The sequence below is a fragment of the Jatropha curcas genome, chromosome 10 (assembly GCF_041381405.1).
Source record: "Jatropha curcas cultivar XTBG-Jc1 chromosome 10, XTBG_Jcur_1.0, whole genome shotgun sequence".
In the NCBI taxonomy this organism is placed as follows: Eukaryota; Viridiplantae; Streptophyta; class Magnoliopsida; order Malpighiales; family Euphorbiaceae; genus Jatropha; species Jatropha curcas.
In genome coordinates this window covers 7,892,131-7,953,808 of record NC_143160.1, presented here as the reverse complement: position 1 = coordinate 7,953,808, position 61,678 = coordinate 7,892,131, and the positions used below count along the sequence as shown (strand labels likewise).

At 30.8% G+C, this 61,678-nt stretch overlaps 6 protein-coding genes and 2 long non-coding RNA genes across 12 annotated transcripts; 2 read left to right on the top strand and 6 right to left on the bottom strand.

The window, feature by feature from the left end:
* Positions 1-128: 128 nt before the first annotated feature.
* Positions 129-1,755, bottom strand: LOC119371305 (putative isoprenylcysteine alpha-carbonyl methylesterase ICMEL1; the record flags this gene model as incomplete). Its single annotated transcript, XM_037641185.2, has 5 exons — positions 129-410; positions 560-650; positions 1,191-1,334; positions 1,452-1,517; positions 1,634-1,755. Coding segments are annotated over 5 exons (585 nt in total), but the record flags the coding sequence as incomplete, so codon positions are not given.
* A 1,468-nt stretch (positions 1,756-3,223) lies between these two features.
* Positions 3,224-5,790, bottom strand: LOC110010376 (uncharacterized). 2 transcript variants are annotated; one of them, XR_002285348.3, is made up of 3 exons: positions 5,566-5,778; positions 5,286-5,368; positions 3,224-3,537 (listed from the first exon to the last, which is right to left on the bottom strand). It is a non-coding gene; the product is annotated as an uncharacterized LOC110010376 (long non-coding RNA). The 2 variants fall into 2 exon arrangements; XR_016322879.1 differs by lacking the exon at positions 3,224-3,537 and having other exon boundaries at positions 5,109-5,368; positions 5,566-5,790.
* Positions 5,791-9,462: 3,672 nt separating this feature from the next.
* Positions 9,463-10,464, bottom strand: LOC149493016 (uncharacterized). Its single transcript, XR_016318589.1, has 2 exons — positions 10,289-10,464; positions 9,463-9,752 (listed from the first exon to the last, which is right to left on the bottom strand). It is a non-coding gene; the product is annotated as an uncharacterized LOC149493016 (long non-coding RNA).
* A 9,198-nt stretch (positions 10,465-19,662) lies between these two features.
* LOC105641951 (putative isoprenylcysteine alpha-carbonyl methylesterase ICMEL1) lies at positions 19,663-24,278 on the bottom strand. Of its 3 annotated transcripts, none has more exons than XM_089715781.1 (11): positions 23,628-24,278; positions 23,180-23,256; positions 22,912-22,981; positions 22,716-22,796; positions 22,330-22,404; positions 21,486-21,587; positions 21,239-21,379; positions 21,057-21,125; positions 20,796-20,939; positions 20,161-20,251; positions 19,663-20,011 (listed from the first exon to the last, which is right to left on the bottom strand). In XM_089715781.1, exons 1-11 carry the CDS (start codon positions 24,029-24,031, stop codon positions 19,850-19,852), a joined length of 1,416 nt encoding a protein of 471 aa, XP_089571907.1. In that variant the 5' UTR covers positions 24,032-24,278; the 3' UTR covers positions 19,663-19,849. The 3 variants fall into 3 exon arrangements, with proteins under 3 accessions (XP_089571907.1, XP_089571908.1, XP_089571909.1); XM_089715782.1 differs by having other exon boundaries at positions 21,057-21,122; positions 23,628-24,276; XM_089715783.1 differs by having other exon boundaries at positions 23,180-23,251; positions 23,628-23,765.
* A 20,428-nt stretch (positions 24,279-44,706) lies between these two features.
* PHO1;H1 (EXS (ERD1/XPR1/SYG1) family protein) lies at positions 44,707-50,071 on the top strand. Its single transcript, XM_012226608.4, has 14 exons — positions 44,707-45,297; positions 45,396-45,696; positions 45,880-46,285; positions 46,401-46,449; positions 46,541-46,612; positions 47,006-47,135; positions 47,702-47,822; positions 47,915-48,164; positions 48,256-48,360; positions 48,447-48,491; positions 48,579-48,731; positions 48,834-49,112; positions 49,498-49,634; positions 49,760-50,071. Exons 1-14 carry the CDS (start codon positions 45,061-45,063, stop codon positions 49,848-49,850), a joined length of 2,376 nt encoding a protein of 791 aa, XP_012081998.1. The 5' UTR covers positions 44,707-45,060; the 3' UTR covers positions 49,851-50,071.
* A 329-nt stretch (positions 50,072-50,400) lies between these two features.
* On the top strand, positions 50,401-51,978 carry LOC105641948 (Zim17-type zinc finger protein). The gene is made up of 4 exons (XM_012226606.4): positions 50,401-50,645; positions 50,767-50,890; positions 51,101-51,229; positions 51,738-51,978. Exons 1-4 carry the CDS (start codon positions 50,497-50,499, stop codon positions 51,843-51,845), a joined length of 510 nt encoding a protein of 169 aa, XP_012081996.1. The 5' UTR covers positions 50,401-50,496; the 3' UTR covers positions 51,846-51,978.
* AGP19 (arabinogalactan protein 19) lies at positions 51,951-53,147 on the bottom strand. Its single transcript, XM_012226607.4, has 2 exons — positions 52,316-53,147; positions 51,951-52,178 (listed from the first exon to the last, which is right to left on the bottom strand). The coding sequence occupies exons 1-2, from the start codon at positions 53,036-53,038 to the stop codon at positions 52,077-52,079; spliced, it is 825 nt and encodes a 274-aa protein (XP_012081997.1). The 5' UTR covers positions 53,039-53,147; the 3' UTR covers positions 51,951-52,076.
* Positions 53,148-54,054: 907 nt separating this feature from the next.
* Positions 54,055-60,851, bottom strand: TADA (tRNA arginine adenosine deaminase). Of its 2 annotated transcripts, XM_020682438.3 has the most exons (5): positions 56,925-60,851; positions 56,756-56,843; positions 55,563-55,690; positions 54,753-54,878; positions 54,055-54,566 (listed from the first exon to the last, which is right to left on the bottom strand). In XM_020682438.3, the coding sequence occupies exons 1-5, from the start codon at positions 60,632-60,634 to the stop codon at positions 54,296-54,298; spliced, it is 4,323 nt and encodes a 1,440-aa protein (XP_020538097.1). In that variant the 5' UTR covers positions 60,635-60,851; the 3' UTR covers positions 54,055-54,295. The 2 variants fall into 2 exon arrangements, with proteins under 2 accessions (XP_020538097.1, XP_012081995.1); XM_012226605.4 differs by lacking the exon at positions 54,753-54,878 and having other exon boundaries at positions 56,925-60,849.
* Between the last annotated feature and the right edge of the window lie 827 nt (positions 60,852-61,678).

The following is a 61,678-nucleotide window of genomic DNA, read 5'->3' as shown; positions in this document are numbered from 1 at the left end:
TTTTTTTTTCTAATATACACAAACTAAAATACCAAAAAAAAAAAAATCTTTATAAAAAAGATTTTGTTGGGGAACAGCTTTTCAGATAGCTTTTAATGTATTGACTTAGTCAAAACACTTCTATTATCAACTGAGAGCTACTATGAGCTTAAACGAGGGGGGAATTGAACAGAAAGAAGAAATAATCAAGTTGCGTTAATGATATGGACAATGAGTAGAAAGAATAAACAAGAAGCTTATTGGTGGTGTTAGAAAGGGCTGACTCTACGAGCCACCTGTAACATGAACTCTGGTACAAGGCGTCTTCTTGGAGGAGCCACTGCATCTTTGGCCTCAGCTTCTGCATCACCAGCATGAATAATGGCAACTAAATCTTCAAACATCTGATCTTTTCCCCCTCTCATTGGATCCTTAATCACATCCATCCATTAACATAAATAATTAAACCCACAATTAAACATTTATACATATCTTGAAACTGCACCAAAACAGAAATTAATCTGCAGAAAGAAGCAATGAATATTACTATTGGACAACAAAACTTGGAGAATTCTCTTACCTGAAGGAACACATCTGTATGAGTCTTTCCTTCATATAAAATTGATTCAGCTTTAACTCCAAGTCCTTGAAGAGTTTCAGCAAAACTTGTACTGTGGAACAAGGGATGTCAATAAAAGCTTGCATACAAGAAGTCTTAGCATCAACAGGCAAAGAATAACGACGAAGTTCCAATAGAAACAAATTTACTTCATACGAAAAATTCCATTATCGCCAATATATATACAGAAATTTAGGAAGGCAGCACACATATATGGATGCAATTGTAACAGTAGTTAATGTAGCTTAAAGGGATTATTCCGTGAGGATATTTTTCGTTCGAAGTAAAAGAGTTTATTTCTGCATAAATGGAAACACATTTAATCATCTTTGATCACAAAGAGAACAGCATAGAGAATTTAAAATTATGTCTTTCATCAAAAGATGATATTGCCCTGTGCCTACAATAGAGAATATATATTTATATGCTCCATGAGATGATATTACCTTTTGTCTAAAAATGATGAACAGCAAATGTGATTAACATAAAAACACCATGCCTCAACAATCCTATCACATAAGTAACCCATTTAAATTTATAAAAGAATACCGAATATATGAAAGAAAAAAGATTCTTGACATGAAGAACTGACCTGGCGTCTGCTGGAATAGAGTAATCTGCAGTACCATGAAAAAGAACAATAGGAGGTAGCAGAGAAACCACATTTTTCACACTGGGGTCCTTTACAATTACTTCAGGTGAAAATCTTCGTAAGGATTCTTCTCCTTCCATTATGCTGTATGAAAATGGAGTCATCAGCATGTCAGAATGAGACACAGAGAATGAAGGCATCATTAACTGAATGAAACTGAAGCATAGCTACAGTTCAACAAGAAATGAAGAAATGCTTTACCTTAAGAAGACAGAACGATATAAACCACGACTGTGGAAATAATCTACGAGTTTTAACAAATTGTACCTGTTTTTAGATGTGACAGGAAAAATTGTAAAAAAAAGCTCCAAATAAGAAAAATCTAAGTAATGTTTATGGTCATTTAAGCAAGCAGATACTGCATTGTCTTAACAAAAACTAACCCTCCAGAAAGTCCAAAATAAGCCTTAATCTGGGACAGACTCCAAGTAATGCTTGCTCCTTCACCAGCCTCCTTGATTGCCTGCTCTAGAAGAGTACAAGCAGCAATATGTGCACCAGCTGATTATCCCATTAAATAAATTCTATCAAGGAAAACACAGGGATAACAACATCATTAGCATTCACCAGTAAATTGAATCTAAACACTGATATTAAAAAAAAATTTGAAAAAGGAAAAAAAATCCATTACCGGTTAGGATCACCTCCATATTGAGCAATGTTATTTCATACAAATGAGATGTAACTGTTAGTGCCCTCATGAACATGTAACTGTTATTGATTTTGTGGAAAAAGAATACAAATATTGCTTGACTCAAAGTTAAGGTCAATGATTAACCATCAACGTTTTATTCAAAGATGAAAACTTTTCTTTTACCAATTTTATCAACATTGTTGGATAATATTTCAGAAATATTACTTCTAAAACTGCACCAATTTTCTGTTTTTTTTTTTTTTTTTTTTTTTGAACAGAATGAATATAATTTCATTGATAAAGCCTATTGGCATCTAAATACAAAATTTCAGATAAAGAAATAGGAGGATTACAAATCCAATGCGCGGACAAAATATTGCTAAAACATGCTTAAAAGGTCAGCTGCTATATTTGCAGCTCTATCAATAAGAATAAGCTGGTAATGACCAAAAAAATATTAATCTTTCTCGGATGTCAGCAATCAAGGCCTCAAGATCCCAACTAACCATTCTTGTACATATGATTAACCATCTCCCAAAGAGTAGCTGAATCAATTTCAAAAGAAAAATGCACCAAGGTACCATGAAAAGAGTGCTCTCTTCATATTGCTAAGGAAAGAAACTTGAGGATATGATTACATGAGTTTCATATATTATAATATTAGAAATTTAATTTTTTATAATTTATTAATGAAGTGTGAAGTAAATTATTTTTGTCAACTATTTTCTCTGTCTCATTTCAAGTGTTACTTTAGAAATCTGTTTCATTTCTTTATCATTTTAGAAAATTAAGTCTTAATTATCTTTTTCAGTTTTACCATTTTTTTCTTGACATTTACAGTTGAAAGTATTTCAATTAAGCCAATTGAATTGATAACAGTGAACCATATCACGCTATTGGTATCTCCCTAGTATTAATTTATTTAGAGAATTGAAAAAAAAAAAGAAGATATTTTATTTAATTACAACTTGTATTTTTTGCTATATATTGTGGCTAATGATTTTTTTTATATATAAATAATCATGATGTGTAATCCCCTTGAGCCGTAGAGTGTAAATATTTTTGGCCATCCCAGCAAAATGAGCTTCTTGAGGATCGAACTCGAACTTGTATTTTCATCCTTATAAAGATTAAGGTCGTTTACCTAGCTAAACTCACACCTTGTTGGTGGGTAATACTGATTTCTTTAATCTTTGTACAATTATATTAAACAATCCTTGAAATTACATGGAGAGTATTTAATTGTGCAATTATTATCTAATTATGCAATTATCTTAAACAACACTCAAATGACATAGAAGGAGTATCTAAGTAACTGCAGTTAGCATTCCGCAGTAAGTTTATGCGAAAACAAAATATTTAAAATTTATTGGCAATAATATCGAAAGTCAAAACACACTTGCACACCAAGGCAAGTGACTGATGTAATCGACTTATTTCTAATACAGTTGTCGAATTTAAAAGACAAACCCGAAGAAAAAGACCAAGGAAAATAAAATAAAACATACTAGTTAAGTTGTTTATATAACATTCCCAGTATATCATTTGCACATTATATCGACCTTCTCACGTAAGCCTCCGAATATCGATTCGATTATCTGCGTACTCCTGGTCCTCCTTGTCGTGATCCACTGGGCTCCGGATTTATCGCTTCTATTATTAGTTACAACGAGATTAAAAAGAAAAGGAATCGGGATATAATATAATTGAGTACAAGTGGAATGTTATGCTCAAATTTTAAGTTTTTATATGAATTTATTTGATTCATTTAATTCTTGTTTGAACTAGATGATGAAAAATTATCTTAAATATCTAAATTTTAAATGAAATTAGAAGAATTGCAGATGAAAGTACATAAGATAAAAAAAATTCAATATTTCCCTAAGATTTCGAATAATTATCCTGAATTCAAGTTCATTATATTCTAACGGTCACTACAACAGATTAAAAAAAAAAAAAAAAAAAAAAAAAACTTTAGCAGAAGATCCAAACTTAATTAAAGAGTTGCTCCTTTATAATACTAAATTCATCTCCAAATTTTGAGTCATAATATATCAAAGCAAGGAAAAAAAAAAAAAGAACAAAAAGAAAAACTCAGTACTCGTACATACGTAGAAGCTGACGAGCGGAGGTTGACGGCTGTATCAGAACAAAAATGATGAAGATAAATATAAAGAGAGCAATGAAGACATTGTGATGAGCATTATTAGCCATATCTTAAACAAAGCCGAAGGGCTTGGAACTTCTCCTGCAGCAATATATTATGGTCCTTTTTATAAACAATATGGGGTAGATAATTATCCTTATCAAGGCCATAATTTTCCACAGGATTTTCATTTTAAAATCTTATTGCAGAGCTTTCTGTGGAGTTTTCGTTTTACTTGCAGCCCAAGTTGAACCTTTCCAGGTTTATTCATTAATATGAAATAGTGGTCATCCCTATAATATTAATATAATATTATTCATTAAAAGCTAAAATAAAAAAAAATGGTCATCCTTATAATATAATATAGTAATTAAGAATATTTAAGGATTGATTATTATTTAGTATCTCATGTTTAACCTCATTTACAAGTCAAAATCTTTATTTTAAAAGTTAAACTTTTAGGTCCCTATAATTTTATTATGTCAATTACTTTGCCATTTTGTTTAATTTTATGTTAGTGAAGGATAAATAGTAAATTAGTGTTTTTTAAGATATATAGGAAATTTGATAAAATTCATTAACCATGCCCTGCATTTTAACAAACCTTAATACCAAGTAATAGTTGATAATTTTGTCATTCTATTTGAAAATTAATTCAGTGGTTATTTTTGCTTGGAATATTAATCTTTTCTTCCAAATAAAAGATTTTAAATATCTATATTTATATTTTTTACTCCTATAATCATATTATGGCATATCCATGTAATATTCTTTATTGATGAATTTCTAATAACTTTCTTTAAAAAAATACTAATAATTTACAAAATAAAATATTAAAAATATGTTAAATTTATTGTTATATAATATAACACACGGCTATAATTGGTAGTTAATATGTTAAAATCAAATTTAATTAATAATTTCATTTAATAATTTAGACTCATAAGGAGTTTACTTATCTTGGACACAAAATGGACCAAGTTATTTTAATGGGTTCACCTTATTTGTATGTGTTATTTACTCATTTTATATATTTTCAATAAAAAAAAGTAATCCACATACTCCTACATGACAACTATTGATCCAAATCTGTCTTTCTCATGTAATTTGGGATTTCCAAAATACTCTTGCATCATTTGGATTTCAAGAGCCTCAAATACAAGCTTAGACTTGGTAGTTCAAAAATTTAAAAAAATAAAATAAAAAAAGAGAAGAAAAAGGAGAAGAAGAAGAGGAATTAGGTGTAATTGCTCACATAATTTAAATTTTGAGCTTCTTATGTGCGCATCCCTGGTCCTCCGGGCGGTGACTTGCCTGGACATGCATCTATGCAACTTTCTACAAACACCATAAATCATATATATGTCATTCAAATAGCTGTCAAATTGGATCATTTGATTTCATATGCCAAATTAATTCATTTTTGAAAGTTAATTCTGAAATTGAAATAATTTGATTAACTTATATTAATTAATTACTCATATTATATGAAAAATAATGGTTGGATTGATAAATAAGATGCAATATATACTTACCAGGATGTTGCCGAGCAGTTATGGATGACAGGAGCAGAGCCAAAATCAGAATTATGATTTGGAGGATCACCGCAACCTTCTTGTTGCTCTTAGCCATTGTTGTTGTTATGCAAGCAAAGAGCTTATAGAAACTGTCAATTTTAAACAAGAGACTGGAGAATGGTGTTGATGCTAATATCCATGTAAGTTCATTATTCATCTTGGGTTTCAACGACTTATACCTACTCTTCCACAACTAACTTAGTCCTCCAAGAAAATAAATTGTGGTGTATTTACTTATAGAAATTAGTTTTCTGTTTTATCACGGAACATTTTTCTTAGAAAATGAAAATTAGAAAATAGAAAATGGAAAATGCGATTACTTGATAACAATAAAAAATTAAAATTTTTTATTATAAATTTTATTTTAAAAACTTCACAAAACATTATTGATGACATTCATAATTAAAATAAAATATTATAAAATAAATTTAGAAAATTTTTATTTAAAAATTTTTGAATTTTTATTACTGATTATTTATAATAATAATATCAATTTTTATCATTTTGTAAAATTTATTAAAATAAAGGATATAATATATTTTTAATAATAAAATTAATTATATATTAAGCATAATATAATTTTTTATGTTATTTAAATATTTTCATTTATTCAATAAAAATATTTTATAGAAAAAATTATTTATAGATATTATAACTTTTATAATAAAAATGTCATTTTATAAAAATGAAAAACATGTCTTTTGTTATAAAGAAAATTACGGAAACAACTTAGTTGTTTTCCAAATCTTAGTTAAACACTCCCTTATCTTTTCAATTTTATCAATTCAATATTAAAGTTCAACCTCCATGTAAATGGACTGAATGCGTAAATTCACCCATGAATTTTGTAACTTCTTTTGGTGTAAACCACCGGTATTCAGATCCCATTAACAGGGACTGCCTAATCCGGCTTGGGGCTTAGTCACAGTTAAGGCTCATCGCCCCTCCTTACAGGTGCGTTTAGTAGGGATCGAACAAGGAGCTCTTTCAATATGCACAGTCTGTGTTGCCGATTGAGCCACAACCCGTAGGTCTGAATTTTATAACTTTAATCTTATAATATCCTAATCTTTGTGATTTGTCTTTTTTTAACTTGCAAATTTTGATGATATTGTACATATTTCCATACTAACAACAATAATTTTTAGGGTTTTGGTTTTTATATGCAAAATATAATTTAATATATAATTAACATAACTTTTGGAACAATAATTTTCACATTTTTCAACTATTTAAAATATGTTAATTAATCTAATTTTACAAGTTGAATTGTTTAATAAAATGATTTTGCAAGTTGAATGTTTCATGTATATCATATTATTATTTCTCCTATTTATAGAATTTTTATTTGAAGCTATCCACAAAAAATTTCAAAGACATTAATTTCTAAAGTTAAAAAGCAATAATAATACAGTAAAATTATTATTAAAGACCAAAGAAAAAAGATTAGCTAATCAAGAAAAGAATACCAACATATAGCCCTTAATATAATTTGTTATCACAAATTTACAACTGTTATTAATAAAGAGTTGGGCACCGGTAAAAGCCGGAAAATAAAATAAACTATAGTTAAATTTATGCCAAAAAAGACAAACTATAGTTAATGGCATTCGTATATGGATTGCATTATCTGCGCCTCCCTGGTCCTCCTGGCGGTGATCTACTGCCGCACGCACTTATCATGCAGTATACAAATATCAATAATTAATTTCATTAAAAAAAAATTCAGGTGCTTTAGACTGAGAAAATGTAAAATCCATGAATTTTATGAAATTTTCTTAGATTTTTATCCTATGTATTTTAGAATTTTATATTTCAGCTTTTAATCCGAAAGCAAAGTTCATAAATTAAATAATATTTTTTAAAAAAAATTTAAATGGCTTAAATCTCATTACTAATAAAAAACAATGAAACATATATGAGATCGTTATCTCAAAATAGTAAAATTAAAGTTCCGATATAATTTATCAATTTTAATCAAGTAAAAAAATTTTTATAAAGTAGTTAAAGATTTTTTAAATTCCATCAATTAAAATAATCTGAATCGTAAATTAATGATGATATATCTAGATTATCACAAGTGAGAGTTGATCTTTTTCGTATATCAAAAATTAGAATTCAGAATTCTTTTTCATTACTATTAATAATAATGATAAAAGGAGTAATGAATTAAATACATACTTCCGAGAAGCCGATCAGCGGAGGTTGGCTACACCATCTGACCAAGATGATGGTGAAGATCATAAAGATGGAAATGAAAACCTTCCGATCAGTATTATTAGGCATGTTTTATATACATAGGATTGGAATTAAGTAGCTTCCTGCAATTTGCATGACCCTTTGAGATTTTGGATTCCCAATTATAAACAACTTGTGGTAGATAATTGTCCTTATCGATGAAGATTTCAAGTTCTTAATTTTCAACAAAATTTTCATTTTTTTAAAAACTTAAATTATTATTAATTCCACAACTTATTCACAACCAGAGTTACATACATAACATATTCAAATAAAAAGAAAAAAAAAAAAAAAGAACTATGATTGAGTTGGTTATGTCTATAATACTACTAGTCGTTTGCATAATATCTTGGGCTTCTGTCTTAACTTTTAATCCTCCGATGGGATATGCACTGGATTATCAGCGCCTCCCTGGTCCTCCAGGAATTGGATCACTCTCACACGCGTCCGTCTGGCAAGAAGGCCCTGCAACTATTATCATAATTAATTTCATTTTTGAAGTGACAATAACATAAAGGGATTTTCTAAGATGACTTGAAGTAAATTTAAGTCATCAAAATTGAAAAAAAAAAGTTTATATTTTGTGAAAAAATGGGTCTATTATAACAGAACATCAAAGATTCACTTTATTTTGATCTTTTTGTTAATTCACATAATTTTGACCTTTTATAATAATGATTGTCTAACTGAAAATTAAGGATGAGATTACAACAAAAAAAGTATTTTCATCATTTTTAAATCATCATGTGACTCTAAAAAAAATTTAGAAAGAATAAAAATTTGAAAAAATTTCAGCAGTCTAAGTAAATAATGTTGCACAAATAAAATTTTATTTTTTGAAATAAATGTGATAATTAACAATTTCATAATATAATTTTTGTTACATACTAAAAAATCGCAAGCATGGCATAGAAATTTAAAATATATATATATATATATATATATATATTACGTATTTTGTTTTATATTATCTATGATTTAAGGATTAAAAATCGTAATTGTAGTAATTTTTGGATTGATAATATAGTGAAATTATTAATTTCATAAAAATAAATAAGTAATTTCTTAATTATTTTAATTGCACATGCCTCATATATCATATTTCTAAATTTATAAATGTGCTACCAGCTAAATTATAAATATAATTTGATATTTAAATTTTATTTTATCTTTTATTTTGAGAAAATTTATTTTATCTTTATTAAATAAAGAATGAGAATATTTTTTATTTAAAATAATTTATTTAATTACAACTTGTATTTTTGGTATATATTGTGGCTAATGATTTTTTATATATATAAATAATCATGATGTATAATCCCCTCGGACCGTAGAGCATAAATATTTTTGGCGGTCCCAGCAAAATGAGTTTCTTAAGGATCGAACACGTATTTTCATTCTTATAAGAATTGAGATCGTTTACCTAACTCAATTCACTCCTTGTTGGTGGGTAATATTGATTTCTTTAATCTTTGTGCAATTATCTTAAACAATTCTTGAAATTACATGAATAGTATTTAATAGTGCAATTATTATCTAATTATGCAATTATCTTAAACAAAGTCAAATGACATGGAAGGAGTATCTAAGTAACTATAGTTAGCATTCCAAAGTAAGTTTATGCGAAAACAAAATATTTAATATTTTTTGACAATAATATTGAAAGTCAAAACACTCTTGCAGACCAAGGCAAGTGACTTATTTCTAATACAATTGTAGAATTTAACAGACAAACCCGAGGAAAAAGACCAAGGAAAATAAAATAAAACATACTAGTGAAGTTGTTTATCATTTGCACATTATATTGACCTCCTCAGGTTAGCCTCCGAAGGGATATCGATTCGATTATCTGCGTTTTCCTGGTCCTCCTGGTGGTGATCCACCGCCGCACGGACTTATCGCGCAGTCTACAAATATCAATAATTAATTTCATTAAAAAAAAAAAAAAGAGAATTCAAAATTCTTTTTCTTTTTTCTCTGTTAATTGATTACCAGTTACAATGAGATTAAAAAGAAAAGGAATCAGGATATAATTGAGTTCAAGTGGAATGTTAAGCTCAATTTTTAAGTTTTTACATGGATTCATTTGATTCATTTAATTCTTATTTGTACCAGACGATGAAAAATTATTTTAAATATCTAAATTAAATGAAATTAGAAGAATTGCAGATGAAAGTACACGAGATAAAAAATTCAATCTTTCCCTAAGATTTCGAATAACTATCTTGAATTCAAGTTGATTATATTCTAACACTCAGTACAACAGATAACAAATAAAAAATAAAAAAAAATAAAAAAAAAAAACAACTTGAGCAGAAGATCCAAACTTAATTAAAGAGTTGCCCCTTTATAATACTAAATTCATCTCCAAATTTTGAGTCATAATATATCAAAGCAAGGGAAAAAAAATGAACAAAAAGAAAAACTCAGTACTCGTACATACATAGAAGCTGACGAGCGGAGGTTGACGGCTGTATCAGAACAAAAATGATGAAGATAAATATAAAGAGAGCAATGAAAACATTGTGATGTGCATTATTAGCCATATCTTAAACAAAGCCGAAGGGCTTGGAACTTCTCCCGCAGCAATATGTTATGGTCCTTTTTATAAACAATATGGGGTAGATAATTATCCTTATCAAGGCCATAATTTTCCACAGAATTTTCATTTTAAAATCTTATTCCACAGCTTTCTGTGGACTAGTCGTTTTACTTGCAGCCCAAGTTGAACCTTTCCAGGTTTATTCATTAATATGAAATAGGATGTCACAACTTATAGCTATTGCTTCAAATTTATATATAGATAGAGACAGGTGTGAGAATCTCAAACTTGGAGGAACCAAAAAATTTATATAAAATAATAAAGTTAATATTATAATGTTTTAATAAGTCAAAAGATAAAATTAATAGAAGAATTGAGAATATTTAAGGATTGATTATTATTTATTACCTCATGTTTAACCTCATTTACAAGTTGACAGCTTATTTCGCAAGTGTACAAATCGCTACAAGTAATATATGATGAGTAAGATATCGTTCCCACGAGGATTGTAAACCAAGTACCAAAATTGTGTTATCTTGTTATTATTTAAACGATAATTAAGGGATTTGTTGTACAAATGTAAAATAAACAAGAGTCAAGTAAACAAAAATTGATTAAAAGAAATCAAGGAATTGAAACTACTAGGGGTTTTGATTTCACTTAATTCTTTCCAATTTATTTCATTAGTTCATTAATCAATTTAATTATTCAAGTAGGAGAAACAACTCTGAATTCACTAACAAGCTCTTCCGATGTATTGCTAGCTATTTTAATTCCGTTTAATTACCTATCTTCCAATAGCGTAACTAAATATGAATTAAATCATTAAGCCATGTAGTTATTTATGAATTTACAATTTAAAGTTGATAAATCATAAAAACTCCCCATGAGTCAAACCATATAGCTTCCGCATCAAATTATTATTCTCATGTGTTTTATTAACACTTTTCATATCAAAGATCCTTCTTCCGATAGAGATAATTGAAATAAATCAATCTAGGGGAAAATTCTGCCTAGAAGCATTAAGTGCATTAATAAATCATAACTTGAATAAGGAAAAATGAATCTAATTGCATAAATTAGAAAAGAGATTAAGCTACATCAAACCCCCTAGTATAAGAGTTTAGTTATACATAGTACTTAAATAAAACTCAACAATACTTGATAAATATTCCATAATCAATAAAGATAATGAAAGAAATAAATAAGATTAAGAGTTTAGAAATAAGAACTAGTGATAGGTTGCTTGGATGGCTTCCTTGAAACTTTGCACAACTCTTGAATACTTAATTTCAAAAGAAAATAAAACTATGCACAAGACTAAGAGAATGAAAGAAATATGGAGAGTGGAGTGTAATGTGTAATGTGATGGAATGGGGATTGGATCCTGAGATGAACTATCCTCTTCTTTATATAGACTTCTTTGGTATATGATTCCATAGGGTTTAATAGTCAAAGTCTTCTTTTGTTAGGTTGTAAATCTCTCTTTTAGGTGTATATTTTCTTTAATCATGATTCACCCATGTGCATAGAGTTGATCTTGGTTTGCATGTGAGGAGAGTTGTCCAAAATATGCTTCATAATTTGGTAGAAGTAGGTTGCAACTTTTGACTGAATTTCAGTTTTCTTGATTGGCACGGGCGTGCTGCCTGGCACGGTCTGGGGCGTGCCAGGCTTTGGAGGTTTAGAGGCTTTGGCACGAGCCGTGCTCCTTAGCATAGTCTGGCAAGCTAGCGCGTACGGGCGTGCTGTCTAGCCGTGCAGTCTCCTGGAAGTCTGGGTGATAGCGCGCACGGCCGTGCGGTATGGCACGGGCTGAGGCGTGCATCTCTCTGGAAGTCTGGGACACTTGTGGCACGGGCGTGTTGTCTGGCCGTGCAGTCTCCTGGAAGTCTGGGTGATAGCGCGCACGGCCGTGCGGCTCGGCATGGTCTGGGGCGTGCGCGCCTCTGGCTTTTTGGCTTGTTTTTGCCTTGTGCTAGGCACGGCCGTGCTCCTTAGCACGGGCTGGGGCGTGCCAATTGTATTTTGCCTTGTTTTCTTTGTTCTTTTCTTTGCAGAATCCTACAATTTTCTTCCCAATCAAGTGAGTTGTAATTCAAGGAAGCTTTTGATTAAAAAACATACAAATGTTACATGAAATTTAATTAAAAGTACTAGAAATCTTAATGAGAATTACAATAAAAACACTATAAAAATCAATACTATCACAAGTCAAAATCTTTATTTTAAAAGTTGAACTTTTAGGTCCCTATAATTTTATTATGTTAACTTCTTTGCCATTTTGTTGAATTTTATGTTAGTGAAGGATAAATAGTAAATTAGTGTTTTTAAGATTTTAGGAAATTTGATAAAATTCATTAACCATGACATGCATTTTAACAAACCTTAATACCAAATAATAGTTGATAATTTTGTCATTCTATTTAAAAATTAATTAAGTGGTTATTTTTGCTTGGACTATTAATCTTTTCTTCCAAATAAAAAATTTTAAATATCTATATTTATATATTTTTTTTAATCCTATAATATTATTATGGCATATCCATATTATATTCTTTATTGATGAATTTCTAATAACTTTCTTTTAAAAAATACTAATAATTTACAAAATAAAATATTAAAAATTTGTTAAATTTATTGTTATATACACACGACTATGGTAGTTAATATGTTAAAATCAAATTCAATTAATAATTCCACTTAATAATTTAGACTTATAAGGAGTTGACTTTTCTTCAGCATAAACAAAATGGACCAAGTAATTTTAATCGATTATGATAAGGGACTCTTGCAAGTAGTACGAAGCCAGAGATGTACATCATCCCCACCCCCATAAGACCCTACGAAGCCAGAGCTCTGATTCCAAATGATAAAGGACTCTTGCAAGAGACTGGACCCTTAACTTCGCTCCAAAAGCTAGCCTGTAGAGGAAGGACTGAACCCAGCCTTATATACTAGCTCAGGATGTACTCCGCGGGCGATGTGGGACGCATCATCTCGTATGTGTTATTTACTAATTTTATATATTTTTTCAATAAAAAATTAATCTACATATTTCTACATGACAACTGTTGATCCAAATCAGTTTTTATCATGTAATTTGGGATTTCCAAAATACTCTTACATCATTTGGGATTTCAAGAGCCTTAAATACAAGCTTAGAGTTGGTAGTTCAAACATTAGAAAAAAAAAAAAAAGGGAAGAAGAAAAAGCAGAAGAAGAAGAGGAATTAGGTGTAATTGCTCACATAATTTAAATTTTGAGCTTCTTATGTGCGCATCCCTGGTCCTCCGGGCGGTAACTTGCTTGGGTATGCATCTATGCAACTTTCTACAAACACCATCAATCATATATATGTCATTCAAATAGCTGTCAAATTGGATCATTTTATTTCATATGCCAAATTAATTCATTTTTGAAAGTTAATTCTGAAATTGAAATAATTTGATAAACTTATATTAATTAATTACTCATATTATATGAAAAATAATGGTTGGATTGATAAATAAGAAGCAATATATACTTACTAGGATGTTGCTGAGCAGTTATGGATGATAGGAGCAGAGCCAAAATCAGAATTATGATTTGGAGGATCACCGCAACCTTCTTGTTGCCCGTAGCCATTGTTGTTGTTATGCAAGCAAAGAGCTTATAGAAACTGTCCATTTTAAACAAGAGACTGGATAATGGTGTTGATGCTAATATCCATGTAAGTTCATTATTCCTCTTGGGTGTTCAAGTACTTATACCTTCTCTTCCACAACTAACTCAGATCACAACTAACTTAGTCCTCCAAGAAAATAAATTGTGGTGCATTTACTTATAGAAAATAGTTTTCTGTTTTATTACAAAACAGTTTTCTTAGAAAATGAAAACTAGAAAATAGGAAAATGGAAAATGCGATTACCTGGTAACAATAAAAAATTAAAATTTTTCATTATAAAGTTTAATTTAAAAATTTCACAAACATTATTCATGACATTTTAAATAAAATATTATAAAATAAATTTAGAAAATTTTTATTTAAAAATTTTTGAATTTTTATTACTGATTATTTATAATAATAATATCAATTTTATCATTTTGTAAAATTTCTTAAAATAAAGGATATAATATATTTTTAATAATAAAATTAATTATACATTAAAGCATAATATAATTTTTTATGTTATTTAAATATTTTTATTTATTCAATAAAAATATTTTATAGAAAAAATTATTTATAGATTATAACTTTCATAATGAAAATGTCATTTTATAAAAATGAAAAATATGTCTTTTGTTATAAAGAAAATTTCGGAAACAACTTAGTTGTTTTCCAAATCTTAGTTAAACACTCCCTTGTCTTTTCAATTTTATCAAGTCAATTTTAAAGTTCAACCTCCATGTAAATAGACTCCAAATCTTAGTTAAACACTTCCTTATCTTTTAAATTTTATCAATTCAATTTTAAAGTTCAACCTCCATCCATGTAAATAGACTGAATGCATAAATTCACCCATGAATTTTGTAACTTCTTTTAGTGTAAACCACTGGTATTCGGTACCAGAGACCGCCTAATACGGCTTGGGGCTTATCACAGTTAAAGTTTCTCGCCCTACCTACAGGTGCATTTAATGGGGATCGAACCAAGAGCTCTTCCCACATGTCCAGTTTGCGTTGCCAATTGAGCCATAACCCGTAGGTTTGAATTTTGTAACTTTAATCTTATAATATCCTGATCTTTGTGATAACCTATTGTCTTTTTTTAACTTGCAAAATTTTGATGATATTGTACATATTTCCATACTAACAACTATAATTTTTAGGGTTTTGGTTTTTATATGCAAAATATAATTTAATATATAGTTAACATAACTTTTGGAACAATAATTTTCATATTTTTCAACTATTTAAAATGGGTTAGTTAATCTAATTTTACAAGTTGAATTGTTTAATAAAATGATTTTACAAGTTGAATGTTTGATGTATATCATATTATTATTTCTCTTATTTATAGAATTTTTATTTGAAGCTATCCACAAATAATTTCAAAGACAGTAATTTCTAAAGTTAAAAAGCAATAATAATACAGTAAAATTATTGTAAATGACCAAAGAAAAAAGATTAGTTAAAAAGCAATAATAATACCAACACATAGTCCTTGATATAATTTGTTATCACAAATTTACAAGTGTTGTTAATAAAGAGTTGGGCACTGGTAAAAGCTGGAAAATAAAATAAACTATCGTTAAATTTATGCCAAAAAAGACAAACTACAGTTAATGGCATTCGTATATGGATTGCATTATCTGCGCCTCCCTGGTCCTCCTGGTGGTGATCCACTGCCGCACGCATTTATCATGCAGTCTACAAATATCAGTAATTAATTTCATTAAAAAAAAAAAATCAAACAGGCGCTTTAGACTGAGAAAATGTAAAATCCATGAATTTTATGAAATTTTCTTAGATTTTTATCCTATGTATTTTAAAATTTTATATTTCATCTTTTAATTCGAAAACAAAATTCATAAATTAAATAATATTTTTTAAGAAAATTTAAATGGCTTAAATCTCATTACTAATAAAAAACAATGAAACGTATGTGAGATCGTTATCTCAAAATAGTAAAATTAAAGTTCCAATATAATTTATCAATTTCAATCAAGTAAAAAAATTTTTATAAAGTCGTTGAAAATTTTTTAAATTCCATCAATTAAAATAATCTCAATCGTGAATTAATGATGATATATCTAGATTATCACAAGTGAGAGTTGATGTTTCTCATATATCAAAAATTAGAATTTAGAATTCTTTTTCTTTACTATTAATAATAATGGTAAAAGGAGATTGAATTAAATACATACCTTCGAGAAGCCGACCAGCGGAGGTTGGCAACACCATCAGAACAAAGATGATGGTGAAGATCGTAAAGATGGAAATGAAAACCTTCTAATCAGTATTATTAGGTATGTTTTATAAACGTAGGATTCGAATTAAGTAGCTTCCTATTAAAATATCACCGATTAATTTAGAAAAATCACCATCAAAATGGGCTGCCATAATAAGCCAAGACTTGGGAAGCTTGTAGCCCAAAGTTGGAGGTCTAAGCCCACATTCTAGAATACTCCACAATTCTCCACACATGAGATGTAATGAAAATATCTTACCTAATTCTAGAATGTTCCTTGTAATCTAGACCGTCCATTTTTGTAAACAAATCTTAGCCGTACATTGAGGAGGTGGAAATGCCTATAAATACCACCCTCCTCTCATTTGTAACCACCAAGTAAGTAATCCTTTCTTTAAACTTTTTGAATGTTTTATTTTTATTAATACAATTATATTTTGTGTTTTGTGTTAGTATCATTTTGGTTGCTTTCCCATTATTATTTTTGGTGTTATAAATTATTAATCAATTTTGAAGTTTATCACTGCGCTGATATCCAACACTTCCTGCAATTTGCATGCATGACCCTTTGAGATTTTGGATTCCCAATTATAAACAGCTTGTGGTAGATAATTGTCCTTATCAATGACGATCCCAAGTTCTTAATCTCCAACAAAAATTTCATTTTTTAAAAACTTAAATTATTATTAATTCCACAACTTATTGACAACCAGAGTTACATACATAACATATTCAAAAAAAAAAAATATATATATATATATATATATATATATATATAAACAGAACTATAATTTGGTTATGTATATAATACTACTAGTCGTTTGCAAAATATCTTGGGCTTCTGTCTTGACTTTTAATCCTCCGGTTGGATACGCACTGGATTATCAGCGCCTCCCTGGTCCTCCAGGTCTTTGACGACTCGCACACGCAGACGTCGGCTCAGACGTACAATTATTAGGCCCTGCAACAGTGCAACTATTATCATAATTAATTTCATTTTTGAAGTGACAATAACATAAAGGGATTTTCTAAGATGACTTGAAGTAAATTTAAGTCACCAAAATTGCAAAAAAAAAAAAAAAAAAAAAGTTCATATTTTGTAAAAAAAATGGGTCTAATATAACTGAACATCAAAGATTCACTTTATTTTGATCTTTTTGTTGATTCACATAATTTCGACCTTTTATAATAATAATTGTCTAACTGAAAATTAAGGATGAGATTACAACAAAAAAAATATTTTCATCATTTTTAAATCATCATTTGACTCTAAAAAAAACTTAGAAAAAATAAAAATTTGAAAAAATTTCAGCAGTCTAAGTAAATAATGTTGCACAAATAAAATTTTATTTTTTGAAATAAATGTGGTAATTAACAATTTTATAACATAATTTTTGTTACATACTAAAAAATCGCAAGCATGGCATAGAAATTTAATATATATATATAAGTATATATTACGTATTTTGTTTTATATTTATCTATGATTTAAGGATTAAAAATCGTAATTGTAGTAATTTTTGGATTGATAATATAGTGAAATTATTCATTTCATAAAAATAAATAAGTAATTTAATTGCACATGCCTCAGATATCATATTTCTAAATCTATAAATGTGCTACCAACTAAATTATAAATATAATTTGATATTTAAATTTTATTTTATCTTTTATTTTGAGAAAATTTATTTTATCTTTATTAAATAAAGAATGAAAATATTTTTTTTATTTGCAATTTCATCATTAATTACAATTGAAAGCGAGCAAATGGCCCAAATTGTCACAAAAAACCTATTACAATTTATTTTATACAAAGTTTTATAATATTTTAATGAATTTATAATTTTAATTTGGCTCCTAAAAAAGCTATCTTCATTTTCCTTAATTTGAAAAAGATTTTCCATTAAAGAGATTTAATTTGCCAACATTATTTTAAAAAAAATATTTTGTGAAACAAAAAGAGATTTAATTTTTGTAATATGTGATTGATTAAAATAAATTAAAATATTACTGTATGTATCTATTTACAAAAAATATCATTACCTTGTCGAACTGGACGAGCAGATAACAGCGGTGTCATCCCGAGAAGCAAAATGACGAGGAGGATAAAGAAGACAGAGAAAACATTTCGAATACTCTTGGCCATCTTATCATATAACTTGTAAGTAATTGGAAAGGCCTATCCCTTTATATAGGAACAGTGACGTGTCTAATTGTATATCTCGACTTTAATTCAATTTATTTATTAATTATAACAAGATTTTTAAATTTTTAGTCTAGACATATTTATTAAATTATTATGTGATGTGATACCTCTAACATTGTTTAAATATATTGATTGATATAAATTTTTTTTTTTAACCGTTTAGTGTTTGGAGCCTATTGTGATTTGTTATTAAAGAAGAAATTTATGTTTTTGTTGTATCTAATTGTACAATGAAATCACATAAATTAAGCCTAGAATTAAGGCTAGAATCAAGGTTAGAATTAAGTAGTTTTTTTATTTGAGTCATTCATTTTTCTAATTTTTCTTTATTGAAGCAACGGAGCAAGTAATTCTCCCTGTCAATAGTTCTTCCCACTTGAATTTTATTTTTATTTTTTATAAATTTTGTTATTGGTTTCTTTAATTATTAATTTTGATGAGTTATCATTCATGAAAAAATTATATTTGTCACGGAGACATTAGGACTAGTGATTCGATACTCTTAGTAATGAAATAGAGAGAGTTTGATCCTCATGGATAGAGCAAATACTCTTTACAAGTATTCGATACTTTTTTTTCTTAGATGGTGAGGTTCAAAGAGTTGGATCCTCGTAAATGGAGTAAATACTCCTTATGAGTATTTTATCTCTCAGTGAACCAACTGGTGCGAGGAAAATTTAATTAAGTGAACTATGAATGCCTGATTAATTCGAATATATATATATATATATATATATATGTTAATTATATTCTCTTAAGCTTTTTTAAGTCTAAAAGTTTAAATTCTTGGCTTTAAATTTCTTGCAAATATTCAAACAATTGAATTTATTCAGAGACATGAAAGTCGCTTTGTGACTTAATATACCCACTCAACAATGAATACTTGCCAAAGAATTTTAATTTCTGAATTATCTATTAACACAATTGGACAGCTTTCTCCTTTTAATATTTTTTTTCTCACATCAAAATATGTAAAAAAAATTATGTATTCTTTTTTTGTTTTTTTAAAAAATGAAAATTTACTTTTGTTTGGACAAAAATTAAAACCAACGACTATTTCGTCGACAGGATCACAACTATACAATTTAGATAATGGCAAAATATCCTAATTATTTTTTTTTTCCAATATACACAAACTAAAATACCAAAAAAAAAAAAAATTATTTATAAAAAAGATTTTGTTGGGTAACAGCTTTTCATATAGCTTTTAATGTATTGACTTAGTCAAAACACTTCTATTATCAACTGAGAGCTACTATGAGCTTAAACGAGGGGGGAATTGAACAGAAAGAAGAAATAATCAAGTTGCGTTAATGATATGTACAATGAGTAGAAAGAATAAACAAGAAGCTTATTGGTGGTGTTAGAAAGGGCTGACTCTACGAGCCACCTGTAACATGAACTCTGGTACAAGGCGTCTTCTTGGAGGAGCCACTGCATCTTTGGCCTCAGCTTCTGCATCACCAGCATGAATAATGGCAACTAAATCTTCAAACATCTGATCTTTTCCCCCTCTCATTGGATCCTTAATCACATGCACCCATTAACATAAATAATTAAACCCACAATTAAACATTTATACATATCTTGAAACTGCACCAAAACAGAAATTAATCTGCAGAAAGAAGCAATGAATATTACTATTGGACAACAAAACTTGGAGAATTCTCTTACCTGAAGGAACACATCTGTATGAGTCTTGCCTTCATATAAAATTGATTCAGCTTTAACTCCAAGTCCTTGAAGAGTTTCAGCAAAACTTGTACTGTGGAACAAGGGATGTCAATAAAAGCTTGCATACAAGAAGTCTTAGCATCAACAGGCAAAGAATGACGACGAAGTTCCAATAGAAACAAATTTACTTCATACGAAAAATTCCATTATCGCCAATATATATACAGAAATTTAGGAAGGCAGCACACATATATGGATGCAATTGTAACAGTAGTTAATGTAGCTTAAAGGGATTATTCCGTGAGGATATTTTTCGTTCGAAGTAAAAGAGTTTATTTCTGCATAAATGGAAACACATTTAATCATCTTTGATCACAAAGAGAACAGCATAGAGAATTTAAAATTATGTCTTTCATCAAAAGATGATATTGCCCTGTGCCTAAAATAGAGAATGAATATATATTTATATGTTCCATGAGATGATATTACCTTGAGTCTAAAAATGATGAACAGCAAATGTGATTAACATAAAAACACCATGCCTCAACAATCCTATCACATAAGTAACCCATTTAAATTTATAAAAGAATACCGAATATATGAAAGAAAAAAGATTCTTGACATAAAGAACTGACCTGGCATCTGCTGGAATAGAGTAATCTGCAGTACCATGAAAAAGAACAATAGGAGGTAGCAGAGAAACCACATTTTTCACACTGGGGTCCTTTACAATTACTTCAGGTGAAAATCTTCGTAAGGATTCTTCTCCTTCCATTATGCTGTATGAAAATGGAGCCATCAGCATATCAGAATGAGACGCAGAGAATGAAGGCATCATTAACTGAATGAAACTGAAGCATAGCTACAGTTCAACAAGAAACGAAGAAATGCTTTACCTTAAGAAGACAGAACGATATAAACCACGACTGTGGAAATAATCTACGAGTTTTAACAAATTGTACCTGCTTTTAGATGTGACAGGAAAAATTGTAAAAAAAAGCTCCAAATAAGAAAAATCTAAGTAATGTTTATGGTCATTTAAGCAAGCAGATACTGCATTGTCTTAACAAAAACTAACCCTCCAGAAAGTCCAAAATAAGCCTTAATCTGGGACAGACTCCAAGTAATGCTTTCTCCTTCACCAGCCTCCTTGATTGCCTGCTCTAGAAGAGTACAAGCAGCAATATGTGCACCAGCTGATTGTCCCATTAAATAAATTCTATCAAGGAAAACACAGGGATAACAGCATCATTAGCATTCACCAGTAAATGGAATCGAAACACTGATATTAAAAAAGAAATTGAAAAAGGAAAAAAATGCATTACCGGTTAGGATCACCTCCATATTGAGCAATGTTATTGCATACAAATGAGATGCCTTGAGAAGCATCCTCCACCATATCGCTCATGGTTCCCTGAGGGAAATTTCTGCATGCACAAGACAATTATGAAATCAAGAGTTAGGGTGATCATTTGATATTCACAGCCATTCCCAAATCAAAGGAATTATACTGAAGTAACATAAGCATTGCAGAATGCATGATTATAATAGCATTACAACAGGAAGTAGAACAAAAGAACCAATGGAAATTCTAACACAAAAATATGACATTCATCAGTAAGAGAAAATAGTTAGGAGTTAAGAAAAAGATCATCAGTCTGCATTGTCCATTGCAGGCAACCAAAGTACATCGAGGATAATGAAGATTCTAAACAGAAAACTTGATGAAAATAAACTAAAAGCATCTTTCAACCAATAGAGAAGAATAATATAATAACCACAGGTTCATAAACTTGATTTCTTGTAAACTGAAATTATACAAGCAGTTGCTCGACATCAAAGCACCTTGAATGCCCCATCAAAATGGATAATCACTTCATCGAATGGAACTACTGAACATCCAAAGGATTGCAGAGAGATCTCAATAATGAAAATATATATATCCTTCTTTGTTGGTTGTGTCTTCAAGTATTAAACAAATAAGCATAATTGCAAAGGAAAAAGAAAAAGACCATTATGGTGACTATACAGTTTAACAAAAGTTAAGGACAAAATCATCACTGAACTTATCCAGAACAGAGCTTTTATTTTTATTTATTTATTTTTTTTTTTTAAAGATAGCATCTACTATTAGAAGAGTGTATTTTGGCCTCAAAAAAAGAGAATCACCTGTAATCTATGCAAGCCACTATGATATCCCTTTCCGATAACTGTTTCCCTAAAAGAGAACCCCATGCTTTATAACTGCATCAACATGAAAAAGTTCCTAAAATACATCAAGGATAATTAAGCAGGTATATATAATATTTTGCATGAAAATATCACTTGACAATGTAATTTATGGAATCTCACTAGACAAATCAAAAAGAGTGATATCCAATCAACTGCTTATTGTTTAATGGGACTTTCTAAAACACTTTTAGTTTTATATTGATTCAGAACTGAAACAGAGATCATACATTTACCAATCAGGTAACGAAATAGAAACCACTAGCTGTTGAATGATTAGCTCCCAAATTCGAATATTGATGGCAAGGAATGAAAATATAACTCACCCGATAATCCAGGCCCCACCAGTTACAAATGCAACAACTGGCTTTGGCCCATCACTGCTTTTTGGTAAATACAGATCAAGCCTGCAAGAAAAGTCTACCTGGTCATGCCAAAAACCCATAGATTTAAAATTTTACAAGGGGTGGGAACTTATTGCAAGAATGTGAAAGAAAATAAGCAAAATTCATGACATCCCACCTATTTCTTGGTTGATCACCATAAACTATACTTCTCAGGACTTGACTGGAGAAGAAATAGTAATATCCAACTGCAAATGACCAGCGTACTAGTTATGTTTTTCCATACTAAATAATTGTAGAACATTATATATTCATATGTAAATCTAAATATTCGAGGATTATAATGGAACAAAAAATTTAGTGTTAGATATTCAAACATATGCAAATTACATGTTCGACTTTTTGTGCATGAAATGTCTTGCAAAGTATTAATGAATGCCACAAACCTTGAATAAAACCTGGCGTAAGCATCATAGAGTAACAACCAAGAGCAAGGAATCTCATGATCCATTTGTAACCTATCCTGAATGAAAAATAAATGATCAGTAAGCTACATTATAGTTGGGATAACATTAAGCAAGCATCTGAAACAAGTTGGGAAATACACATGAAATTCCCAAAGCCAAAAAGCAAACAGAACGCAAAAAGAAAATAAATTTACAGTACTATATCCATTTACTCTCTTTATTCATAGAGATTAAATTCTATTACCCTGCAACAATCAACCCTTATATCATGTATTAATTCACTCAACCAAACCTCATATAGGCATAAGAAAACCAATAAAGAAAAAAAAATTGGGGAGGGGAAAAAAAGTCAGTCAGCATCAAAAAATCATATCAAAAACAGAAAAATCACAAAACTCAACATATTTTTTAGAAAAAAAAAAAATACCCGAGATATCTCAAGAGCTTGAGAGTCAATCTCGTAAGCAGAAACGTTTCAGAAGCGGCATGACCCACATCACGACTAAAGGATTGGTGCTGACTACCGGCATCAGAAAGGTCCGGGAGGTTACTATCACTAGCGACCCGCCGCCGTCTTTGCTGTTGATAAGAATTTGCAGAGGTAGAGGCTGTGGTGGCAGTAGTATCGGCAAAACTAGAAGTTCTCGGTAATAAAGGCTTAATTTCTTCGTGAAATGAAGATGAAATCAAAAGCCTACTAGTTGAGTCGTCAAGAATCCCTTGTTTTAGCAATATTGAAGAGGTGGGCATTGGTGCCGGAGGTATTGGGTGAAGAAAGGAAGAGGATTTTGAAGATTGGTTGATTGTTAGAGGAAGAATTGGAGAAGGCATTGTTGTAAAGAAGAAGAAATAGGAATGATAAGCTGTTAAAGAATCGAGATTGACAAAAAACAGTTAAAATTAATTTGTGCTGTTTTAAGAAATAATCTGTAATCTGGTTTTTCTGGTTATGGGAATTAGAAATGATGATGAAGAAGAGATCTTGAGGAAGTCCGAAGGCAATTGTAATTGTAATTGTAATTGTAAGAGAGCCAATTGGCGTTTGGTAAATCGATGTTAGAGAATTTTGTTACACAAATTGGGATTGGTCGTTTGCTTTTGTCGTCTTTGAGCTCTGTCGTATTCTATTTTGAATTGTTTTTAATTTTATTTTATTTTCTTTCAATTCACCGATCAACATCCTTGTCTTGCTTTGGTAAGGGAGGGAACTTCTCTATGGGATAGACTCTGGCCATCCATTAACTAACCCAATCAAAATTTTTATTAATTAATTAAAAAATTTTCTGTTAAAAATAATAAAAATATATATTTTTTAATTTATTAAAAATCCAATATATCAAAGTAACTGTGCAGGTTACACAACAACGGATAATACTTCCCTTAGCTCAAGGCTAAATCATAAATTCATTCTCGAACTTTATTGCTTTAATTTTATAATATCTTCAACTTTTATTTAGACTTATCAAACATTTCAATTTATAAAATTACCCCTATTAAGTAATTTAATTTTTAAATTTATTTTATTCAAACTTCAACTTGCAAAATTAGATCAATATGTCAAAGTAACGATGCAGGTTACACAACAACAGATAATACTTCCCTTAGCTCAAGGCTAAATCATAAATTCATTCTCGAACTTTATTGCTTTAATTTTATAGTACCTTCAACTTTTATTTATACTTATCAAATACTTCAATTTATAAAATTACCCATATTAAGTAATTTAATTTTCAAATTTATTTTATTGAACACTTCAACTTGTAAAATTAGATAAATTAAAGACTCGTTAAAAAGTTAAAATTTATGAAATTATTCTTCTAAAAGTCACGCTAACTACAGTCAACATTTTGCAGATAAAAGTCAAAAACCTTAAATATTATTGATATTAATGTCAAAAGGTATGTAATATTACTAAAATTTACAAATTTAAGTGCACGATAGGTCAAAGTTGTAAAATTTATAAGTGAATTTATGTATTCAGCCCTCGACGCATCAAATTATTGAAAACAATTATATTGTCTTTATACATTTTAAAAAATTATATTAAGATCTAATAAATTCCTAATATTTAGGAAAACACTTAATTATTAAACTATTATTTTAATAATTTGAAAAAATTATTATAAAATATTTACCATATAAACTATATTAAAAATGGCAATAACTATACACATAGAACAGCTAAAATCTCCACAATGAAAGCAAAGGTGAAGGACGATGAAATTGGGTGGATTTGCAATTCATTAAAATTTTCTCTCTATCACTCCCTAGAAGTAGAACAGCTAAAATCTCCACTTCTCTCTACACCTGATGTTTTATTCTCACTTACATTCTTCAAGACCAAAACGTGAAGTTCTTATGTTGGTCCATCTAACCAACAAAGTAAATATGTGGTGTTACGGTTCTAGCTTCAAATGGCCCAAAACCATACATGTGGAAATTGCTGAAAAGAAAAATGGGTAATGCATTCATGGGCTAGTAGAATAAACCACTTTATTTTATAATGGGTCTAAGTTCTTGGGTCACTTAGCAGGGGAGTTTATGTTCTTTTTATTGTTGCCATTACATATACGTAACCTCTTAAAATTTTTAAAAATTTCATCTCAAACTTAAATATGCAAGCTTTTATTGTAGCTACCGGTGGGCATTCCGTCGGAACTGGATCAAATCAACTCAAACCGACTGAATCGAAGTTAAAAGCATAGCAAACTAACTTGAATGAAATAGAAATTGAAACCGAATTGACCGATTCAGTTCGATTCGGATTATTCGTTTGTACAAAGTAATCTGAATCATTATTTTTTGTCTAATAAAGAATACTACTTGTTGATTTTATTTTTATCAAAGAAAGCATAAACAATATTAGGGAATTGAAAATCATGAAGAAAACTCAAATAAATAACAAAATAAAAGCAAAAAATAAAAAATAAAAAAATTAGAAAAATAATACTTGCAACTGCAATGTTGTTGGAGACTTGAAATTTGGAACAAGATGACTGAGATAGACATGAGGTATTAGTTACGTAGAAGAAGTGCAAAGCTATAGACCATGTCTTTAAGTGGGCCTTAGACTGTGTCTTTAAATGGGATTGTGGAAGATAATTTGAATAGAAGAACAGTTTACGTGAAGACATGAAAACCTACAAAAAAAGGGAGATAAAATATATAAGATACGTTTAGCTTAAAACGTTGTGTTTTATTTTTGATCAGTTTAAGTGAGTATTGATGTTTTGATCAGGTTTTTTTACTTAAGTTATCTGAGTTAGGTTGGGTGTCTGTGGGGTGCCTATCGGCTCAGGTTAGTACTTGGATAAAATAAGTTTTTCCTGGACATTATAAATTAATAAAATTTAATCTTTTTGCTAATAAAAAAATATTTTATTTTGTTTTTGTTTACCATACACAAAAGATGAGCAGAATTTGGTGTTAAATCAACTTACTTCAGTTCTTATTTGGTTTGATTTCTGATAGTGGTTTTCGCAAGTATACGAAATCGCAACAAGTAATATAGAATATAAAATGAATAGAGTATCGTTCCCACGAGGATTGTATACCAACTGCCAAAATTATACTAACCTATTATTATTTAAACGGCAATAAGAGGATTTATTTTAAGGAATCAAATTCAACAAATAAAAGAGAATAAAAGAAATCAAGCAAAACAATTGTGCTTAAAAGAAATCAAGGTTTAAAAACTACTAAGGATTTTGACTTCACTTAATTCTATTCAATTTATTTTATTAATTTGTTGATCAATTTTAATTGTTCAAGTAGGAGAAACAACCCTAAAATCACTAACAAACTCTCCCGATGTATTGTTAACTATTTTAACCCGGTCTAATTACCTATCTTCCAATAGCGTAATCAAACATGTATTAAATCATTAAGTTAATGGTTTGTTTTGTGAATTCATAACTTAAGATCATTAACTTATGAAAACCCCTCATAAGTCAAACCATATAGCTTTCGCATCAAGTCATTATTCTCATGTAATTTATTACCTTTTTCATATCAAAAATCCTTCTCCCGATAGTGATTAATGAAATAAATCAATCAAGGGGAGAGACTCTGCCTGGAAGCATTAAATTCAATAATAAATTATACTTTGAACAAAGAAAAATAAATCTAATATTATAATTTGGAGAAGAAATTAAGTTACATCAAATCCCTAGTATGAGAGTTTAGTTCGACATAGTAATTAAATAAAACTCAACTAAACTTGAAAATATTTCCATAATCAATGTGAAGTAATGAAAAGTAAAAACAAGATTAAGAGTTTAGAGATAAAAACTAGTCAACAAATAACGTGGACGACTTCCTTGAATCCTGACACAAATCTTGACTGCTTGAAGTCTTGGAGATTGGTAGAACCAGATATATCTCTACAATGAATCTGTTCTCTCTTTATATAGACTTCCTAAGAGAAAATCCGACTTCGTTTAGGAAATAGAGTCTTCAATTAAGTAAGAAATCTTTTGAAAATAGGAAACTGTTTAGGCTTTGAATTTCTTCTCAATTAGGACTCTCACATGCGCCTAAATAGGATTAGAAATTGATTTGCACATCATGAAATCATCTTATGTGGGCCCTTGCAAGTGGTAGGGACTGGCTAGCGTCCTCAGCTCAAAATAAAACGTAATATTCAGCACGGGCATACTGTGTGGCACTGTCTAGGCGTGCCGGAGCCTGAGTTCTAAGGATGGTTCAGCACAGGCCATGCTCAGGGGCACATCCAGATAGGAATCTGTGGCACGCCCACGGCTAGGGCGTGCTAGGCTCTGAGTCTCCATGATGGAATGCAGCACAAGCCGTGCTTAGGTAAGCACGCCTTTGGATTGATATTCTCTTGCGGCACGAGCGTGCTAGGGCCTGAGTCTCCACGCTGATTTTCCTTGATTCCAGCACGGGCGTGCTGAGTTGCATGGCTAGAGCATGCTAGAGCCTGAGAGTTTTGCCTTATTTTGCTTTTTCATGTGCCAAAATCCTACAAATTTCCTTAAGATCAAGCAAATTACGTTTCAAGGAAGCTTTGAACAAAAACATAAATAAAACTAAATAAAAACTAATAAAAGTAATTAAAACTACTAAAAATTCTAATAAAAACTATATTAAAAATACTATAAAAATACACTCATCAATTTCGATTTAGTTAAAATAATTGCTTTTTTATATTGCTTTAGTGTTTATTAAAATTGAAAAATAGATCTCATTAATTATGTTTAAAATTAAATTAAAAATAAAAAAATTGAAATGAACTAAATAGAATATGTTATATGAAATAATAGGTTCTACGTAAATTAAGTGTTATTGGTTTTTTATTTATTCAATTTTGACTAAACTAATGGTTTGCACATCTGTATTTTTGAGTACTAAATTTACAAGTGCAAATCCTCAAATATTCAAAGCAATAAAAAGATTTGTGAATTGGAAAAAAGAAAACAAGATTTGAAACCCGACATTGGAATGTAATGGTGTTGAGACTTTTGGGTACCAAACTATACGCTTTCATTTCTAAATCAAAAGGCACTTTAGGGCAGCGACCGTCCGCTTCATCTCTAAACTAAAAGATGAATTAAAAGGAATGTGGGGTTTATTGATTTTTAGGGTTTCTGATAGTAGTTCTTAATTTTTTTTTTTAAATTGCTAATTAAAGATTCTTAACATCCTATCGAAATACTTTTAGAGTTTGGACAATCAAAAATAAAATATATGAAAGAAATAAAAGCCTTTCCAAAATATTAGACATGTTCACTGTTAGCATTTGCTCATGTGAGTTTATGTGAATTGAAAAATCAAATCTCTAATTTAACGATTTTGATACAATTTTCATTATTGAAACTGATGATTAATCAAACCGAATAAAAATGTACAGAAATTACAAGCAGTTATGGATTTCTAGATATAATTACTTTTAACAAATAAGAATTTTTTTTTTTTTAAAAAAAAATCAACCACAATTTTTGTTTGTATTAATAATAGTAATGAATATCAAATATAAAAATTTACTAAAAATTAATCATTTTTTTAAAAATTTTTTGATGGAGTTTAAGTTAATTAACCGGTGAAGTGAATTGACATAACTGACAACCATTTAGAGCATGTTCGATAAAATTAGTTGTTTTAGTAGTATTTACCTATTTGAGTAGCTAGTAGGGGTTTAAGTAACTTTTTATAAAACGCTGAAAATTAAACGTTACAGGAACTAACATTTTATAGAATGTTACCTTAGCCTCTGAAGGTTAGTTCAACATTATGTTATCAAACATTACAAAAAATGATATTTAGCGTTTTGACAAAAACTATTTAAAAAAACTGTTATCGAACTTATCTTAATTAGTCTCAACAGTTCAATATAAAAAACAAATTTATAACCCGTAAATCGAATGGCGATTACCCCTAAATTGTCAGCTTATTGAATTAAAAGGAAAACATCTCTCAAATCTTGGTTGGGTCCATATCTATATAAATGTGGAAAAAATAAATAAAGCAGGATTATAGGTTATAACTTAACTATAAGCTTAAAGCCATCTCTTGCATGGACGGAGCAGAGATGATTTTGACCTAAAAAGTTACGGTCAAAGAGGCCAAAATAAAGTAACCTTATTACATGCTAGAAAAGATGACTTACAATCGTTAGAGTTGCTTTTCTTGCGTCTTATAAGACAATGCACTTTGCAGAGTTCTTAATTTTTAGATCTGTCATTCACCAAGTCGACCTGTTTCCTAATAATTTTAACAATTTTTCATTTTTTTTTTCCAAAAATTTCTAATTATATTCAAAAGCAAAAGTTTGAAACCTCAAAAGGTTGCTCAATTACAAAGAATATTCTTCTTTTCCTTGGGAATTCTTTAACAATGGTTCATAATTTATATATATATGTCTTCATGTTTAGACCGGACAGTATTCAGATAAAAATTTTCCAATAACAATAGTTTAGGTTTTATTTACTAACCTTACAGATAGAATTCACCTAATTAAAAATGCAGTTCATAAATACTAATTCAACCGTCTATTAATCAAATCAAATTCTTTTAGTACATCAAGTGAAGAATAACTCATGATATTGCTTTATTAGTAACGAAAAAAACAGAAAAAAGAATTTTGTGAAATAAAAAAAAGACACCAATATCAAATAATTAAATTCTCTCTTAATTTTCCATTGCTATAAGAACAAATTGAGTAAAATTGGTGGAATCCTATTTCGTTAAGCAATTCCACTAGACACTGAGATCAAGGGGAATGCTGTGAACATTGTAGATGAACATCTGAAAATTAGGGGTGAGCAACACTTAGGTTTGACCCAAAAAATCAAAATGAAGTAATGTGTTTTGATCCTGTTGAGTTAGTCGTTTTAGAATTCAGTTATTAGTTAATTTGATTAGTGATAACCGTTCAATTTTTTATATAGCTAGCCGAATTAATTTTTATACCCATAATAAGTGGTTTATTTTGGAATAATTGAACCAAGCTCAAACCGATTTTTAAACTATTAGATGCGGGTTTATTAAAATATTTGATTGGATTAAACTGAATCAATTCGATTTGATCCAATTTAATTAAACTGAATGCTTACTCCTATCCAAAACTCATGGCACTGGAGTAAAAATCAATCCTACAATTAGGTCCGTCTAGCTTAAAGAATATGCTGCGTTATAGTTCAAATGACCCAAAAGCATATACCCGGAGATTTCTAGAAAGAAAATGGGTTATTTGATTATGGGCTTGTGGAATTTACCATTTTGTCTTATAATAATGGGTCTAATACTTGGGCGACATAAAGGGATAATTTTTACTTGTATTTATTGAAATTTATCACTGGATTGACTTGATCGGAAAGAGTTCAAGAATTTAAAAACTCAAGTCATGTAAGTAAAAAATATTCGATATTTCATTATTGTGGATAGGGAAATTTTTCATTGAAAGTGCTATTTCGTTAAGTCGCAACTCTAAGTAGGGTTCAACAATTCAATAATAAAAATAAACATAGAATTGGTTAATTGAATCCTAAATCAACTGGTTTAGAGCTCTATATGGACAAAATAAGTAAAGTAGGATTATAGGTCATAACTTAATTATGAGCTTAAAGCCAGCTTCTTGGATGGGTTAGAGATCGTTTTAGACCTTAAAGTTAGGTCAAAAAGGCCAAAATAAAGTTAGCTTATTGTAATTACGTGCTAGAAAAAGATGACTTACTATCCTTCAATTGCCTTTGCGGCGTCAAATATAAATTACCACTGCAATTTTATAAGATGACTTATTAAATAATTTAATTTATAATATTATATTTATTAAACACTTTAATTTGAAAAATCATTTTATATAATGTTTTAACTAATAAAATTAAATTAATTAAATAGTTATTAAATAATTAAAAAATGTAAAAATTATTATTTGAAAAGTTATTCCATACATAAATTAAATCAATGTTTTGAAAATAAAAGATATAAACCCTACAAGTTATTATTACTGGTGTAGAAAATTTTCAAAAAATAATAATAATAATAATTTTTCGTTAAAGGTTGGGGTTTAATTAAATTAAAATTATAAAGTTAAAGAGACATTTTTATGAATTTGACGGTCTTATAATACAATGTACTTTGCAAAGTTCTGAACTTTTTTAGCTTTATCATTCACCAATGGTTCCGTAATCGAGCTGTTTCCTAATTAATTTTGCCATTTCACCGTTCCTTTTACAAAAAGTTCAAATTGTCTTTTAAAAGCAAAAGTTTGAAACTCCGCAGGTTTCTCAATTACAAAGGATATTCCTTTTCTCGTTGGAATCTTTAACTACTTGAAAATTAGTATGCCCATAGCCTAATATAATAATTCATTTCCAAATATATTATTATATGTAGCGGTGGCCACGGTTCCGGTTAATTGGAACCGAAACCGAACCGAATCGAAAATTTTCGATTTCGGTTCCGGTACGGTTTCAAAACGGACGGTTCCGATCGGTTTTCCGGAAAATTGCATAATTTTAAATTTTAAATTTTGAAGACCGGTTTTCAAAATTTAATAAATTTGTGAAAGTTATTTCTAAAAAAAAAAAACACCTAAAAAATTAAAAAATACTTCAATTAAATTTATTTTTTTAAAGACTTGAACTTAATTTTTTTTTTTTTAAAAAAATTAAGTTGCCTACATATCCCCTTGAAACTAGCCGTTATATAGCCGTTTATAGTTGTTGGGAGGAGTAATTAAGAGATTTCACAATAGAATTTAAAAAAAAAACCTGACAGTTTCTAACGGCTAGAACCGCCGGTTCGTTCGAACCGGCGGTTCTAACCTGCCAGAGAACCGGCAGTTCCATCCGGTTCCGACCGGTTTGTGGAACTGCCGGTTTGCAGTTAACAAAACTGGAACTGAAACCGAACCGAAAATCTCTGGTTCTGGTTTTGGTTCGAACCGATTTCGGTTCCCACCGGTTTCGGTTATGGTTCGAGACCGGTTCGAACCACCGGTTCCGGATTCCAGAACCGTAATATGGCCACCCCTAATTATATGATATATCTCAAATTATTTTTTCTGTTTTGATATATTATATAAATGTAGAAATTAATAATAAAAATAGCAAAGTCTTAATTCCAAATTAGTTGGCGCCTGCTAAATACAAAAGTTAACAAAATTATATTAATTTTTTGCATATTTTCTAATGGATAATTTTTCTTTTTACTCAAAAAAATGCAGTAGACAGTAGTTATTCCAAATATTTTAATAACTTATAACTATTATCATCTAAAAATACATAAATAAAGCAGTCACATAAAAGTGTTTTAAAAAGCGACAAGAAAGATTTTAAAAAATGGATTTTCTAATAATAAATTTTATTAGGAATTACTTAGTACAAAATATAAGATAAGATGCATATAAAAAGTTTCAAATTGAGCTTTTAAAAATTAATTTTTGTATTGATTTTATTTATTTATTCATCAGAAGGCATAACTATAGTGTCAAACATTTATGATAGTTATTTTTTTTTTGAAGATAATAATATGATTTTATTAAAAAACTTCAAATTAATATAGATATTACGGGGATGACATAACCCCTCTGCTAAAGACCAGACATAGAACAAAACTATAAAATAATTATTTTTTGCTGATCTAATAAGAAATCCTAATAAAAAATAGAAGGTAAACTTGAAGAAAACGAATAGATCCTCAAAAGTGATTGATTAGATGAACTCCCGAATCTTCTACATATGATATAATTATCCATAAATTAGTTGCTTATAATGAACATGGAGGATTTGAACCATTAAATTCAATGGAGGAACAGGCCGCACTACCGGCCTCCAAAAGACGAAGATCATCGTATAGTTGAAAAATTCTCCACAAATTGCAACCTATCCAAATAAACCAAACAAATGCAAACAATAAAACAAAACTCCATATAAAATGGTGAGATTATAAACTCCACACAAGATGAGATAAAACACAAACAGTAGCGGAAACATAAATAACATGAATCTATGCCATGTAGACATAGATATGTAATTTATTTAATAAAAAATATAAAAATTTGCAAGAAAACTAAAAATATACTAAAAATATGAAGAGAGGCTGTCACAAGAAACAAGAATTAGCTCCTCCCCATATCTACATGCTTGATTTTGTGTTTCAATGGAGAGAAGGAAAGAAAATTTTAATGGCAAAAGGGAGAGAGAGGGGCAGCGGCGGTTAAAACTCTATGTAATCTTCTAGTTAATTACAACATTTATGATAGTTAATTTTTTTTTTAACACATATTTGTGTTTGGACGAAATGGTATTTAAGTAAAACATTTTTTACAGAGGCGACTTCAAATTTTGAACCAGACTCTACAAGTAAACTAAATACTTTTTTAGTATGTCAAGCGAGAAATAATTCTTAATATTGTTTGAAAAGAATTTTGTGAATAATTTTATTCAAAGAAAGACACCAAATATCAAATCGTTTAATAGTTTCTTAAATTTCCATTGCGAGATAAGTACAAAAATAGTTGAAGTTAAATTGGTGGAATCCAACTAGTGAATGCATCTCATCAATATTAGTGATAGTAACGAGAATAGAAAGACATGAATAGTATTTAAATTAGATATTTGAAAGGTTGTAATCTTCCGTATAGAATTAGCAAGCTATTATTGTCTTTGTCTGAGTAAGAGACAAAGAAATAACTAGTCTGAGTAAGAGATAAAAAAATAACTACCGAATGAGAATCTCAGATTTAAATATATAATAAATGTTAATCTTTGATCGAGCATTATATATTTTGAATAATTGAAGAATGTTGTGTTGATATTCAATGATTTCTCTTACAATTAGTAATGTTAGCAGCCATATAGTTATGGGTATTATCAGAATCTCAATTTTATGATTCCACAAGTTAATGCATGATTTAGCAGCCATTAATGCAGTTGCAGAATCTTACCCTAAGTCTTGGTAATGAATTCTTATTCGTTAACTTAGGATTTAGACACTTCATAGTAAGAGAATATGACGATGAAGAAGGTAACTAATACTATGACTTATGCCCCTATGGCTGCAGTGTCTTAAGTTGGCCAAACTAATTATATGTACATTGTATATATGCAAGCTAGTTACCATGATTTGAAGCGCAAAAAAAAAAAAAAAAAAAAAAAAAAAAATCACTTTTTCTTTTGGGAAATAAAAAAATAAAGAGCACATTTTTATATATATATAATTGATTTATTTCCTTTTTTACCATATAAAAGCTTTCAAAAGAAAAGTGCTAAAGTGACCGAAGCATGGACCAATAATGCATCTTAATTATATTTTATTAGTATTTGTTAAACTACTATTTATTGCTTACAATGATTGGAACCTTTTTATTTTTGAAAAAAAAAAAAGGTTTTCCATTTCTAGAGATAAGTGTAATAAAAAAAATACAAAGGTTCAACGAATTCAACGGAATTGAATAGTTTGATTTTAGTTTAAAAAGAGTCGGCTGATGTTAATTTTAATAGAAAAAATTAAAAAATTTTTAATCCAAGTTGATTTTTAGAAAATCTTATAAATCAAATTGATTTAACCTAAGAGCAAGTTAAATCAATTTTCTTTAGGACCTAGGGAGGCCATGGCTCCTCTAAATCCTAAAGAAGCTTAGCTTCTAATTGTAGGAATGATCCTAATTTTAAAATTATCAATTTTGATTTAAAAAAAGAGGTGATACTTGGATTATATTGTTTTTAGACGGTTTCAAAATCGTCAATTTAGATTTAGAACAGAAGCCAAAAAATTTGTTTCAAGTTCTTTTTGAATTCTTTTTCACTGTTGTTATAAGAATAAATAATAATAATAAAAAAGCAATAGTAAGTATTGGTATTAATTTGATCTTTCATAAGTATAGTCTCTCTAATACTAAAATTTTGAAATTTTATTTTTATATTTTTGTTTTTTGTAATTTGATGATATATTATAAATCTGCACTAAGAAATACTGTTGAAACAAACTTTATATAGTTATAATTTTCTAAATATATTTCAAATTACATTAGATGCATGTTTAAGGACAGTCCAACAAAATAAAGAAAAAGAAACCAATTAGTTTTAAAAGTTGCAAGGTTTAATAAATGAGGTAGTTTATAAATATAATTTTGTAAATTCGCATATTTAATATATCAAAGTAAAAATTAAAGGTATTATAAAATAAATAAATTAATTAACTATTTGGATGATTATTGCTCGATACTTATATATGCATTGGCATCTATTTTCGTAATAAAATATAAATAAATTATTTATAACATGTAATTGATGAGGATATATATATATATATATATATATATATAGTATTTTTTTTGTTTTTTTTTTCTTAACAGATACATTTTTTTTTATTTTGTAAATAATGATTGAGCAAGTGCTGGATCATGATCCTGTCATCTAAATCTCCAGTTATAAGAAATGATAGTGACTATATACGCATAGCACTATAAGCATCGTGTTGCAGTTAAAAAATTATGTTAAAAATAATTTTTGTTGCAATTTTTATATAATTTTTTGTTTTGTTCTGTTCAGAATTTAAGTTAAAATATGATCATTAGCATTCTTTATTGTTTCCAGAAAAAGTCAAGGTAGTGAAATATCCATGAAAGATCATGAATTTGATCTTTTTCATTCTTCAAAAAATATATATAAAATTCCTATGAATTACTTTCTTACGACCTTCATATAGATATTTTTATTTGATTTTTCATTATTAATTATTTTCTTCTTTGATGATGATACTGTTATGGGAAAATTAACGAAATAAATAAATAAAACAATAGTTTGTGTTTGATTTAATTAAGGAAATTTAGACATGCACCTATTAGAATTTTTTTTTTCAAATTTCCATATATGTTTCTATCCTCTAGCTAGGATGACATTTAGGAAAAACACTTTGAAAAGTGGCGATCTTTAGGTTTTTACTGCCCCCGAGCACCGGTGTGAGATTCTGCCTCTTCCTACTAGATCATCGTGGTTTCCAACCCGTGATAGCAAGCAAGAGCCCGGCCTGAGGAATCTCCCATAAGAAGGTTAAACTCTTCTGCAACAGAATCAATATTTAGACATTATGCGTAACGGAATACGCTCATAGAAGATCGAATCATGATCAAGCAAACGGATGATAAAATCTTGGCCACCAGGCCACCACCTCGACTGGTATATTAACTAAGTTTGTTCATGAATTAAAATATTAGGAATGAGATATCATAAAGTTTAGCAAAAGTAATATTAGTGATTTAAATTTCAATATATTAAAATAACATTTCTTATATTGGCATAACTTATTACTTTTCATATATGCTATGATATGATCCATCAAAAGACAAAAGCTCTACCAGATAAGCTTATTTAATTATAAATGATCAATCAAGTTTCAAATTAAGCATCTTAATTATGTACTTAGCTAGCAAGATTTAGATTTATGAATGAAAGCCCTCGTCCTACGATTTTATTTCATAGTAGATGACAGCAGAGCACAAAATTTAATTAGATTCATCTTTATCTTGCAATGAGACAAAATTAAGGGTAGAAAATTAAATAATCCAAACCATGCATGGATGCCAAACCATGTCAAAATTATGAAAAAAGATTATTCTTATTCGCAGAATCCATTTTTTACTAATACAATATTTCACATCTTGTCTTCCTAATAAAATACATTTGAAGTCCTTCATGACATGGAACATTCCATGGAAGGTACTGGTTAAATGATTCTTTGCGGCTATATTTGCACTAAGTAATAAAATCTAGTTCCCGCATCTATGGAATTATCTAAGGATGGCAATCTCTTATATTTTCTTTTCATGAGGCTTGAGTTTAAAATAACTTTATATTATCAACTTTAATAAAACATGATCTTTTGTTTTTTTTTTCTTTAAAATTTCTAGAAGGTTAAATGGGTTGGAAGAATATTATGAACTATATAACATGTACAACTTTTCAAAATGAACTTTGAAATTTCTTCACGGTTTGAAATCGAAACTATCGATTTTAAATCAAAACATTTAATTTTGGTTTTAGAAAGTGAATAATTGAAATCGAACCATAAATATAGTGTTTTAATTATATTTTAAAATCGAAAACCGTTGACCACAGTTTATTGCTAGTTTTAATCGGTTTGCTTTCGATTTAAAACTAAACTATGGTCATGCTGAAGTGTAGAAGAAAATAATTGTACTTTTATTTAATTAAAAAGAACAAAATTTTATATAAAAAAATATTATCATTAGAAATTGAGAATCTTACCCTCATTGGAATTTCAAATTGAAATTGATAATTCTCATAAATTTGAGGGTGTTTAGATAATTCCATAAATTTGAAAATTGGCTGATTTTCTCTCCAAATTGGAGATATTCCAAATTTATAGATACAGGTAAAAAAAAGTTAAATTTTACTTCATTTATTATTTTTCTTCCCTTTTTCAAATAAAGAAAATCTTTCTCATTTCATTAAAAATTGCATGACCATGGGTCAATCGCTCATTATTTTGCACATCTATTTTCTTTCTTAAAAAAAAAGATTATCATTCAAACAAATAGTTAAAAGACTAGGATGTATATATTCCGACTTATGGTATTAATTCATTATATACACACACATAAACCTTTTTCCAATCTTGAATTCCCTCCCAACTCTCCAGAGGATTTTATGGTTCCTAACACATATGAAAGAATCAGAATCCCTTGCTGAAATATGGCTTGTCAAAATAGCACATGAAAGATGCAAAGTAGAGCATATACTTGGAGACATCCTACGGGTGGCTTCTGTTTAATGTTGTACATATACGACCTCCATGTATTAACAGATCATTCAAAATAATGAAGCCTTTCACTCAAATGGTACATATGAAAGTATATGCTCGTATTGAATCATCATCAAGCTGCGGGATGAGGATATAATGAAGATAATTCAATCCTTTTTATGACTTTAAAAGAAGGGTAGATAAGTATTATGCTCTCATGGTCATGACCAAATTCAGCGAAGCAGTATACATCAGCTTATACATAACTTCGGCTAACTTATCTTTTATAAATCAATTGATGTAAAACCCGAACGATTATAATTCAGTGGTAAAAAATATTTGCGGGATTAATCACCATAGCATGAGTTTGATTATCCGTAACACAACTTCCGCAGGCCAGACCCTTTAAAACAGACACGAGACTATACACATACTCTAACAATAAATAGATTAGGTATTATGACACTAAATTAGTGCAGGATATTGGGATATTATACGATCAATTTTCAAATGCTTTCATAGAAGAGACATAATCTAAGAATCGTATGCCTAGAATCACCTTCCCATACTTTGGAAACAATGTGAACCAAACGCGGTTACATTATAAGAATTTTAAGTCCTTGTGGGGGATCTTATATCTTGGAGCTAGAGTACTATAGTGTGCTTGAAGATTGGCATCTCATTCTTGCAATATCATGCATGCATGCATGCATACACTAACTAATTAATAAATGTCCAAATGTATAAATCTCACCTTGTAATTTTCGCAATTATTTTTGTGGTTTCTTAAATTTTATGGAAAATCCATGTAATCATACATTTTTACATTTCAAAAATAATTATGCCATCCGTCAAAATGAAATATGAAAATATAATGTCATGATTGAACCTCTACAAAGATATTTCATTTTAGCGAAAGTCATTATTATTACTGAAATGCAAACAAACAATCGAACCCTTACAAAGTTTAGGAGGTCATAAATTTGAATGACCTCCTAAACTTTGTGAGGGTTCGATTTTTTTTTGTATTTCAGTAATAATAATGCCCTTCGCTAAAATGAAATATCTTTGTAAAGGTTCAATCATGATATATATATATATATATATATATATATATATATATATATATATATATATATATATATATATATATATATATATATATATATATATATCCATCTGGCCCTCCCATTAAAAAAAAACATTTAAAAATGGCTTGTTTAAACTAGGCTCAAACCTTAACCGTTTAAAAAAAATATAATATGACTTCACCGCTTTATTCCTTGAATGCTTAATTTTTGCCCCTCTAAATATAAATTTTAGCTTCACCCCCTGTACACACGTGCACACACGTGGAATGATGAGCATAAATATTAGCTTGAGCTCATGCAACGGAAGCAATAACTTTTAGGCTTTGTGAAGATTAGATTAAGAAAGCATCTTCCATCATCAAAGTGGCTAATGAATCTTTGAATTTTTATACTTTGTTCTTTTCTTTTATTTTAAGGTAAATATTTATGTAGTCACGTACCTTCTTCTATGGGCAAAATTCAAGATAAGGAATGAAATCTGTAGAGCTTAGAACCAAATCAAATAATGTCTTTTTTTTAAATTAAATTATTGATTTGATTGGATATGGACAAGCTATGGCTACACTAATTGATTTATGCCTAATCGATATATTATTTACCTATTTAGATACGTATGCATTTACAATAAAGATAATCTTTTTTAGGGAATACTATAAAGATGAATCTTCAAATGTAATTCAAGTATAGCATTATAAAGAAAAATAAACATAATATCAAACCCAAATACTTAATTATTTATTTCAAACATAATTAATTTGGTTTCTTTCGAACTTAAAATCTCATAGTTCTACGGACGACTGCAATACTATTGAGTTAAAATTCAATGATTTAATAGATAATATGGACTTTATTATTAGCATTTAAGTGTGATATTTTCAGTTAACGATGATAGATCATTTGGTAGTTTATTTGTGGGGTCGAACGTCTGTTAGAATACAACATAGAATCTGTAGATATGGAGATGATAATGTTATTATGAGTAGAAGAAAAGAAGCAGGGAGAGGTGGGTAGCTGCTTGGACGCACCCAAAAACAAAAATGCTATCTGAATCAGACCATCATTTTCATGTCATATAATTGGCTCGACAAACCCTAAAGCCTTAGGTTTCGTGTGTTCTTTTTTTTTTTTTCTTTTTCTTTTTTTTTTTTTACCATATCAAGATTTTTTAAGCCATGCTTTTCACCAAAAATTTTATTCTGACATGTTTTTTAAAATTAAATACATTAATTATGTTAATATTGAATGGCACCAACAACTTTCAACTAGTTTCGAATCAAAAACCTTAAGAGGAGAGGTCGAATTTGAATTATTTTTGGTTCAAAAAACATAGGAGGAGAGATCGGAATCGGAGTCTTTCCCTTTTGATTGCGAACCGGTACTTTTGAAGCCGATTCCTATTTCTGTCTAAATCAAATCATATCACCCAAACTTGATATCTACCAAAATGGTAAAACAAAACGGTAAAAAGTATACATGTGTTTGTAGGGGAGGGAGATAGAGCACGAACGACAAAAATATATAACGAATCTTTGAGTCAGCCATGCACCTTAGCTTAGGCACGCTGTCAATTTTTGACAATTATAATGTTGATGTTACAATTAATCACATCTAAATACATATTTTTTTTTTTAAGAAAAAAATATAAAAGAAAAGGAAAAAGGAGATGGTGTAGAGAGAGATAAAGGGAACAAAACAAGGGCAAGGAAGGATATTGTAGTTTAGGGTTAAAAAGACATGTCGTCAAGTTGGGGTGTGATTGTGTGAGTGGCACTGTATATATGGGAACCAAGGAACAATAGAATAGAACATAGAACCTTGATTTTTGCATTATTATTATTACTAAAAAAACATTTTTTTTTAATAATGAAAGCTAATTAAAGCTCCGAGATTACAAAAGAGAAGAATCTTTTTGGATATATAAGATTTTTGAACAGCAGAGTGTAAAGATTTTTACTCTTTTAGTAAATATTTTACAAAAGGTATCTTCTCTACAAAGATTAGAGACTTTTCGTTATTGATACTTTGTGTCACCACATGCGCAATTATCTAAAATTACCGCAACCATATGGGAGTAGATAGCCAACTATGAATTCAATATATAGGCGCCAAACTTTCCAAGGCAAGCATCCAATTCCCCATTCTCAATTCTATTTAAATTAAATTAGATGAGCTCAAACTGAATAAATCAAAATTTTTAAAAATAATCTAATTTGAAATTAAAATTTATTTGAAATTGAATCGAATTAGTTCAAACTAATTTTTTAATTTTTCCTGATTTTTCTTTACAAATGAAAATTGTATCGAAAAGTTTTACAATCAAATTGAACTAAACTGATTATGTTAGATTGACTTTCCTGAATAATGTCCAGCATTAAATATAATTATTAGCATTAACAGCTAATAATATTTTCCAAATTAATATATTCAATTCCTCATTATTTTGATTAATAGGAAATGCTTAACCTATTATTTTTTGAAGGTATTATATCTAGTTAATAAATTTAAAGTTTTTTTTTTTCAAAACTCTTAAAGTATTGCCATTATAGCAATTAGTAAAATTATTAAAGCCCAGAGCAATTGAAATTGATGAAAAAAAAAAACAATCTTTATCAATTAAATTAAATAGTTATAACTTTCTTCTTTTTTTCAAAAATAAAAAAAAAAAATTCTAACTACATAAATACTTTTTCCTTTTTTACGTCAAATCTTCCCATCAATTATGGTAAAAAAATAATATTTTTCTATATGAATCTATCTCAGCCTTCCGTTTCCCTCCCTTTTCAACACTTCTTTTTTTTCTGGAATAGTAAAAAGAAGAAAAGCAAACACAAGAATTGAAAAGGAAAAATATTTATTAAAAGAAAAGAAACACCATAATTAAATAGAAATAAGGCTAAATTACTTTTTTTTTTCCTTTTAGAGTCAGATAAATTACTACCTAGTTCTTATGGATTTACGAAATTAACTACTTATTTTCTACCCTTTAAAAAAAAATATGAATATATCTATAAGATTTAAAATTATTCAACAGTTTAATCTTTCTGTCCAAATTTTTACACTTTGCCTTTAGTTTTTATTGAAAAGACGAAAGTGGCTTTATATATATCTAAATTGATAAGAACAACATTATTTTCTCAGCAGCAACTTCAAATTATTCTCATCTTCTTTCAGTTTTATTTCAAAAATAAAATAATTATTATTCCTAACAAAATTAATTTTTGTTTTTAGCTTGCAGAAGTTCAATAGAGTTAGGATAAAGGGTATTTTTAATGTTTTTATTAAAAATTAAGAATAAAAGGAACAAATTTTGGACTTAAGGACTTACTAATCCAATGAAACAAACAATCAGGAAGCATTCAAATGAAGCACAATGATCCTTTCAGATATACGGATGAGATTAATATAAATTCAAAAACAAAATATTTTTCAAGATTTTGTTAAAATATATTTATGGAAGAGAATAAAATAAAATATAAATGTCATTTGTAAATTAAGGGTTTTATTTTATTTTTTGGTAGAATAGAGAGAGCAAGAACGTAAATATGGTGAACCAGCTTTATCATGATCAAGCCAAGAATAACTATTTTCATGACAAAACAATAGTAATTATATGATGTGGGAAGCTTTATAAACATAGGATACAGATTAAACATTTTGTGTAATAAAAAGAAGTAGGCCATAATGTATTGACTAACAAATATATAATTGGCTAAAATGCCATTATTTCTCCATTAATAAATTTCTTTCTTGATTAGTAATGATGGTTTATATATTTATTCCCATCAAAGCAAAGCATCATAGGGAAATTGAGTAAGAGTCAAAGGCTTATAGCCATATATATTCCTAATTATTAGTTAAATAAATTCTAAAAAAAAATACATTTATGGTTATCTATCTCTTTTAAATTGTAATTAATAACATAAGTAAAGCTTTTCCTTTAAAAAAAATTAATTAATGGGAATAGATTAATGAATAGCTGATGTGTATAGCAACGTATGATAAGTATTTCAATATATGTAAGCTTATCAACTCTAATATTAATATTTAATGCAGTGCTATAGAAGCATAGGAAAAAAAAAATTAGTGGAAATCTGGGTGGTCTAATTAGAAGAGGTGTTTGTGAACTTATACATAATCAGCCTATCATCTTTAATTTATGTTAATCTTGGTAACTAATACATAATTATTAGGTAATTCCTCACCAAAGTACCCAGATATGCCCATGATTCTAGTTCTTGTAGGGTAGAACTAGAGTTTGAATATTGGGGTATAAAATAGAATTAGAATAAAATAAAATTTTTTTGGGATTGAATTTTGAGGTTATATTCCAAGGTTGCCTATTTCATCATAGAACTTGGAATCGGGATTATCTTTATTTCATTAGTTTCAAGTTCGACGAGATTCCACCATTTTTAGGTGATTTTAATCTCAAAAATTAAAACGGAGTTGACCTAAAATCCTTTCAATTCTAAACTCAATCGCTCTAAATTGATTTTGATTTTATTTTTTCATTTCAATTCCGATTTTAAACCAATTTGTGGCCGGGTCTACATGGCTTCTTAAGTCTCAAGGTAATTTTGTCCCTGCTTATAGAAGCACCAAAGTTTCACAAGTAAAATCAAGAACAGAAAAAGGTTTTATAACCTGTCTAAAAGTGAAAAGCTTCATTTCTAGCAACAACAACATTTTGGTTAAAATAATTTAACTCGATAAATAAAATTAAAGCATCAAGTACCAAAATTTTCTTTTAGTAAACCATCAAACACTTAGGTTAAGTGTCTGTTCGACAACGCAGTATTTTAATTAACTTTTAGAAATTGAAATTTTATTTTATAAAAAGTTAACTCTATAAGATTTAACTCTTAACATTTTATGAAAAATTACTCAAATAGGTAAAACACCTCCCGTTATCAAAACAGTAAATTTTGTCCAACAACCCTTAAACATAATCTCCATGTTGGACATTTTCAGATATGACTCCACGTACACATATCAAACGTGCAAGTGATATATTAAAATAATATTTTGAACATATCACTTACATAGGCGTGTCCCTGTTATATCAGTGACTTACCGTGTGTATTAATAACTACGGCTCATAGTTTTTCATGTTTATTAACGATGACGTGTGCATGGCCCCCCATCATCAACCATCCACTTTAAATTCCCCCCACCATTTCAAAATCTCAATGACAGAACTTGTTGCCGGAGTAGTGATCTCATCCGGTGAGGGTTCGGTCAATTTCCGGCGAATCTTGGCCACTATAAATCTAATCAAGTGGAAGAGAATATATATAGGATTAGCATATGTGCGCAAAAAGGATATTTTAGAATGTGCTGTCGAGCATCGGTACTTATGTACATCAATCATATTCCCTTTTTCATCAGTCATGCCCCATAAATATTGTGATCTTGGGCTACCCTTAAAACACACATTCTCAAGAACTAAATAGCCATAGCTAACTAGCTCTTGTATTGCACCTCCCATTTTCCTTTTTTTTATTTTTTTCTTGAAGTTCTTTGAACAAGAAAAAGAAAACAATGGTGAAGTTTTCCAAGCAATTTGAAGGTCAACTTGTGCCTGAATGGAAAGATGCCTTTGTTGATTATTGGCAACTCAAGAAAGACATCAAGAATTTCCATTTTCTTAATAACAGTACCACCACCACCGCGGCCGCCGCCGCCACCAAGCAGCACCGACAATACAATAACTTTTTTTCAACTCTTAAGAAGTACTCTCCATTTTCCCATCAACCAAGGGACCATGGAGCCATTCAAGTACTACTACTTCAAATATTTCTCTACTTTTATAATTTTTTTTGTACGTTAATTATTGTTTCTTTAAATAATATGATTGTTTCTTTTGGTGTAAACAGGTTCATACGAAACTTGCATCTTCAGCAAGTAAAGGAGATATGTACGAGACAGAATTACTTGAACAATTTGAGGATGCTGATGCTGCTAAGGAGTTTTTTGCATGTTTAGACTTGCAACTTAATAAAGTGAATCAATTTTACAAAAGTAAGGAGAAAGAGTTCTTAGAAAGAGGAGATTCTTTGAAAAAACAAATGAACATTCTCATTGAGCTCAAAACTGCATTCAAACAACAGCACGAAAATGGGACTTCTGCTCAAGATTCTAAAGAGGAGGCTTCTATATCTTGCACTATCTCTTGTGGTATTGATAAAAATTTACTCCTATTAATCCATTTCAGGAATTGGAAAAAAACAATATGAACTTTTACTAATTAATTTCCTGGTTTTATCACATAACTGCAGGATATAACATTTCACATTTTCTTGTCCTTAAAATAAGTTGACTAATACACAAAAAGTAAAAATTTTACATTCTTGATTGCAGACGAGGACTCTGTTAGAGACAGAACAGCAGAAGTACAAGTTCAGGAAACTAACACAGATGATTTGGAGAAAAATGAAGTATTAGATTCTCCAATATCAGAAGAAATGAGTAGATCAATGGGAATTATAAAAAGAGAGGATAGCAAATTAAGAACACTTTCAAGTCGAGTTTTCAGTTGCCAAGGGAAGAATTTAAAGATAAATATTCCTTTAACAAATCCTTCTCGTACTTTCTCAGCAATCAGCTATTTAGTTTGGGAAGATTTAGTTAACCAGTCATCCAGGAAATGCAACCCAGAAGGAAAAAGACTGCATATCAGTAAAACAAAGTTGAATCATGCAGAAAAAATGATTAAAGGAGCTTTTGTTGAGCTCTATAAAGGTTTAGGTTATCTCAAGACTTACAGGTAACCTACTGATACTTTTTCTTTTTCTAAATTAAAAAAAAAAAATTATTGGATTTAATTAGTTTTATAAGCAGAAGCTAATTATTTCTTGTTTATAATTTATATTACCTTTCAGGAACTTGAACTTACTAGCTTTCATAAAGATTTTGAAGAAGTTTGACAAAGTAAGTACGTAAATGATAATTATATTCTTGCATGAATATTTGATGAAAATGTGATTGTACTGATTTTTTTGTTTTATTTCTTGATCTTTAGGTCACTGGAAAACAAGTTCTTCCTATATATCTAAAAGTTGTTGAAAGCTCCTATTTTAACAGCTCAGACAAGGTAAATAAATAAGAATTAAAGTAAAATTAAACATCTGGTGCCTGTTATGGATAGAAATGTTACTGGTAGAGATCTGCAAGAAAATTATATATGATAGATTGAATTATTTTAAATGTTTGCCACTAGCAATTTTATTTCGTCCGATTATTCGCCGACATTGTCAAGTGGCTAATGATCTTGATTCTTGCAATTTACCCCTGCACCACAATTTTTTCTTTTTTGTTTTTTTATATATGGAATTTGAATTTATCAGATATGCTTGTCTGTCAAAATCTTTTTTTTTTTAAAAGAAAATTATGAATTCCAGTTATTTTGCATATAAGTAAAAAAAAAAAAAAAAAAGAAAGAAAAAACAAAAAAAAAAAATTGCTTATTAGTCTGAAAAAATGACAGGTAATGAACTTAGCAGATGAAGTTGAAGAGCTATTTATCAAAAATTTCGCTCAAGAGGATCGAAGAAAAGCTGTGAAATATCTTAAACCCCAACAGCATAAAGAATCGCATGGTGTAACATTCTTCATTGGTAAGTATCTTTGATTGAACTTAGTCTTATTAAAAATACAAGATAATATTTCTTTTTATCAATCATTTTAGTGGAAAGCTTTGTTCTTGATCACAAAATATAAGTTTTTAAAAGAAACAAAAGTAAGCATGGACCCATTAGACCACTAGAGACTTTCAAAATGAATTGTTGCAGTGACTGAATTACTTTATCTTGGTGGATGATAAAGCAGTACAGGTCCCATTTCACACCAATATTATTAATATCATATACGTTTGATACAAAATCAAGCCGTACCAATGTCTGAACAACAAAAGGGCTGTTAGAGCATAAGACAACATTGGCAATTTTGTTCACTTTTGAAAACAGTGAAGAGAAGTGCCAGTGGCCAACATTGCATATTGGACATATGACTAAGAAAACTCATGTTTCAAAAATATTTTTATTTCAATATGTGATGCCGCTTGAACTTTGCAGATTTGAGTAATTAATTTTAATTTTATCAGATTACCCAGATAATATTTAAATTTACATTTATCGAATCTTGAAAAGAATTAATCTAATCATGTCTTAAATTAATCCATCAGGATTGTTCACTGGCTGCTTCATTGCCCTCCTTGCTGCATATGTTATAATGGCTCATATTACCGGGATGTATAGACGACAGCCAGACACTGTCTACATGGAAACTGTCTATCCTGTGCTTAGGCAAGTTAATTACTCTAAAATTGATGTTTAATGTTAGTTTATTTTAGAAAATGCAGCTAATTAAAGTACTAATTTTTCTGCTATTTATGCAGTATGTTCAGCCTGCTGTTCCTACACTTGTTTCTTTATGGTTGCAACATTTTCATGTGGAGAAAGACTAGAATAAATTATAGCTTCATTTTTGAATTTGCTCATACTAAAGAGCTGAAGTACAGAGATGTGTTCTTGATATGCACGGTATCGATGACTGCTGTAGTTGGAGTGATGTTTATTCATTTATTACTTCTTACAAAAGGGTATTCATATTCCCAAGTTCAAGCCATTCCCGGTCTTCTGCTGTTGGTAATTTATTGGTCAAAGAAAAATTATTTACTTAATGCACAAAAGTTTTTGTTTAATCATAGATTAACATTACTTATTTCTTTATTTGCAGATGTTCCTCTTATTGCTAGTTTGCCCTTTTAACATATGCTACCGGTCTAGTCGTTACCGTTTCCTTTCTGTGATTAGGAACATTATTCTGTCACCTCTATACAAGGTAAAAGTAGCTTCTTTACTGTATTTCTCAAATTTTCCATTTTTTCCATTTTCATATCCTGAACAAAATACTAATTGTCTCCGCAGGTTGTGATGCTAGACTTCTTCATGGCTGATCAACTTTGTAGTCAGGTAGTTTTCTAGCAGTATTTGAAACTAAAAGTACTAAATGCTCGACATAATTAGATTTGCTGATAGTTTTCTTTATGTATTTAATAGGTTCAGATGCTTAGGAATCTCGAGTATGTGGCATGTTATTATATAACCGGAAGCTTCAAAACACAAGACTATGGCTATTGCATGAGGGCTAAGCACTACCGCGATCTTGCATATGCAGTATCCTTCCTGCCTTACTACTGGAGAGCTATGCAAGTATGTAATGGAGCTCTAGCTCTATAAATCGCCATTTTTCCTACTAATAATTTGAAATTTTGAGATTTAAGTAGGTCTTTTCTTAACTTATTGTGTGTGCAGTGCGCGAGGCGATGGTTTGATGAAGGACAGACAAGCCACCTAGTAAATTTAGGCAAATATGTATCAGCAATGTTAGCAGCAGGAGCAAAAGTAGCATATGAAAAGGAAAGAAGTGTTGGATGGCTTTGTCTTGTTGTGATTATGTCAAGTGCTGCAACAATTTACCAATTGTACTGGGATTTTGTAAAGGATTGGGGTTTGCTTCAAATGAATTCCAAGAATCCTTGGCTAAGGAATGAATTAATGCTTCGTCGAAAGTTCATTTACTACTTCTCCATGGTATATATATATACATAAATTTTTTTCAGAAGTAGAAGAAGATGCATGGGAATATTTTGCCAGCCAAAACTACTAATCTGTCAAAAATTGTCACTTCCATCTGCCATGTTATTCTGTTCTTTGATTAGACAAATCAACTTTCCCTATTACATTTTTAATTATCAATATAAAATTTCAAAGAGGAAAATGAACATATTCCTGAGAAAAATTGATGGAAAATGCCATTTTCTATGGAATTATAGACGGATAACAACACAGAAATAGATGCTGTCTGAATTTAAGTACACAAATGAAAGATGCAAAATTTTTTATGCTTCTTTATAAATAATAACAAGTACTAAGTTTTAAAGTAAATTCTAAACAAAAGTTGGTTATTTCTGTGCAGGGATTGAACCTTATCCTCAGACTTGCTTGGTTACAGACAGTTCTGCATTCGAGTTTTGAACGTGTTGACTATAGAGTAACTGGGTTATTTGTAGCTGCCCTTGAAGTCATTAGAAGAGGCCAATGGAATTTTTACAGGTAAAGAAGAATTAAAAAGAAAAATACATCTAAATTTCTTTTTCTGAATTTTATCAGTACACACACACATAAATATAATTTTCATCAGGTGAAGTCTAATAGGGAATTTTTTACAATTGGTCCAGGTTAGAGAATGAGCATCTAAATAATGCTGGCAAGTTTAGAGCAGTTAAAACAGTGCCACTCCCTTTTCATGAAGTTGATGAAGAAGACTGATGCCAATTTGCAGCAGTTGATTACAAAATTCGATTCGGGATCGAAGAAACCGAAATTTTTCCAATAGGAACCTAAGTTTTTTTTGCACAAGTTGTAGTTCTTGTTGTTGTAACAACACAACACATCAACTTGATTATTATTGTTCCATGTACATTGGAAAATAAATGGTTCATAGTTTTATACTGATTCTTCTCAAGGAAAAGAAGATATCATTAAGTACATGTCTTCTTTCCAATATTTTTTCTTTATACAAATTCTGTTTCAAATTAATTGGACTCTGTTATTGAAAGTAGTTAGCTTTGTTAAAATTATGTTTTAGCAGAATCAGTAACTCTGCACCTTAATTCATTTCAACAATGTTGCAAGTTATTATTATTATTATTATTATTATTATTATTATTATTATACAAAACCAATTGGCTTACACTAAATACAATATATATATAAACAAAAATAAAAATCAATATTAGGAAGAAAATTTTATTTCACTCCACAAAAATTTATAACTTCAGTTGAAGAAAGAAAAGGTATATATTATTTAAAAAACAAAAGGGATTAAGTTATTTTCAGAATAAAAAAACAAAAAGGAATATATGTGTATCCAATACCTGGAAGCTGTTTGCTCGCAGTTCGCAAGATCAAACCTATGGCTGCATTGCCTAATTGTAGTTTCTCTGGCGCCAAATTTTCAAATCTCAAGATCAAATCTCGCCGACCCACCAATTCTCTTTCGTCTTCTAACTTCTTCAAACCAATTTTTTCCGCCAACACGTACCCTAGCTTCTCGCTCACCAGGTCACAAGCCCAAATGCCCTCTCTGTTTTTTCTCTTTTTCCCCAAAATTGTCTGCTTAAAATTTCAAATTTGATTACCGAACTTTGAAATAAATAACACTTCTATTATTTTTTTTTTCCAGGCCGAAAACCTCTCAGACGAAATTAATATCGCCCAAACGCTCGTACCGGTTAGTTGCAGTCGCTGGGTTGGTGGATGGCAATTCCGAGACATACCCAGAATCGGAACCGATCGATTTCAATAAGGTATGTGAATCTGATTGTTTGGTTTCAGTTTAATTAGTTAAATTTCGGTGCTTTACGTTGTTGTTTGCTTTGATGATTACACAAAGTTTGAGGTTTTATGTGGATGAGTGATGGTGCTTAATCTGGGAATTTATGGGCAAGGCAGTTTTCTTAGATGTTAAGGAGTGATTTAAAGCTGCCATTTTTCTGCTTTTTTGCATGTGTTTCTAGGATGAAACTATTGACACAAAACTGCCTAGGAGGAGCTTGCTTGTGCAATTCACTTGTGGTGAATGCGGTGAAAGAACACAGAGGCTTATAAACCGATTAGCCTATGAACGGGGGCTTGTTTATGTACAGGTACTTCTTTGTTGACTTTTATTTGCGAGATGCTTGTTCTTTACACAGCAATGCTGTTAAACATTTATTCTGATATAGTTTTTATTTGTAAATTGTGATTTTGCAGTGCTATTCTTAAAGTTATAAGATGTGTGCTTATAGTTTTTGCTTACGATGAAAATTGTTATATCTATCATTTCTGGGAAACTTATAACCTAAGACATGGAATGCTAAGGCTTCTATGTTTATCTTCAAGCAACAAGAAGCTCTACTGAAATTAAAAACTCACATTTTCACAAAGAAATGCTGTTGATATCAAATAGGGATTAACATGTCAAGGAAATGTAAGTTTTCAATTTCAATGAGAGGAAAAATAATGATATATGCTAAACTTGCAAGAAAATATTTGGCCTGAATGAATGAACTTGAGAAAAGAAAAATCATAGTTTTGTTAACTGCTGAAATTCAGACTACATGTAGAATATATTCTTTGCACCTATCCTTAGTATATTTTTGTGTTTCTTATTAGTGTGCAGGGTGTGAACGATATCACAAATTAGCCGACAATCTTGGTCTCATTATTGAATATGATTTGCGGGAGGAAGTAACTGCAGAATCAAATACAGATCAAGTTTGACAAGTGATGATGAGTTTCAGTATTCAAACAGTTTTCTCCTTCGGAGATTTTCATTTGTGATTATAATTCAAACCTCTTCTTTATTATATACTAACTTTATAAGAATTGAAAAAATACAAAAATGTTGAATTTCCATTGGTGTCTCTTTTACATGATAATTCCTTTTTATATGAATTTCCATTGATCTTTATTTGTGCATATAAAATTATCTGCCTTCATGATATGATATTTCTAAAAACTGCAACTTGTAATAAGCAGCAGAAAAGCAACAGCTAATGTCCTTGCCCACATTCCAGACCTTCCTCCTAGTTGATAATGTGCATTTCCTCCATTCTGTAAGCCAAGAAAAGAAAAAAACAGAATAATAATTGAAAATAATTTGGTGTCAATAATTCTTTTTCATTGAAATTTAAATATTAATTTTGACAGTTGATCTATCAGTCCTAGATACGAGGAATTGTGTAATGTACCAGATTTGGTGATGGTGCAGGAGCTGTGTCATCAGAATCTGTTGCTGGTGGTGTTGGTGGGGCTGGAGGGCTAGGGGGAGTTGGTGCTGGGGCTGGTGGATGATGATGCTTCTTGTGCTTATGGCTGTGTCTTCTTCTCTTTTTGTGCTTGGGTGGAGCTGGTGCAGGTGAAGGCACTAATTCAGGTGTTGGTGCTGGTGGTGGAGTTGCTGGCACTGGGGCTGGTGATGGAGTAGCCAGTGCTGGCGCTGGTGTTGGGGATGCCTTTGCTGGTGAAGGTGCCGGTGTTTCCACAGCTGGAGCTGGTGCTGGTGTCTCCTTTGCAGGTGCTGGTGCAGGAGGTGCTTGGGCTGGAGCAGGGGACACCTGTGGAGGTGGTAATGCAGGTGGTGGTGGCAGTATGGGTGGTGGAGATGGAGCTGCAGTTGGAGGAGTTAGTGATGGTTGTGGTGGTGGAATTTGAGGAGGTGGGACAGCAGGGCTGACAGCCGGTCCTGCTTTAGGAGATGGTGGTGATATGGGAGTGGTTATAGCTGGAGGTGTTGCTGCACTAACTGGTGGTTGTGTGGGTGCTATGGGTGTGGTTGTACGTGGAGGCGTGGTAGTTGTAGGTGGAGGTGTTATAGGCAAAGTCACTGGTGATGCTGCTGGTGTTTGGGCATTGATAATGGTTAATGGGAAACAGAGGCAACCCAAGATGAAAACCAAAAAAACTGAACCCATTTTTTGTTGTGATGAGAACAAAACAAATAATGATTATATAGAGTTATAAGCAAAAGGAATTTAAATGTGAAAAACAAAAAAGGTTGGTCCAGTATTGGATGGAGAAATGTAGCATTCAATGGAATGCTACATCTTTTCTAATGATTTAGAGTGAGCAAGTTATTTATTCTGTTTGAAAACGTTGCAAAATAAAAGAAATATTTCTCATTTCAGTTTTTAAAATCACGGTATTTAGTCCATTCATTCATATCATTGATGTTAGAAATGTTGGTGTCGTTTAAGGATTTCATTTATGATTTGTTTCTATTGTAGAGAATAACATAAACTTGATATCAAAGTTTAGTGTTTTTATGAGTATTTCTCTCCAAATAGTTCACTAATATAACTAGTCAAATTTTCCAATATGGGATAAGACAAACAAGGAGGGAAGTAGATGGAATTTGCTGGTGCTAAAAACTTTTATCTACTCTGGACTGACCACGACGTTGATCCTAACACAACCTAAACATTGTTGAGCGGTCATTGTCTGATTAAAGATGCAAGAGGAAAACAAGGTCAGGTACCCTTTTCTGGTCTCATTTTCTTTGGTATCCAGTTATATATATTTTGCTTTTTTAAGACACCATACCCTATTCATAATTTTCCTTTGCAAGGCATTTTTGTATCTAATTCTAGTGCCCGTCTGAGCTGATGTAATCTAATTGATCTTTTCATCCTCCTATAGAAATGTGATGAGTGAGAATTCTCAGGTTATGAATTTTTAGTAAACATATAATTGATTTATTCCAATCCTCAAAAAACGCTTACAAGTAAAATCCAAGCAATGCTTTTAGCTTTTGCTAGAATCATATGACTTCACTGCAAGCCTGGTTAACAGTGCATGCCTAGTGTTGGAGGGGCGTCCAGAGGCCATCAAATTGTATATTTTACTGCTATGAGTCAAAAGCATCCTACTTTTTGAAGTCTAGTGAACCTAAAAATAAAAAATGAAAATTTATAATGTGATACATATAAAATTTGTAATCAACCTTCTGACTGGTAATAATTGGGAATTGATTTGCCAGCTATATCAAAATCGTACCCACTACTTGTGTACCTGAATAATGAAAAAGGAACTGTGTTTGGCAATAAGATTTACACAGAAAATGAAAGGAGAGGAAAAGGAAAAAGTTCAACATAGAAAATGAAAGAGAGAAAAAGGGAAAAGTTAAACCACAAATTGCATTCAACCATTCCGATTACACAGCTAATCCTCCCTTACAAACACAAAAAGGCATGGAAAATATCATGCATCTTCCGAAGGATTTTTGATTGCTGGCTTGCAATTGGAAGAGAAGGTTTGGGAGGCAAATCTTCATTCTTCACCTTTTTCCTTCTCCTAAGCTGGAAGAATTGCTGCATTACATCTGCACACTCTGATGCCAGTATCCCTCGTCGGATTGTCATTTTTGGATGGAAAGGATGAACTGGAGCAGCTGGCTTATCTGTTGGTTCAGGGCCATTTCCTCCTCCCTCATTAGGAAAAAGCCTGCAAAGTATTCGTGATACATTAGAAATTCAAGGAAGCTTCTGACAGAGAAAAGAAAATACTTTTGTTTTAGTACATCTAAATTTTTTACCACATTATTAACCATTCAAACAATGTTCTTCATGATACTAATCCAAATATCAGTTTTAACAAAGGAACTTTGATCTGTTCTCAAGGGAACAATACCAGAAATTAGCACTTGAGATCTCTATTAGGAGGTCTGCCATGAGGAAAGGCAGCAGCGGGGGTGCATGGAGGATTGTGCGCGGTGCAAGTGCAGTCGGTCGGTTGTGGGAAGGGGAAAGATACCCTCTAGCATTCCAAAAAATAAGCACTCTAAATATAGGACTAATATCAAAGAGGATTTTTTAATTTTATATTTTGCTGGTAATCAGAAAAGTAGACATTAATAAGATTCGAGCTCTCTCAGTTGTATTACCAAGAAGTTCCAGATCATTCTGGCATTTCAGTCATAATAATTTAGATGGCTGCTAGAAAGTGATTCATCATTTCCTTTTGCTTTCTTTGCAAATGAAAGATAAGAAAAAGAAAAGAACTGGTAATATGCAGGATGAGCCATATATGCATTGTATTTTGGTGCCCATGGCCATCAGATTCATTCTAAGGCATCGCCAGGATTACTGATGGAAGTACCACAGAAAGGGAACCATCCAGAAAGACAAGTGTATTCAGTTGAAAGAACAAGAGCAGATTATTGATAACTCTCATCATTGAAATTATAATCCTTCAGATGTGGAGTAATTTAGTATCAATCTAACCACACCTCAACATAGTCTTAGCACAACAAGGGGCCAAAAAGAGGAGAAATTCTCAAAATTACTACCCTTAATTTGAAGACTAGTGCAGCCCTAAGAATACCTGTTAAATTGAAACATTAAAAACATGGTTTACCTCATTCATAAAAATCTTTTTGGAGGAAAGAAGAAGAGTTACAAAATGCAAGAGAATTCTTGAAGAAAAAAGCCAGTAGCTTACCTAATCCAGCTTCCATCAGCTCCAAGAAGCTTATTGGGAGCTCCCCATATAAGACTGTCTATTCTTGCTTGAAGTATTGCTCCAGCACACATAGGGCATGGTTCAAGTGTTACATAAAGTGTGGTGTCCTGAGAATCAACAGATCAGAAACAACATATTTTAATGCAACATTCAACAGAAAAAGGTGATGTTTCTCAAGAATATGAATCCATATAATCAAAAAAAAAAAAAAAGGAGACCGGTTGGGGGTGGGGGAAGAGGAAGGAGAGGAGATGGAGAAAGAAATTGTGAATTTGCTGGATTAATCTCGTAACTGTTCTTGCGAAACCATAGCTTTAATTAACCATTCAATGTTTGCATTTCTATATATTGAAAACCTTTTGAAGGTAAGAGACTCAGACAGGAAAAGAATACCATCTTAATTTAAGATTTGCGAAATTTGTTGTTTAAAGGTTTTATATGTTGTAAAATTACAAGTTTATGGTTGAATTTGAGCCCACAAAAAACAAAATTGGGTGGATTGAATCTACATCGAATTACAGCAATTTAGAACTGAACGTGGTGATAATAAAGAGAAAAACATATCCATACACCCAGGCAAGCGCAACTAGGATTCAAGGTTGCTTCATGCAATCCTCCAGAATGCTAAATGCTTCTAGAAGCTCTACAGGAATTCATATCCATTCCCCCATCAAAACTAAAGCTTTATAAGTATTAAGGGCTATACATCAAAAGTGAGACCAGAAACAGCACAATTATTTATACTTCAATTGCCTTGCAGACGCAGTGGTCAGCACTGCCACTTATGCTCACATCTAAAGACTAAAACATTGTTTATTGCAGCTACTTCATGCTTCTAATCTGATATTTTTGACGCTCAAATTTTATCATTAAAAGCATTTCAGATGCAAGGATAGTAAGAAGTTTCCAGGCTATCAACTTGAAAAGGTTTTCTCCTCCCTTCCATATTTTGATTCTGATACTTGAAAAATCAACTTTCGGCAGAATTCATAATTTACCATCAAGTTTCTCCTTTTCATATATCAAACTCAGTTAACTAATTGCTGAACTTTGTAAAGTCATAATTAACTCGAACTGAAAAAATCAATTAGTCTAAAAGAATTAAAGTCTTAAAAAAGGACATGCACTTGGGACAAAGGGAGTAAATGCAGGTTATGAAAAAGATAAATTACCGCGAGCCTCCAGGTCTGAAGATTGTTTGAAGCCTCCCGTATACAAATCATTTCTGCATGGGCAGTAGAGTCCCGTAACTCCTCCACACTAAAACATAGATCTCCAAGTAAGAACCCAAAGCATTGCAAGCACTACATCAGACAATTAAAAAGCATTTATAAAACCTACAGGTTGTATCCACGAGCAATAATTTTCCCATGTTGCACCAGAACAGCCCCAACAGGCACCTCCCAAGTATCAGCAGCCTTCTTGGCTTCTAGCAGTGCTTCTCTCATGAACATTTCATCAACTTTTCGCTGCTCATTTTCACGTATATATGCTTCTTCCCATTCATCAAATGTATCCCTAACAACTTGCTGGGTCCGTTGAAGTCTCCTCTGTTTCAATTTGCTATTCTTCCCATCAGGATCTGATACATCAGTTGACTTTGCACTAGCAGTTTGCTCCATAAGCTCCATTGAGCTACTGACAGGCACATCAGTTCTACCCCTACCATAACTCTCTTCTACAGTAGGAGAGCTCATGCCACTATAAGGCAGTGGTGCAGATGATGATTCCTTTAATTCTACATTAGGAGAGAAAAACTGAGAACTCCTTCCACTTTGACTCCTTGTTCCTGACAAACTCTTCCCATTGTGTTCCCAAATAAGGTTTTCTTCTTCAGAAGGAGAGGAAATGCCTTTTGATGTGGACCCACTTTTCAATATAGTTGAAGCAAATGATTTATCTTCTTCATGCTGTCTTATTATGTCCTTTGATCCAATTGCACCAGACATTTCTCCCTGACTCTGAGTAGAAGTTTGCATTAGTTGCAGATGATGAGAAGAAGTGACATCTTGAGGCATGCTTCTTCTTTCCCTTTCCACATTCTTATCACGTTTTTCTTCATGTTCATGGCCAGAAAACCATGCCTCACTACTAACAGAAGCATTTGATGAATTCTTACCACCTGACCTTCTGACTGATTTGGGGGTTTCAGCACGTGAACCCCAGCGTAATCGAACTATATCTGCTATGATACTCCACATGGACTTTCCAGTCCTAACTACAGTAGTCTTAGTTGCTATGCTACCCTCCGGTGCTTCTATCTCATTAGGTTCCTGAATAGATGTCGCTGCCACATCCCACATTTCATCAGAAGGACCCTTTACTCCAGAACCACCAGATGATCTCCTTGAGTCCCGTTCCTTCAACCGTAAGTCTCCAGAACCATATTGACCAGAGCCCTCTCCCTTCTCACCTTCATATATCAAGTCAGAATGTTTATCCTTTTGGATTTCAGATGCCAATGCTTCATGTTTTGCCGACTCCACGAATTCCCCAACAAACTGCATTGATGACTCCTCTAGACGATAGGCCGAACCCATAGCATCTTCAGGGACCACAAGTTTCAAAGGTTCCTCATACATCTCACCCTTCTCATCTCTTCCACGTTGTTCCTGCTTTGACGTTGGATTTCTCCCTCCTGAATTCAAATAAATAGCACTTGAGCTGCTTTCAGAAGTTTCTCGGAGAACTTCTTGTTTTGCAATCCCACTAATTGTATCAACATGTGATGAATCACGAGCTACCACTTGTGGAAATGGCGGTAGCATTATTACCTGCGAACTTTGGTAATCCCCCTCCTCCACATCAGTCTTTTGTCTACTGGCCTGAGAAACCATATTCAGGTATGCTTGAGAACCAGAGGCCTCTTGTGAAGTTTTTTCTTGAAAACTCGACACTTCAGTGGCCATGTGAGACTCATTTCTTGATATGAACTGACTGATGCTTCCATCAGTTTGATTATTTCTTTCTCCTGTTTCTTGAATAGGTTTCACAAATGATGTCAATTCACTTCCTTGATCAATCATTCTCTTTCCTGATGCTTTTCGAGAATCATTGACAGTTTCTACATTAGAAGCATGAATCACTGCTACATTGGTTACGTTCACTGATATATTAGTGGCATCTTGGGATCCTTTTCTGGATTGAATTCTCTGAGTAATTTTTTGATCCGTGTGGGGCCTTTGCTCTTTTGCTTCAACTGAATGATGAACAACACCCATACTTCCTTGTTGGATCTCCATTCCATTTCCAGATCGTAATATGGATGTCTTTCTGCCATTTTTGTCATGTATTTCTGATATTTCAGAGAGCTGTTGTGTTCCTCTTCTTGACTCAATTTGTCCAGTTAAGCGCTCCAATTTCTGGTGGCATTTCTCATTTGTCTCCCCAACAGACTCAAGATTTCTATCTTCTTCGCGGATTTTCATTCTAGACTCGGACTGCCTCTGCAAATTAGAAACTCTTTCCCTGTCGATATTTTCAATTTCTGACATTGCAGTGAGCTGCAAGGTGTTTCTTCTTTTATCACTCTGTCCAGTAGTTTCAGTAACTTTATTACGACATTCACCTCTTCGTTCCCCAACCAAATCTACATCTAGAGACAGGTTTTCTTCTCTGCCATTGTATAGGGAAGTTTTTCTTACATTGTTTGGTTGGATTTCCTGCATATTAGCAATTTCCTGGTAATTTGTTCTGAACTGAGACTGTTCTGTGACTTGTTCACCTGTTTGACTATATTGCTTCCTTGTTCCTTTCTCAAAATTGACTGCCAAATTTAACTTCTCATTCTTGTTATCAATTTGTTTGTGAGAGCCTGAAACCATCTCAAAGTCACTTTCAATTGTCCTTCCCATTCTTGAGTCCAATTGTGAGGATTCCATTTTGGACTCTATTTCATCAATCTCAGTAAGTTTCTTCTCAGATTTCTTTCTCAAATCCCAATCAGCACCTTTTCTTATGGTACTAGTCCCCTGCTCGAAAACCTTTCTATGGCCCGCATCTCCATGCCTTTCATACTCTCCCAACACATACCCCTCAAATTTATCCTCACTGCTCCATAACTCTTCCTTATATCCACTTGATGATTCTTCCAGTAAACCAACACGCTCATCTTGAGCTTCATTATCATGCTCAAAATCCCCCGTGGAAGAAAGCGAGTAATAAGACGAAAAACTAGAGCTTGCTTTTCTGTCCCTGCAGTTCTCACCTCTAGCAACATTTTTCATTTCTTCTCTCCCCTCCCTATCCTCTTCCCTTCTCAATTCTTTCCTTTCTTTCTTCCTTCCAAATTTTGTTCTCTCTTCCTCCCTTCTATACTCTTCCTTCCTCAACTCACTTGTAACTGCCTCCAACTCACTCTTTGACACGCTCTCCAATAAACCCACCCTAGCATTCTTCTTCCTCCGCTGCTTATATGCACCACCAAAATTACTTCTCTTTCCCATTTCCACTCTCTTTGACAAAATTCCATTTTCATTTCTATCATCTAAATACTCCTCAGTCACTTCCTCGCTCAAAAAATTGATCACAGCCTCAGCATCAGCAGCACTACTAAAACACCGCCTTTCACGCAAATTTACGTCGCCCCCAACCCTTTCCTTCTTTCTCCTCCCAATTCTTGCCCCACTACTCTCCTCTTGAAAAACCCTTCCGTTCTTTCTCCTCTCAATTCTTGCACCACCACTTTCCTCTTTAAAAGAACAAGAAACCTCATAACAACCATGATCAAGGCCATAAGCCGGGATCCGGTAATAATACCGGTCCCTACCGCCAAAGATAAGTCTTTTACATGGCGAGAACTGAATAAGAGTGGATTGCCTCAACCCATAAAATAAGCTGGGCTTTATAGGCAGCCTATGATTGGCAAATGATGATTCACAACAAGAACAACAATTATAACACAAAGAACAGCATTGTGAAGATGGCGATTGTAATGGGCTCCTATCAAATCTATCATTTAATAAGTTAGTGTAGTCATCGAAGGAAAATGAAAGAGACCCTTTTGTTCTAAGTGTTAATACAGCTGAGCTACCAATGCAAGGATTGTACATATCTCTGTGCTATAAAGGGGAAAAAAAAGTGAGAAAGAGAGAGATAAAGGCTTTACCTTGAAGGTTTTTGTTAAGTATACGAAGCTGAAGCTGAAACTGAGAGTGAAACCTTGTGGGCATGGATTGGACATAGATTCGCCACTGGTAATTGGTAAGTTAAGACTATTTTTGTTGGACCCCAATTGAAGATGAGAGAAAGCGAGAAGTTTGAAATTGTCTGAATCGACTCGCTGAGTTGATCTAATTCACTAATTGGCATTGGCGACAATGGGCTTTTGCCTAGTGTTTTTTATCTTGGGCTTTTCGTTGGGTTGATTGAACTTGAACAACCCCTTGCTTAGACTGAAAAATCCCCTAAGCCAAAAATTAACAGTATTATTATTATTATTATTATCCGATTCGAAGTTTAATTCGTAAAACTAAAATAAAAATTCAAAAATTAATCTCTACTAATTTTACATCAAAATAATAATTTAATAACTATACACCTTTAAATGTTATTGATTAATATTTTAAATATAAACCTTAATTTTTTGGAAAATAGTATGACATATAACACAAAAACTATTGAATTTGAGAATCATGCAAGAACATCCCAGCAATATGTTATTATCTAAATTAAGAAATATCTATATTTGGTTTATGAGTTTGCTGGTACATCAATTAATTCAATAAATTTATTTTAACACATAAAAATAAGAAAAATAGATAAATTAATACTATAAATTTTAATTTTTTTAAAGTGATATATAAGAATTGAATGGATATATCGGTAGATTAGATTCAGTCATACACTAAATATAGAATATTTGTGAATAATAGAATCAATGTAAAGTTTTTACAAGTAGATGGAGCAGTTGACACGATTGAAACCTCAAGTTTTTGAGGTTGACAATTGAGATTAGGCCACCAAAATTTTCTAGTCTTTATGTGTCTCTTTTCTTCTTTTCATTTTCAGCTTCTCTATGTAATTGAATGATGTCCTTTTCAATATTAAAATCAAAGCACTACATTTTGACTCTTGCATGTTAATTTACCATAAAT

Coding starts and splice junctions, on each gene's coding strand:
- TADA (XM_020682438.3), bottom strand. CDS start 60,634: ATGTACAATCCTTGCATTGGTAGCTCAGCTGTATTAACACTTAGAACA. Junction 56,844..56,924: donor ATTGCTCGTGGATACAACCT/GTAGGTTTTATA, acceptor TCTATGTTTTAG/TGTGGAGGAGTTACGGGACT. Junction 54,567..54,752: donor ATCTCAAGTGCTAATTTCTG/GTATTGTTCCCT, acceptor AATACTTTGCAG/GCTTTTTCCTAATGAGGGAG.
- LOC105641948 (XM_012226606.4), top strand. CDS start 50,497: ATGGCTGCATTGCCTAATTGTAGTTTCTCTGGCGCCAAATTTTCAAAT. Junction 50,646..50,766: donor CCTAGCTTCTCGCTCACCAG/GTCACAAGCCCA, acceptor TTTTTTTTCCAG/GCCGAAAACCTCTCAGACGA. Junction 51,230..51,737: donor GGGGGCTTGTTTATGTACAG/GTACTTCTTTGT, acceptor GTTTCTTATTAG/TGTGCAGGGTGTGAACGATA.
- LOC105641951 (XM_089715781.1), bottom strand. CDS start 24,031: ATGCCTTCTCCAATTCTTCCTCTAACAATCAACCAATCTTCAAAATCC. Junction 21,126..21,238: donor TATTTTGGACTTTCTGGAGG/GTTAGTTTTTGT, acceptor CACATCTAAAAG/CAGGTACAATTTGTTAAAAC. Junction 20,012..20,160: donor ATACAGATGTGTTCCTTCAG/GTAAGAGAATTC, acceptor CATGTGATTAAG/GATCCAATGAGAGGGGGAAA.
- AGP19 (XM_012226607.4), bottom strand. CDS start 53,038: ATGGGTTCAGTTTTTTTGGTTTTCATCTTGGGTTGCCTCTGTTTCCCA. Junction 52,179..52,315: donor CTGCACCATCACCAAATCTG/GTACATTACACA, acceptor CTTGGCTTACAG/AATGGAGGAAATGCACATTA.